The sequence below is a fragment of the Halichoeres trimaculatus genome, unplaced genomic scaffold, assembly GCF_033239565.1.
Source record: "Halichoeres trimaculatus isolate MK-OKI-2021-1 unplaced genomic scaffold, fHalTri1.1 fHalTri1_scaffold_18, whole genome shotgun sequence".
NCBI lineage: Eukaryota > Metazoa > Chordata > Actinopteri > Labriformes > Labridae > Halichoeres > Halichoeres trimaculatus.
In genome coordinates this window covers 7,159,452-7,230,487 of record NW_027437196.1, presented here as the reverse complement: position 1 = coordinate 7,230,487, position 71,036 = coordinate 7,159,452, and the positions used below count along the sequence as shown (strand labels likewise).

Sequence of the window (71,036 nt, the reverse complement as noted above, 5' to 3'; positions counted from 1 at the left end):
CTCTCATGGTAAGCAGCGTGTAAGTCGGATGCTGAAAGCCGCAGCTGTTAAACAGTAGCGTGACGCTGTAGCAGCGCGACACAGTTTACCCCTCTAATAAATCCAACGAAGAAGAAAAACGCAACAAAGAGCAACAATGGAATACACGCAGCATTTCATCCTCTCTGTGATTGGCATGTAGCTCGTTGATACAAAGAACATTCAAGCTTTGTTTCAGAGAAGTCTGTGAGCCATCAGGAGAAATGCAGCCGCTGTCGGGGTAAGTGACGTTTCTTTTGACCAATCAACGGTCTGCAGTGTGTTGCTCCACCTTCTGAGAGCAGATCAGTTCATGGCACCTATACAAAAGGGTCCCAAAAAGTGGAACGGCTCGTCTCGGTAATTTAGGGATCTGTCCCGGGATAAGTCAGTGAAAATGCCAAATAATGCACGCCATACCAAGATCAACCGAACTGGTCTGCTTGGTGGAAACGCGGCTTCAGATGCCGATCAGACTGCAAAATATCAGGCATTTTCAAAGTTGGAAACTTTCCATGGGAATTTAAAAAAAAGATAACAGGAATAAGCGGGAATTGACAGGATTTTTCAATAATTTTTTAACTGCATTTACCTAGTCATATACATTTAAAAATATTGAAAATTTTGGTTTGTTGTAAGTAGACATGCATGCAAAGGGAATTTTCAGGGAATTTTCCATAACTGGGTCTAGTCATGAATATTGGCATAAATTTATGATTTAGGCCAACGTATGTGCAAATTTACCTGATACAACATTTATTAATAACCCTAATCATATTTTTTCACAAATCAACAAAAACATGAGTGGTAAAGAACAAAAAAAACATAGTTCTTATGTCCCCTTTGGCACCTCCAAACAAGCCAAATTCAAAAGTATTAAAATATTTTGTTTAGCTTCTCTTCAGGCCATGCTTTCTACTCATCAAGGACCTGGACCTCTTCGTCTTTACTGGCTGCTGTCTCATTATGGCTGGTTGTCATCCTCGTTGTCAAACAATGTTTTGTTTGTTTAAAGAGAAAAACAAAAACCATAAGTGGTGGGAAATATATATATATATATATATATATATATATATATATATATATATATATATTCGTATTCAATAAATTTAATAGCAATAAATGCGATATTTTAATAAAAATAAAAAATTTATTAATATATTGAGTACATATATATATATATATATATATATATATATATATATATATATATATATATATATATATATATATATATATATATTGGAATTGATTTTTTTAGAAAAATTCATTCCAGTTGATGGCAACATTACTCTGAAAGTTTCCAATCCACAGCTAAAACTCCATGAAACTTTTCTGGAAATGTTTCACCCATTTGCAACCCAAGATGCTAATGGGTACTTTGAAACAGGCATTTAAGGGTTTGTTAAATGTTTTAAGACAATAAGTTTTTTTTTTTTTTTTTTAAAGGCTTCAATACACTGCAAAAAACTTGAATCTTATCAAGTGTTATTGTCTTATTTTCAGTAAACATGTCTTTTTAGACTTAAAATGAACCTGACCAGTCCACAAAAATGTTTTACTTCGCATTATTCAAAGACAAAAATGTGGTCTGAATTGCCTGGAACAAGTAAACAAATCTGCCAGTGGGGTAAGAAAATGTGCTTGTATTAAGAAATTATTCTAATCTTGACAAGCACATTTTTCTTACCCCACTGACAGATTCTTTTACTAGTTAGAGGCAATTCAGACCACATTTTTGTCTTTGAATAACTTGAAATAAGACATTTTTTGTGGACTGGTCAGGTGAAATGGGCTCATATTAAGTCTTAAAGGACATTTTTACTAAAAACAAGAGAAAAACACTTGATAAGATGTTAGTTTTCTTTTGCAGCGTATTCCTATCAAAACGTGAAACCAAGATTGTTCATCTTTTGATTTCTGCCTGTTGACACTGTGGCAAAACATTAGGTTCAGCTAGAATTCTAAATCATTAATATTATTTTTTGGTAGCATTTTAAAAAGGAAGGCTAAATAACATGACTGACAGCTGGGCTATTAACCTCAGTTTATTGGTCGACACTTTAGATTGGTGCTTCATGTCCAAACAATTACAACAAAGGTGGAAGCTAAGGCAGAAACTAGCTTGGGATATCAGCGTCAGGGTCATTCTATTTTTCATCAGTAAATCCCTGAATTCATGGACACACTGAGAGTAATTCCTCACAGGGAGGTTAACTTTGGATCAAGTCTGCAACTTCAGATAAATCAAGTAGCTTTTTCAAATAAAATAAAAAAAGACAAACTCCAGATGATTCAAAATAGATAAAAAAGTGCACAGCCAAAATAAAAAGAGGTCAAAACAACCCATGAATAAAAGTCAGACAGACAACAAAGAGATTGAATACAGTGGATTGAAATCTCTACCTTCTGTTCTTCAGTTTCCAAATCAGCTATCCCATAAATCAGTTCCTGGCTCACTCACACTCCTACATTTCTCTCTCTGACACACTCACACACCTCTGTCTCTTTTCTCTCTTTCACCCCTCTCCCCCTCCCCCTCCCTCCCTCCCTCCTTCTCCCTGTATCAGCTGTGTTTGAGGTCAGGTAGCTCATAAATAGCTGATTGATAACACTGACTGAATCACTGTGCAGGGCCTGTAGTTCCACTCTGTGGCCTGTAGGAGGTGTGTTTAGTTTTTAGACTGTGTTAAATTATAAAGAAAGAAACAAGCTTTTGGTTTGGGGGCCAAGTTATCAAAGCCAGAAAGTGTGTCTGGCTAAATCATTAGATGCTAATAAGAAAGTAGAATAGATTGAATCGACCAATCCTCATGCTGACCTCTAACCTCCAGTGATGTCATTGAGAAGCTGAGGGTCTTCACAAAAATGTCACCAGAGGGGGTCTGAGATCAGCTTTCCCTGACCCACATACTGTAGTCGCTCTCGTTCCCTTGCTCTCTTGTGTACAAACATGAACAGGTGTGGCCTGAGGCTCCTCGTACGTTGTCTAATCATCGTTCTTTTTGGCCCAGTTTGACATTAATCTGCAGAAAAACTAGTTTCTCCTCTGTGTGCTAACTCTGACTCTGTCCTTCAAGGCTCAGACTATAACCTGGACACAAACAGATTACAGTAGATCCCAAACATGACTGCGGTCACTTTGATGTAATCACCGGACACACACACACACACACACATAAACACACCCAAGGCTGTTCTCAGGTCAGATTGACGCCTGATAGCTGCAGTTTGTTTGGTAGGTTTGTCTGTGAGTACGTCTGTTGATTTCAAGTCGTAATGAGAGTGACAGATCAGACGAGAGGGGAAGTTTCTAATAAACATGACAGTAAAATCACTCTTTATGCAGATGATACATTAGTGTGTCATAAACAGCTTCATGTTTTACTAGAAATAGATAAGATGTTTAGGTTGATAAAAGAAAAATAAACTTCCCTGTTTTAAATAGAATAAAATAAAATAGAATGAGTTAAATAAAAACAAAATGCTAAAAAATTAAATTAAATTAAATTAAATTGAATTGAATTGAACTGAATTGAATTGAATTGAATTGAATTAAATTAAATTAAATTGAATTAAATTAAATTGAAGTAAATCGAATGATGAATTACATAAAATAACGCAAAATCAATGAAAATAACAAAATCTAAAATGCATGAAAGTAAAATAAAATGGGATTAAATATCTTCACATAAAATATATTCTAGTAAGTAAAATAAGCCAAATGAAGCCAAATTACATCAAATAGACTAAAAAATCGTTAAATTAAATCAAATTTATTAAGACATAATCAAACAAAACAGATTAAATTAAGCAAATAAATATATTAAAAAAGTAAAATAAAATGAATTCAAGCAAAAAAAGAAGAAGATAGAAGTTAATTAAAATAAAAAATAGCAAAATTAAAATCAACTAAAATAACAAAATCTAAAATACATTAAAGTAAAATAAAATAGGATCAAATAACATCACAAAAAATAAATTCTTGTAAGTAAAATAAGCTGAATAAAGCCAAATGAGATTAAATTGGTTTAAAAAATAAAAATTTAAATTAAATCAAATATAATAAGACAAAACCAAACAAAACAGATAATATAAATATAACTTATAAATTTAAAAAAGTAAAATAAAATGAATTTAAGCAAAAAAAAAAAGAAGAAGAAAGAAATAGAAGTAAAATACAATTTAGAAAACAGCAAAATTGAAAAATAAAAGTTCTTGGGTGCTGTCCTATGAAAATTAATTAAAAACAGCAGAACAGTGTTTATGTTTATTGTCATGCTTTTAACTTTTTATGTTGTTGTTTTGTTGAAATATGACTAGACATCCCTTGGACACATGTATCTGTTTTTTTTCCTACCTGAAGTGGGTCATTAATGATATCAGGATCAGTGACTGGTGGCAGGTGATGATTACAAACAAGTCATAAAATGTGTTATTGCTCTGATCCTGAACTCTGACCTCAGAGCCCTGAAAGTATACAGCTCTGTGATTTAAACCCCGATAAACTGTTTCCACATCTAACACAGCTGTTCCTCTACTGACAGAGCCAGTATAGTATAGTGTAGTATAGTATAGTATAGTATAGTATAGTATAGTATAGTATAGTATAGTATAGTATAGTATAGTCATGTCACTGTCAATCTCATCCACCTTTATCGGGACACATGGAGATGCATTGATCATACTGATAACTGAAATAAGCTTAATGTAGACCGTTCATATGAAGATTTCTGTGATGTAGCTGAGTCATGTTATCAGCATATCAAATACACAGGTAGAACAGCAGCCTGATAATAATTAGGTTACATTGAAAATGGACCACCTCCCTAAAACATGACTGAGCAGTTTAACGGTTCAGGAATGGACAAATGTGTGTTCAGACCTGGACTCTTTATTAATGGACGCTGTCAGAGAGAGGAACAACATCACAAGAGAAGAAAGTGAAAAAAGATCTTAAGTTTGTTTAGAACTGCAAATGATCTTTCTTCAGTTGGTTTTTGATCATAACATCACAATTCCACCACTTATCATTCATCTTGGCTTAACACCAGCAAAAATGACTCAAGAGAAATACTCTCGCAGACATATCAAACTGTATTTCTTAATTTGTTTTATTAATTCATTTCTTTATCTTAGTTTTCTAAATTTTGGTTTTGAAACGTATGGTCCATTTAAGAGTCTACAACAAATCACAGTGAGATATGAACATTTTTAACCACTAGATTGGTGAGGATTTTTACTTTTTTCTTTGGTTTGAAATAAACCAAAAATATACAACAGAAAAACTTTTAAAGCCCCTTCACAGCGCGGTTTGCATGCAGTCTGGACATAGAGGGCTGAACACCTCCTGCTCTGACTGCAGCTGAGAGAGACTCCTGTGTGGTACACTCTCCTGACTGAGGGGCCGTTTACACGACAATGGTTTTTAGGGTGAAACGCAAAAGCTATGTTGCGTTTAAGCCTCGCAATAACATGGAAATGGTGTTTTTGCCGACCTAAACTTTTGAAAACAGCCTCCAGAGTGGGATTTTTCTGAAACACTGCTGACACCGTTGCCGTGTAAACAGTAAGCCGGCGTTTTAAGTGGAAACAATGACGTCACATATAGTATAGTATAGTATGGCATAGCATAGCATAGTATAGTATTGTATAGTATTGTTTTTAAAGGATGTTCACAGATAAGTCTCAAACTACAACGACAAAAGCTGCTGACCAACAAATCTACATCAGATAGAGATCATAGAGAACACACAGAGGACAACTTCCCATGACTGCCAGTGTGTGTGCGTGTGTGTCCATGTGTGTGTGTGTGTGTGTTTGTGTGTGTGTGTGTGTACCTTCATATCTTACTTTCACCTGATAAGCTGAGGAGACAATGGCTGCAGAGAATCAGACTGAGTAGTGCTGACTCAGTATGTGGGTAATGTGGGTACAAGCCCCGCCCACTTCCTCTTTGAGACAAGCCAATGACATCACTTAGAGTCTAGTCTTTAATTGAAATTTTCGGTGAATAATCAGAATTTGAAGCAGCAAATCCAACGATAAAAAACCAAAACACTGCAGTTTCCTGAGTGTCCACTAGAGGCTGCCCCCAGCAGTGAGTCAGGCTTCAATGCAGCAGAAATAACATGTTTACAGCCTGGAACAAAAGGGGTGTGGCCTCTTTGAGTGACTTGTTGGAGCTGTTAGCTGCATGCTATGTGTCTGATTGATCTCATTACATTCTAGCTACTGTCTCTTTAAGACTCTTCAAAGCACTAAAGAACTCAGCACTCTGGAACCTAACATTTGAGAATGTTTTTGATTGGTTAGTGATAGCTCTTCCACCAATCAGTGATGTCACAAGTTGGAAGCAGGAAGTTAGCTAGAGTTAGCATTTCTAATATGTCAGCCTCCATCTTTGAGCTTCCTAACACCTCTGAGTGATGGCACAGGCTGCAGACAGGGTTACAATCTGGGTGTTTTAAGGTGATTTGAAATAATAAAGAAATGAAACTTACCGGCATGTGGAGTCTGATCGGCCTCCTCTTCTTCTTGCAGCTCCTCTCCTCTTCCTCTCTCTTCTCTGTGCTGCTCTTCATCATCAAGCAGAAAATCCTCTGAGCTCAGTGATCAGATTATCTCCAAATACTGCTGATGTGGCACTGATAGGGCACTGCTGTCCTCCCCACATGGACCTGATTTATGCCGTTTCAACCTTTTACATGTGATTTTAATAATATTCCTGCAGAGGGGATGAGCTTTGGTACTTTGTTTCTGACTCAGAAAAATGAGTGAAATCTCCCTGAATGTTCATCCTTTAGTTCTGTTAAAGAGGTTCCAGAGAAATTATCTAATATTAGGAAATTATAGTGAAGTGCAAAAGCGATACAGGAAGTCCTCAAAGTGAACTGAGGAGGAGGCAGACCGGTTGGAGGATGCTTGCTGCTCCTTCCTGATCCAGAGAAGCCTGGCAGCAGCTCTGTGGCGCGCCTCGGGCTGTGTGAGCAATCAGTACCGTGAGGAGAAGACCCGAGTCAGGACAAGGATGATCAGATGATCCGGTTTGAAATTAGGAAAAAAAAAATAATAATAAAAACACCGTTAAGAAAATGTACGGAAACATAGACCCGCGCTGTGCGGCTCCATGGCGGAGCGCAGCGCCGCGGACAGCAGCGCGGACACGGATTACGCACGACGCAGCGCGCGCTCCAGTCCGGAGGAAACAGAGAGAGGGAGAGAGGGAGATAACAGTGCTGTTACTATAACGACTACTACTGTCACTGTAGCACCACTCGACTGTTACTCCTCTCACCTCAGTCCAATATCTGATTATGAATGTCTGGATCTACTGTTTCTATTCTGGTGTCAAAGCTCTGAGCTCTGGTGTTGAGTAGACCCCCACAGTTTTCTTTATTTTACTTTTATCTCACATCTCCAACATTTAAATATCAATAAAGTTTAAAGCTAAAGAGTTTCCTTCACTGCACGCTGTAGGTGCAAAGCATGACCAGCAGAGGGCGCTGCAGCACCAATAACAAGACATTTGCCCTTTTGCCAAACAGGCCTAAAGAGACCCAACTACTGGTAAATACACAGCGTTTCAAATTATTATGTGACCTTACCTTCAAAATTTGGAAGGCTGTTGTTCAGGAAGAAATGGTGTGTCAGTGCGATGAACTTGAGGCCTTCTGCTTTAACAAAACCCTTTTTGTTTGGACATCAAAGCTTCCTTATAGCTTTTATCACAAAACCATGTGTATACCTGTGACCATGGGCAAGAAAAGTGACCTGAGCAAAGAAGAACAGAGTCAAGAGATTGAGCAAGAGGGAATCTACAAACTATATAGTGAAGAAATTGCAGTGTTATCAGCAAACCAAGAAAAACAGCTTGTTGGCCACAAACTGTCAAGAATTGAATGAGAGGTCCCAAAGAGGCCCAAAAGGCAAAGACAAAACCATCACTGAAGTAAATATATAAGGAAAAACGACTGGAATGGTCTTCACAATACAAGAATACCAACATCTCTGAATTTTTATTCAGTGATGAGTTCCAGGCGACCCTAGATGGATCAGATGGACGGGCATCTGGTCGAATGTCAAGCTCAAGGGTCTGCAACCTGCGGCTCTGGAGCCTCATGTGGCTCTCTGACTCCTTTGCAGTGGCTTCTTGTAGCTTAAAAAAATATTATTGAAATAATGAATTTTAATTTTTCTTACGGACGGTATAAATGATTACAGACACCGGCACTAAATAAAATCATGATTTAACATTTTATGGAACTTCATATGCATCACATCTTGCATTAAAGCCTGTCACCGCTCTACTTCACCTCCTACAACATCAACAGCCCACCAACTTTCCATGCACCTGTGGCTAACCTAAAGTTTTACAGCCCTGGGATGATAACCAAATCTACAAAAAGACTAATCTGGAAGAAAATATTTTAATTCTTTTTTTTTTTTTAAATCAATTAACTGAAAAAAGAAAACAATAACAGCAGCAGGAGAGAACTAAACAACATAAAACAAATACACATCCTGACAATCAAGACATATGAAAAATACAGAAAAAGCAAACAACAAACAAACAGAAAAAAACCCAAAACAAAATAAAACATAAAAACAAACAAAAACAATAAAAAAAAAGAAAAAAAAAGAGAAGAAAACAAGCATAACAGGTAAAAACCACCATAATCAATATTCAGCCAAGGAGTATAACAAGATGTATAGCTAGTAGAGTAACACATCAACTTCTGCCAAATTGAAACATACTTCTTTGTCATATTTTTTCCTAAATGGAGTAAATAGTAATAGGTTTTACCAAATATGCACCAAAAATAAAAAAAATTAAAAACATATAATTATACATAAAAATTAGTTAATAGAAGGGTTAAATGGTAAGTTCACACATTTTGCTTCATCTTTCTGTGTTAAATGAAAACATTTAGGGACAGATATCCCCACCAAAAGATCAAACTCCCCTCTTTAGTAGGTCTGAAATCTCAAATGGCAAATGAACAGATTTTAATTCTGTGTGTATGGATTAATTTAACTGCCAATGTGCTTTATAAACATGTTTGATATGTCCCAAGTCATTGCAAAAGAAAGAATGAAGAGTTAAGCAATACTATCAATATATTTTATCAATTGAAATTGAAATTTCATTTTTTTATAAGATTTTGCAATTTTTTACAAGCTTGAAATTTTATGTAAATTTTGCAAATCTATTGATTTTTTTTTAATGCAAATTTTGGAAATTTCAAACTTTTTTTTGAAAATTTTCCATATATATATATATATATATATATATATATATATATATATATATATATATATATATATATATATATTAAAAAAAAAAACTAAGACATTGCTTGCACAATATGATGAACTCAAAAAGCTTTATATAAAGATAATTACTCACTAGATTTTAAAAATGTACAGACTTTTATACACTTTATAGATTTTATTGTGAAGATAAAGTCGATTTTGTGGCTCTGAAATGACTTTTATCCATGTAAGCTGAGGCAAAATGGCTCTTTTGAAAGTAAAGGTTGCAGACCCCTGGTCTTGCATCAAGGTCAGTAAATTTGTTCATGTTTGAGTCTGTGTATTAAGGAGGGTGTGTGTGTGTGTGTGTGTTTGAAAGTGAGTGGTACCAGAGAGTTAAAGGAACAACAATGTGTGACCCAGGCACCTTGATACTGCCTAACCCACAACCTGACCCTGAAGACCTCCAACACTCTCTGCTCAAAGCCAGGACAATGAGAATTATCTCCAAAAGAAGAAACACAGGGTAACAGTTAAATCTCACCAGATCTGCATCTCTTCTCTGTTATGAGCCTTGTGAGTTTACCCAAATAAGGGCATGGCTGACTTGGCTGCCAAACAGATGGGCATCCTGTACCTGTCTGTAGAGAGGCTAAAGCCCGCCTCTTTACCTCATCATAACACAAACAAAGCTCAGTTGAGTCAGAATTTCCTACGACAATGGGCCTCAAACCTCTGTATCAGAAACAAGCGGGTGACGTCACAAACACCACGTCCACATATTTTACAGTCTGCGGTTTCGCTCAGCAGCTAGAGCTCCCCTCTCAGACAGAATCTGTCATCTCTGTCGCAGCGGTCTGACTGTCAGTTCGATCGTTATGAAGTTTCTGAATGGGGTGAAGTGACCGGGTGTTTTCTTTAAACCCACTCTGGAGATTTGTTCCTGATCGAGTTCTCGGTAAGATGACAGGTGTGTTTGAAATGTTAGAACCAGGATGTGTCCGTACGCAGACACTCATGCATCCTCTCACCGTGTCTCTATAGAAGCCCGGCATGTGCAATATCATCGACCCTGCAAAGCTCAGGCCAAGCACATTCTATTGAGGCTGAACACACACACTCACACACTCACTCACTCACACACTCACACACTCACAGCAGAATCAGCAGACACATCAGGATGAAGGGAAAGCGTTGAGGCAGCAGAAACTTTTGGAGCCCGCTCTTTTGTCCGGGCGGCGGTGTCCTCGCCCCTCACTCGGCCCCCTGCCGTATATATTGGTGGGTCCAACTTTTTCTCTGTTACACTGTGCGTGTGGTTGTGGGCCAGGTTGGACAACATCCAGTGGGCAAAATGTCGCAGTACTCTGGAAAGGTGAGTGACACGAAGATGAGTTGAAAAGGCTGGATTTTGGTTCGACAATGGCGTGGTTTGGCTGAATGTGGAAGCATCAAATCACCTGGAGATTTACAGGTGTTTATAGCGAGGAGGATACTTTAATTTATTAAGTCCAAAAGACAAAGAAACAAAAGTAATACATCATTGGCAACAGGAAAGGAAAATCTTCTCTAAACTTTCGGCTGATAAAATTTTGTGACTTCTTCTTGGATCTGCTTATTTTTTCGGAGCCCGGAAACCCCAAGCTGCAAAAAACTGAAATCTTTTCAAGCTATTTTCTTTTTCTTATTTTAGTTAAAAATTGTCTCGTTATACTTAATACAAGCCATATTCAACTAGTCAGTTAAGAAAAATGACTTGTTGTAAGTTATTTAAATACAAAAATAAGGTCTGAATTGCTTATCAATTTTCTCTTGTTCTAACGGCAGATTTTTGTTTCTTTTACTTGTAGCAATTCAGATTGAATTTTTGTCTTTAACAAACTTGAAATAAGATATTTTTTCTGGACTGTTCTGGTGAATGTGGTTCATATTAAGTCTAAAAAGACATTTTCTACTGAAAAGAAGACAAAAAACTTGATAAGATTTCTGTATTTTTTTCCTTGTGCAGTGTATTTCTGAAGCAGCGGTTCAGCTTCTTAATGAGTTAATTTAGACCTAAACTTTTTAGCCTGCGACCCTGCTATTTTCAGGGTTGCAAAAATCCCAAAACAGACCCAAATGGAAAAAAAGGCCTAAGATACTTAAAGCTCCTGTGAGGAACTTTGTTGTGTGTTAATTTTGGCGCCCCTTGTGGACAAAAGCAGCGTTCTTTTTTTCTTCGATTGTTCTGGCTTGCATGTTTTTCAATGAAGAAATTTTTATTCTCTCTGATTTGCTATAATTTGTAGCCTGACTCCTACCCTGCGGCGGCAGATTAAGAATTTAAGAATAACAAAAATGAAGCAAAATATTGTCACTGATGGGATGTGTTTTGCTTTTTTGGATCATAAGGTGACATCATAAAAAAATTCAGATTGTTTAATAACAATATTCCTCACAGGAGCTTTAATTTTGCTGTTCCGAAGAAAATTAGACTCCAAATGTGTCTTGACGTCACTTTAAGATAGTGGCAGGGGCAAAAACAGAGCAGTTTTTCATGTTTCAACCAGCCAAGGGGGAGTTAAGTGTGTTTTGCCACTTTAGTGCATGTTTTGTTTACAAAGAGTGCACTTCAGCACTTGTTTTTAAACAATTGGACCACCCTGCCTGTACACTGCTGCTTCTCGAACTGTTGTTTGTTTTTTTGACAAAGACAGGGAGACAACAGTTACAAAAGCAGAACTAACAATGCTCTGGTGCCTCTGAGATTCCAGCCACTAGGGGGCTCCAGTGAGGGTCATCACACTTTGTGCTTTTAAATATTTAGAAATATTGATTTCTGTGAATCATTTCTGTACAGTTGAACTAAAGCAGCCACTCAGAATTAAATCTCAAACCTCCACCATCATCTTAGCTCAAACCAGTGAGGAAGCTACACTTTGGATGTTAAGAACATTGTTTGCTAATCCTTTCAGATTACCTTCTTTGAGGGAAAATGCTTCACTGGCAGGAAGCTGGAGGTCAGAGGAGACTGCGATAACTTCCAGGATCGTGGCTTCATGAACAGGTGACTCTCCTTCCGCTCTGATTCAAAGCTCAGTGAGTTTTATTCCTGAACAGCAGAGATTCCTCTGTGGACGCCGAGTTGGAGAGTAAAGGATCACGAAACGTTAAACACTCAGTGTGCTTTCAGGGTGAACTCCATCCGTGTGGAGAGCGGAGCCTGGATCTGCTTCGATCACCCTGACTTCAAGGGCCAGCAGTACATCCTGGAGCACGGAGAGTACCCAGAATTCCAGAGGTGGAACTCCCACAATGACCACATGGGATCCTGCAAACCCATCCGCATGGTAAACAGAAAAAAAAGCTCTTTTTTTTTTTTTTTTAAAGAGGGGGTATTGTGCTTTTTTCCGCTTTACTCTGTCTCCTGCTGTAAGTTTTCTCACTCAGGTGTTTTAGAAAACACCTGTTTTAGCCTCTATTTGAAACCCTTAGTTTTAGCTTCTGTCTTTTTAAGAATCCCTGCTCCACTAGCCCTCTTCTCTCTGATTGGCCAGTCCTCTTCAGGTCTGTCACAGGCAGGACTATGGGCAGACTTTGAGACCTGCCCCTTTAACATGTTTTAAATTAATTAGAAGATCCTTATGTGATGATGTCATTGTTTTGATAAGTCTTGTTAAGATCTCTAATCAAGAAAGTTTCTTTCTTCTTCTTAAATTTGACCCACTAAACATGCTCAAAAACTCACCAAAATTGGCACATACCTCAGAATCTTGAAAAGATTTGATAAAATAAAAAAATTGTCCCTCAACATCCCATAATTTGCTTTCTAGAACTACCTCGACACTCAAAAAAACACTAAAATGGCTCTAACGGGTGATAGGAATGTCGTAGAAAGATTAAACTAATGTCAAAACCGGAAGTGGTATCCCCTTGAAATTTGCTGACATGACAGACTACACCCTGCTTTACAAAAATTGTGATGGAAGTCGTTGTTTCGGACCTGGTTTTCAAATGAAAAGCCCCCAAAGTCGGCGCACCCCACAGAAGCCGACTTAGCTCCCTCCATTAAAATACATGGTATTACTTGATCCAGCCCACGCAGGCTGCCACATTTGGGCGTCTGGACAAAAAAGTAAAAGTAGTAGAGCTTTAAAAATGACATAAATGGATTTCTGACAATATTTTCAACAAAAATATCATATTCTTACACAGATTTGGGTAAAAATTGTGGCATCTATGAGGAGTTATTTCCAAAACTTTTGTGAATAAATTTCACCCATCACTCTGCTGCAGTTGATGATGTCACACACTGTTTGGGAGTTCTGTGATGATGTCACACACTGATTGGGAGTTCCGTGCAGCTGGTCATGTGACTCAGCTGAGGAATTAATACATGGTATCAACTGTTGTAGCACTAAGAGGGCCAGAAAAGGATGATACCCTGACAGTGGAGGTGATACCTTGACAGTGGAGGATGTCAATTAAAGGATTCCAACAACATATGAGTATGTAGAGGTTTGAAAATCTGCACATGCTCAGTTTGAATATACAGCATTTTTACTTTATACCCATCTTTAAAATGTGTGAAAGCAGAGCACCCCCTCTTTAAGTGTGAAGAATAGACTAATGTTTCACCACGAAACAAAGTTGGATTTCCATACCTGAGTTGATCTGTCCGTCCGTCTGTCCCTCAGCATGGGGAGCACTACCGTATCGAGCTGTACGAGGCCTGTAACTTCTCTGGTCAGAGCGTAGAGATCTCCGAGGACACCCCCTTCCTGCAGAGCCGCGGTCTGTCCAAAAGCTGCATCAACTCCGTCAAAGTGTTCGGAGATGGAGCGTGAGTCACATTTATTAACGCCATCAGGATGTGAGTTCATGTCTTAGATGATGTACCTTTACTGATCTCTGATTGGCTCATCTCTGTTTCCAGCTGGGTGATGTACGAGGAGCCAAACTTCCGTGGTCGCATGTACATCGTGGAGCGTGGAGACTACAGCAGCCATAACGAGTGGCAGGCCCAGAATCCAAACATCCAGTCCATCCGCAGGGTCGTCAACTACTTCTAAAGCTCCCCCTCTGACCTCCCCCTGTCTTCCCCATCCTCCCCCTGTTCTTCCTTTGACTCTCACTCTTTTCTGTGATCATGTACAATAAAGAAACCCAGACAGAGATAAGAAAGCAGGTTTTTTATCAAACACTCTGTGTGTGCGTGTTGTTTTGTGTGGGAATTCAAACCAACGGGTGATTTAACGTGACTGTATTTCTCACACCACGGTTGATGTTCAAGCTTTCATCCACTGGCACGTTTAATTCAGGAGCATCTTGGAAAGCAGAAGTTAGCAGCTGTGACACGTTTCCCAGGGGCATCTCTTCGATTGTGGACATAATTGTATCTTTATCTGGCAGCCCATCAAATAAAACAAAGATAGGAAAGTCTCCTTTATATATTCCTCATCGGCAAACAATTTTCCATGCTTGGCTATACAGTGAGAAATGCTACAAGTTCCTTCTGTTTTCTGGTTTTTAACAGTACAGAGCATTTTGAATGCTCTGTTAAGCATATTTTGCCAAAGCTGTTTTCCAACTTATCCGGCTCATCTCTTAAGTTTTTCCTTGTTTGGTCTCAAAAAGACATTTCACACTTGATGTCCTACATACCACACTCCATAGCAAAGGGTGTATATCGCCCAATCTCTGTCAGTCTCATGATAACACAACTAAATGGATGCAATTGCGAGCTAGCAGGCTGTACTCCCAAGAGATTTGCAATGACGCAATTGCAAGTCCTGTTTGCACACCTATAACATCATAATCTAGATTTCTTTTTCAACATTATTTGTTGAATTTTTTACATTATAACCACTTGCTCGACTCCAAGCGAGGTCGCCACAAAAACTGCTCCCCCTGGTGGCTGGCTGCAATATAGGTCAAAAAATCTGTCTCTCCAGTCATTCCAGTTGGGCTGTGGTCAAACTTTAAAAAATTAATACACCTGGTAGAAATGTGTCTCACTTCCAATTTCTTTGGTGATTTAAAGATATCATTTGGCTGTCTTGTATTCAAGTCCTCTTTTTTCTGAAAAGTTTCGTTTTCGTTAATTATACGAGGTTAAAAACAAGGTTTCACGTCACTTTAACAATGATTGACAGCTGCCATTCTTGTGTATTTTTTTCTGTGATTGTAAAATATGTCGGGAGGTAGAGTCAAGAATTAATAGACTCCCCAAGGAAAAAAAAAAAAAATTCTGTAGCCCGGCTCCACTCAGATTCTCCCAGAATCCCTCACAGTCTTTACTGCGCAGACTCAGGCTGCACAACTGCTTCAATGGCTGCGCCTGTGACGGGGGAATTTTGGCTTCAAAACCGTACAATGGTTCTCCTGTAACTTTAAAGAGGGGGTATTGTGGTTTATTTCCTGCTTTAAAATGTCCCTCTGGTGCCACCGTAATAGCTTCACAGCTCTCTGGTGTTTTACAGAACTCTTATTTCAGCCTCTTTCTGAAATGCTTCATTTCAACTGCTGTCTCTTTAAGAATCCCTGCCCCAAAAAAAACCTCCGCTCTGACTGGCCAGCACTTTAGAGGCCTGTCAGAGAAGGAATTTGGGCAGACTCTGATATCTGAGGTCCCACCTTTCAATCGTGTCTTGAACCAGGGAGATCTTCATACGATGATGTCATCATCTGAAGAAGTTCTGTTAAGATCTCGTTAAGATCTCATGCCAAATGTGTACACCTCCCATCAGTCTGTTTTAAAGACAGCTCATCCAGGTGATTAGGTGGTTGAAATCACGGACAAACTCGTCAACCTTCATCTTTTTTATTGGCTTCATCAGATGAAACTCTAACAGGAAGTCAACTCAAATGAATAAAAGTGATATCAGTTTACAAACTGCTGCCAAATCGACTTATTGCTGTAAGAACAACAGAATATTTCTTCAACTCAAATCACAACAGGCTCCTTTGGTTGGTTTGATAATGAAACACCAGAAGATTTCAATCAGGAAATACGAAAAAAACAAAATGCAGATGAATATAGAAATGATCTTCAGCTGACTCAGGTGTGAAACTCTTAAGCCGGCAGGACGACTTTCACGTTATGAAAATATTTTCTCTAAGTTTTAATCCAACAAACTCAAACCTGAGCTCAGTTCAATAATTGCTAAATCAAAGATCTGTGTGTGTGTTTGGAGGAGTCAGGCTGCTCAGCTGAGTGTTAAACGTCTGAAATGACTTAACATGGCAAACAGAGAGGAAGTAAAGCACTTAGAATGTGTGTGTGTGTGTGTGTTACACAGTGTGCACGGGTCCTCTGCTCAGGTGGGTCTTCAAGAAGGCGATGAGCTCGCTTTCCTCCTCCAGCGTCAGGTCGAGGTAATCCTCTTCATGGCGAGGAATGTCCTGCAAGACCTCGTTGACCAGCTCTCTTTCAGCTGAGAAGAAAAACAGGAGTTAGCTCTGAAACTGCTTCAAACGTCGACAAAGGACCGCTTGTAAACGATGTGAACTTGTATTTTTATGAAGCGATACAATGAATGAATGTCTCAGCACACCTGAAGGCACAGGTGTGCAGGAAGAGGGTGTAACGCAAATGAGTCAAAAACCCTGGTTTATTGAAAACACAGACGCCCCAGCAACCTGCACAACTGACTCATAACTGTGGGTCACACTGTAGTGATGGGGGCAGTAATGAGCTCAGTTTACAACTGTACAGTCGAAACAGTGGAAGAAGAAGAAGGGGGAGTAGAATCAACCACAGCAGCAGAAGAAGATAAGGTGGAAGAGCTGAGGAAAATGAGTTGTGGGCTCACTCGAAGCAGTAAAGAAATAAAATGCCTTATCGAAGAGCCTAAACGCAGTTGGGACTCTCTGCGGCCACACCGAACGCAAATTGACGAATCTTACACGGCGCGCCACGCCTGTAACGCGCCGTGTGAACGCCTGAGGCTGGACGCTGGACTATCTAGGCCTGCTGCCTCTCCCTGGTAATCCACCTCCACTGGCCCTGCCTGGTTGTTCCCTGCGACCTCATCCTCGAACCCCCGACCCATGTTCCCGGAGGTCTCCCTGGGGATAATGAAGGGGTCGAGGAAAGAGAGGACCGCAGAGAACTTCCATCTTTTCCCTGGCTCTGCCCCTGCCCCGCTCCTTCCTCCTCCCTATCAGGCTCAAAACTCCGCTGAGGAAAACACAGTCGGACTCAGTGATGACCCGTGCAGGCAAATCCAGCAGGAAACAAATATTTACAGAACTTACCTTTAAAACCTGTCAGTCTCATGCGATTTTGCGTCGAAAGGTAAATATTTTCTACTCGAGCCTAGAGACGTCTGATGCCCCAAATGGGCCAATACTCCAAACATGCCACGCCAAACGCGTCCTATGCGTCGTCCAGGGCGAATCTGCATCCAAACACCTCTTTGCATTGACTTAGAATGTAATCTCGACGCCAATTCCCGTCCAGTGTACCATTAAAAACAACATATGTTGATAATATAGTCCACACTGGTACATGAGCCGGATAAATGCTACAACGCTAACTAGCCACACACGTTGTCGATGCTCCATGGCTGCTCTTTCCTGGAATAACATGGATGATTAAATGAATGAAGATACGGAAACTCTCCATCTTCAAGGTATGATTTCTGACCAATGAGAGAAAAAAATTGATTGCACGTTGCTTTTGTTTACAAATTTGGAACGCGATAGATTTTTGAACCAAGCGACAATCGCTACAGTTGTATAATTTTTGCCCCTGAATCAGAACAAAGCAAAGGAGCCAAAGTGTGAATATCTCACCTGTCAGGGGGCGATAACATTCAATTAACAGGTACATCACAGAGTTTTACATGATATTCAAAATATAGTTAAAAATATTTTTGTAAAGACAAAATGCTTTGTCTATTTACTATTATTTCCTTTTGTTTGTGACTCTAAAAAAATCTTGAAACTGTTTTTAAATAATTGCCATGGTTGCCCCTATTTAAATTTTTTTTTTTTTTTTTCATAGCATTTTGTCTTAAAAAATATTATAATATTTTTTAATCCAAAATAATAATATTAAATAATAATAAAAAATATTACAATTTTTTTAAAGTTTATTTAAAACTCTGCGATGCACCTGGTAATTTAATGTTAATGTCCCTTGACTGGTGAAACTCTGTTATTTATCTGTATTTTTTTTTTTTAATACTTTCACAGTGTCGTACCTTTGGCGTTGGAGTTGGATGAGGTGCTGGGCTCCTCAGACGACGGAGAGGAGGCGGAGGAAGAAGAAGTGGACGGAGACACAGAGAGAAGCTCCGGGGGGAGGACGCCCTGGTGCGACAGCAGCAGCTGAGTAGCTGATTGGACGTCGTCTCCTGTCAGTCTGAGAGCGGCCTCGGACGCCTCCCTGTCAAACCCCAGATACAGCAGCTGCAGGGACAGACAGACAGGGGGAGGGGCATCAGTCAGAGGAGGACTCACCTGTGTGTCTGTCAAACATCTCACCTGGAGGTCTTACCTGCTCCACCTTCTCAGGACTGACCACGCCCTCTGTGTTGTTATTGGTGAGCTGAGCTGCCTCCCTGGAGTCCAGGAGGATCTGAGGAGAACATCAAACATCATGAAGACTGATCAGACAGACAGGTGGACACACAGACAGACAGACAGACAGGGACTGACCGAGTAGGCTTGATCCACGTCTCCGTCAGCATGATGCAGAGCTCGAGCGGCGTCTCTCCGGCAGAACCCAAGCGCTGTGAAGGTGTTGATCTGCTCTGCCCTCTTGCTCTTCTTCAGCTTCTCCCTCTGCCTCAGCTCCTCTCGCTCCTGTCTTTGGTTGCAGATGTGGATGGCGGCCTCCTGCAGGTCGCCTTGACACGCTCTGAGACCGAGTCGAGCTTCTCTCTCGCTGAAGCCGAACCCCATCAGCTGAGCCATTTTCTCAGAGTCTGGACACATACGGCTGTACAGAGATTCCACCTACACACACAAACACACACAAACACACAAACACACACACAGGTATTTAGCATCTAACAGTAAAAAAATACTACGTGAAAGGTGTCCGAGCTGCAGCGATAAATCTCTGGCGTTACTTTTGTGAGCTGGTGTTGAGCCTGAGTGTCGTTTCCCTCGAGGAATGAGAGGAGACTCTGCAGGAGGTACAAGCGCAGAAACAACACCTCCTCTTTGCCTGTGTTCCCCTGAAAACACACAATACACAATACAGCAGATGAACCTTAGAATCAACATGTAGAAACAATTCTTTTGTCCCAGTTTCCCTGAATGCACCACAGTCCAAACAAACTCCCAATGAAAACTGATTTCTGGTTGGATCAAATTTAAAGACTGGGTTGTTAAAAGGAAAAACAAACGCTCACAGATGACATCAGATCCTGATCAAACTTTCAGTGTGTGTTGTTTAAACTTTGGAGGATTATTAGAATAAATTTGATCAAGAAAATCTGGATTATCAGACCCAGAAGAGAGCTGGATTACAGGAACTGGAGGGAAGAAAACATTGAAAGTGTCCAAACCGAACAGAGTATTTATCTAAGGCTTTGAGATTTGAGATATTTTGCCTTTGAGTCCCTGAATTTACAGTAAATGAGAAGAGAAATTCAACATTAGCTTATTTTTAAAAACTAAATAGTTTCATCTCCCTAAAAAATCCACCTAACAGCATCATTAAACTTAAAACACTCAATCTGTAGCAGCTTCAAGGATGTCTTAGTTCGAGGGGATTTTGGCGCCCTCATGTGGACAGAAGGATAAATTACAAGGGAGGGCTGAAAGTTTGTAGTCGGACTAGGAAGGAGTTTTGCTGTGGTGATGAAACTTAGCATTAGGTATGGGTACCTTTCACATTTGAAATGATACGGTACCGATGCCCAGTACCTGGCAATCAGTACCAGTACTCAAAGGTACCAATTTTCGGTACTTTTTGTGTTTATGTTGTTAAAAAATATTAATTTTTCTAACAATAATATTTATATTTTTTCAGTTTAACATATTTATTCTTCAATATATAACCTTGCAATGCTGTGTTTTCGTCCGGCATGGAAAATCTCCTACTCTTCTACTCCCTCACAGTCACGAGGATGCCTTCAGGAACCTAAACATGGTACCTTTTGGTTTTACATTGGTACCTGCTCCTTTTTTTTTTAAATACTTTTTTATTGTCATCATGTTTTACCTTCAATACAAATCTTTTTAAGTTCAACCAAAGGATGACAATATTTTACATTTTTGTAATTGATATGGTGTTGATAAAAAAATGTGTCCCCCAACTGTGACCATAAATAAATTGGTACATAAATAAGTCAATAATTAAGAAAAAAAAAAAGAGGCGGCGACAACAGCAACAAAAAGGAGGAGATAGAAAGACGAAAAGAAAAAAAAGAGACATTAATTATACAGAATACAAAGGTACATGTATTACAGCTCTGTGTTACTACAGAAAAAAAAACTAAAATGAAAAAAATAGAAAAACTTCATAATTTTTCCTTCGCCAAGATCCTCTTTTCTTTCTCTAAAGTATTTGATATCTTGCAGAAAAACAAGAAAAATTATTTATATACATTGAAATGAGGTTAGGCTTGAGAGAAAGGCAAGAGGAGTCAAATCTGGAAGAAGTAAAAAAAAAGTCATAAATTAAAAAAAAAAAAAAAGGTTTATATGGTTTCAACATACCATACCATAAGTGTCAGAAAATGCTGAATTTAATGCATGCTGAGTTTCATCACTATGGCAGAACTCTTTCCTAGTCCTATGTATCCTCTGTAAGAGCTCTGACCATCTGTATTTGGATAAAGTTGATTTAATCTAGTCTAACTCTTAAGAAAGGATCAAATAAACTGGATTACCTGATCCAGATTACAGGTCTTGATCACCAGTGACTCATCTATGTGTGTGTGTGTGCTCACCTTGATCATGAGCAGCCTCTGCTGATGCTCTCCGTAACACTGCAGGAAACAGTTCTCAGCTATCTGCAGGCGACCCTTCGCATCGTCCAGACACGAGAGAGCCTCCAGAGTACGATAGCACCACACGATGTCCAGCTGCAGGACGGCAAAGTTATCCGCCGAGGTCAGCAAAGCTGAGCAGCACTTACTGTAAACACACACACACACACACACACAACTCGCATCAGTGGAATAGAAACATCACCTGTAGGAGACTTTATTTAAACATCTGACTCCATATCAGAGGTAGCAGTTTGTGCCACTGAAACCTTTGATGGTTGTTTGACTGAAACCCAGGTTTAAAAACTTCCAGAAGCTTCTTTTATTTCAGAAACACAAGGTTTAATCGGTTTCAGATTCAGCCTGAAGGTGGCGTGTGTGGGATGCTGTTACCTGAACTGATAGTCGGCCTGCAGCAGGTGACACAGAGCGTTTTCAAACTGCTTCTTCTTCATCAAAGAGCGACCTTTCTCGTGGAAACCAATGGCTAGGATCAGAGCCTGGACACACACACACACACACACACACACACACACACAGGTGTTAGTGGCACTCATTTGTCAAATGCGAGTACGCCCAAAAAATGGGTGTACGCTCCTTTCCACACACAGATCCTCAATCCTCAATCTGAACCTGGGCGCTGGTTTTTCACCAATCTATAAATACATCGCTATGAAAGAGCAGCAGCGCGAGCAGTCAGCTGATTTCTCTGTATGAAAAAATGTGTTTCCTTTATTGATATAAAGGATATTATTAAAAAAAAATAGAGATGCTGTTAACAGTTATTAATGCACTTCCATGTTTATGATGAAGTCTCCGCAGAGAACATTCAGAGGACCCTGGATCAAACTTTTAGCCTGGATTTTTTAAGGAAACTGTATTGATTACAGGATTCACTGTGAAGATGATTATTTCACTCCTGTGTGTGTGAAAAAGTGGATTAGTTCATAACAAAAGATGTTCATTTACATGGGATCACAACCAACTAGCTCATCTCGTGGTACAAATAATCATGAAACTACCCATGTGTAATTGCACACTATTGATACACATCCTGTCCAGGTACCAAAACAACCATAAATGAAGTTAATGAGATCAGTTTTTAGGTGAACCAGTTTGGAGTATTGAAAATGTTTTATTATCAGTGTCTGACACAGTGCAGGTTGGTCTGTCCCTTCGTCACTTCTGCCTGAAACTGACGCACACCTGGTGAGAGCTCCACTCCCTCCTCAGTCTGCAGCTTCTTTCTGAGCTCAACGATATTTTTAAGAGCCAACTTTCCATGTTTCTGGACCTGAATAGAAACGACAATTAAGGTGTCTCCTTCTTCACACCGGATGCAAATTGGCGAATTTAAACGCGCCGCGCTAATGCCCGAGGCTGGACTATTTTGACAAGCTGAGGGGCTGATGCGTGTCACTGTGCAGGTGGGGTAGAGAGCCCACTCACTTTAAGACGGAAAGCTCAAAAGAGCATCTGAAAAACAGTGAGCTGTGGTTTCAAAAGCACGACAGGAGAGTGTGAAAGACTTGGAGATCACAATCAATGCCTGCTGCCTCTCCCTGGTAATCCACCTCCACTGGCCCTGCCTGGCTGTTCCCTGGGACCTCATCCTCGAACCCCCGACCCATGTTCCCGGAGGTCTCCCTGGGGATAATGAAGGGGTCGAGGAAAGAGAGGACCACAGAGAACTTCCATCTTTTCCCTGGCTCTGCCCCTGCCCCGCTCCTCCCTCCTCTCTATCAGGCTCAAAACTCCACTGAGGAAGACACAGTCGGACTCGAATATTTACAGAACTTACCTTCAAAACCTGTCTCCTCAGAGACTTTCACCCAAGCCTGCTCCTTTTTTTCAGGTCTCTGTAGAGTACACACGTCGTATCGTATAACTCTGGATAATGACACACCGCACAGATTATTTTCTCCTCCATCTTCCAACGGGGTTGGAGTCAGAGCAGGTGGCGGTTCTCCCCCAACGTCATCAAATCAATGACGTCGTGGGGGAATGTCATCCCTGATTGGCTGCGAATTTGTGTCGAAAGTTCAATATTTTCAACTCAAGCGTTGAGGTGCAGCTGACGCCCCAAGCGCACTGCACAAAACGCGTCCAATGCGCTGTCAGGGGCGAATCCACGTCCAAATGCGTCTTTGCATCAACTTTGTACGTAATCTCGACGCAAATGGCGTCCGATGTGGCTGTACCATAATAGTCAGATATCACAGACTAATCAATCGAGGTATAAACGCAGGATGACTAAATTAAATGTTTTAAACTCTGCTGTATTTTACTTAGTTACAACCACTCCGCTGACAGCTGCAGTGATTTCCTTGCAGACAAGTTTTGTCTGACTCACTAACGCCACTTTTTTTCATCATTTCTCTCTACTTAGTTGAAACGGCGATGTCAATCTCCTGCATGGAGAGGTTACCTTTTTCCTGTAATGCATCCCTCCATGTTGTAAATTCAGTGGGTTTGGTCAGCTGAACCTTGAATATTTAAGGGTGTGTGATGTAAATCACGATTGTTTTCAGCCGCCACATTTATCAACAGCTGATCAAGCGTACGCAGTGATTGGCTCTGGTACGCAAGCTTCATAAATCACACGTAAACGTCGCCGTAAGCTCATTTTTACACCCAGATCTGCGCCAATTCCCATGCAAGATTGATAAATGAGGGCCAATGTGAGGAAAAGGATCCTCTACCTTTCTCTCTTTGTGCGGGATCTTCAGCGGATTTCCCCTCTGGTCGGCGATCTCCAGAAACGTAGAAGTTTCTTCACTGCCGTCTGAAAACAAAAACAAATTGAAGGGGAGAGGGCTTTTATAATAGACAAAAGGAAACAGAGAGACAGGCAGAGTGTTTTGATGGACGCACCTCTCTCTGACAGGATCTGAAAGCCCCTATGAGTCCTCAGCAGACTCTCTTTCTGGTTCCTCCTCTTCTCATCCTCCTCGTTGGCCTGCTGCCTCCACTCGGTGTCGCTCACCTTCAGCACCATCATCTTACTGTGGTTCTTCACGCCCTGCTCATCCAGACGCTTGTCTGACCACACAAACATTCACCCAAACAAACATCTCAGTGAGAAGAAATGATAGTGCAGACATGTTTGTTTTTGGGGATCAAAGTGGGTGCAAGTCTGGACTCACCCATGCTCAGGGTTTTCCCGTTCAGGATCAGTTTGATGTGTACCAGTCCAAACTCTTCGGCAATCCTTCGAAATAAAAATACAAAAAACATCAAATCAACTGTTCAGGAAGCAGGAGAAAAGCACTCAGAGAGCGCAGACCAAGCATATTGTGATTGTCACCAACACTTTAGTCCTACTTTAATGTTATACTCCCTTTCAGCAGACTGTCTGCTACAATTTGGTGTTAGTTGCAGGTTTGTACTATAATTTGTTTCCTGACAGTGTTGAGAATTATGATGACCCAGTACATATTTCATATTCCAGATCTTAGTATCCAGAATATTGCCAGGATCTGGATCATACTTTTACATCTGTCAGAAATTATGGTGACCTTGTCTTGTATTGTTTTGCAAAGCAATCCGACCATTTATCGTGGAGTTATGTACACATATGGTGAAAACAGCCCTATCTCACAATGATAAAGAATCCTTTAAAAAAGTCCAAATTTTAATCACTTCCTCCTTATCCCATTTTGAACATTTCCTGAAAATTTCATGAATATCTGTTTGTTACTTTTTGAGTTATGTTGTTCACAGACAAACAAACAAACTCTCCCCAAAATCTAACCTCCTTGGCAGAGGTAATTATTTCTTTGTCAAATTTACCTGTCCACCATTTCCTGAGCCTGCACATCCAGCCTGGTCTCCAGATAGTTCTTTGCCTTTGGATCCTGTAGACACACACACACACACACACACACACACACACACACACACACACACACACACACACACACACACACACACCTGTCAGTCCTCTGTTCTCATAAAAGTGAAACAAGTCATTGAATGTTTAATCTGGATAAACAGAAATGTGTGTCTACACCTTCTTGCAGCATCTGGGAAGCAGCAGCTCCAGCGTGGCCACGTTTGTCTCTCTGAACGTCTTGTTTCCTTCTCCTCTCTTCACTGCCTGCACTCTGATTGCCTCCAGAGCGCCCCCTACCTCCTGCACCGACAGGGACAAGAGAGGCGCGTAACGCTCGGCCAGCTCCTGAAAACAAAGACAGGAAGTAAAGAAAATCAGACAGATGTTGGGTTTCTCTCTTTTTCTGATATTCACTAGATTCAAGTGTTTTTAATATCCAGCTGAGGCTGGTTAATTGTTAGTCTACCCCTGAATCAGTCTGATCTAGACCTGCATGTGCTGCGTCCCCGGCTGGTTGTCATCTTCGGTATACGGAGGGTTCCACAGCTGGATCTTCTCCTGCTTCAGCTGGGTCTTCAGCTTCGCCTCCGTGTTCTGCTCCTCCATTGTCTCTGGGGAGAGGAGTCACAGGGGAGAAAGTGACAGTAAAAGTAAACTGAGGGGTTGCTCTGCTGGGTGGAGTCGACTGAGGCGAAATTTCATTATTATGTGAAAAACATTCAGAAAAACAACCTCAAGGATATCTCAAAAATACAAAGATGGTTTACTGACTGTTCTTTTACTCTGAGTATTTCCAGGCAAAGATTGCGAGCTTCAGAGACTTTAAAAACTCTGAATCTAAAAGTAAAATAAAGATGGCCCATCAAGAAAATATGATTGCAATTTGCTCCCTTTTAGCCAAAATACTCATCTTGTCAAAATGGAAGGACTCAGTACCCCCATCATATGGTCAGTGGATAAGGGAGGTAATGTGTCTTGTACATTTAGAGAAAATAAGATATAGAATCAGAGGGTGCACCAGAACATTTCAGAAAACTTGGCAACCATTTATAACATTTGTCGAAAACATGCCACCTGGCAATTCATGAATGTAATATACATCTGTTTATGTGTCTATTTTTTTTTTATTACATGTGTAATTATTGTTGATCTATCTACCTGATTTATTGTATTTATTTTTTTATTATTATCATTATTATTATTATTATGATTATTATCATTATTATTATTATTATTATCATTTTTATTATAATTATTTATTTTAATTTGAAGTTTTTTTTATTTAATTTATATTTTATTTTAATATATATTTCTATCTGCAACACTGTCTGGCTGTTAATTCAAAGTTCGGGGGTGTTTTTTGCTCTGTGTTATGTAAAAAACAATAAAAAAAACCTTGTTCAAAAAAAATAAAAAATAAAGACAGACCAATAAAGGCCCTTGTAAGATATTACAGCTGTTTCACAAAGAATTCTAAAGTAAAAGCACTATCCAGTTGCATTATGGGAAATGTAAGACACTTTTATAACTACTTCTATTTGTTTATTATGATTTCTTCGATCATGTGTGTGTCCCAAAAGGTTGGCAACAGCCTTTAGCTTCTAAAAAAATAAGCTCATGAAAAAAAAAAAAAGCCAATAAAACCAAAATCACAACAATGCTTTTTTTGAATGGGTGAGTATGTGGTTTATGGAGGTATTTAGGCCAGCCTCAAGTGGACAGTTGAGGAACTGCAATTATTAAGAGGGCTTTATATTTCGAGACTAGTTAGTTGCTGCAATTATCGACAGATACGCCTTTAAGATATTAGTATACTTGCTAATAAGTTAAAGGCTGACTTTAGCCCGCTATTACCGTAAAAAGACATGAGTAGGACAATGATTTGACAAATCAAACAGAGAGCAAATAGTTTCCGCATAGTTTCTTTTTTACATCCTACTGTTAATGAACTAAACGGGGATTGTAAGAAATAGACATGTTAAGCTACAGCGAGTCTCTTTTTTCTCTGTTTTACAGGATAAAAATTAACATTTCCTGCACTCATGACTCTTTGACGTCTCAGGGTTAGCTGACGTTACTCATCGTGTTCTCGAAGCTTTAAATTAAGCTTTTCCTGAGTTCATACTCCGTTTTTTCGCCACAAAAAGCCGTAAAATCTTCATGTGACTCACCTTTCTGTTAGGGGACACGATGACAAAGCACTCTCCCGTCTGAAGTCGTTGTCAAATCCTCGCTAACTGTACGGTTCCTCAAACCAACAGTGTTGTTTTGTGTATGTTTCGTTTCTGGGAAAGAGGTGACGAATTACACGAAGAGGTCTCACTCCGAGCGCGTTTCATGATTCGGTTTATGACGCTGACGTCAGCTGAGTTCAAGCGAACGCTCAGTTGGTGCGTCACATAGAAGGGGAATTCGTCGCTTTAAGAATAGACGATCTTTGATCAACTACGGCGCCCCTCACGGGGTCAAATTTTCAGCACATTTGATAAAGAAAAGGCGAGATGGACAAAGCATAACAAGACAAAGGGATTTAGAATAAAATAAATAAAACAAAAAACATAAAAAAATAATAAAATATAAATGTATGAATATAATATTATCATGGAATTGAATTAAAACCAGTTAAAAGAAGAAATTAACACAAGGAAAATTCTATAAGTAAAAAAAAAATATAAAAAATAGTTAAAGTATAATTTGTATTTAATATGATGTAATTTATATATATAAATTATATTATATAATTAAATTACATATCTATGTATAAATATATATTGTATGTTTTTAAAAAAATATATATATATTATGAATTAGAAAAAAATTAATAGTTCATGTTCAATTTAAAACAGTGAAATAAAAACTACATTAGTCATTTCATTAATTTTATTTATATATTTATTTTTTGTAAGAATTTGTGTGTATCAAATTATTTCAGATTGTTGAGGAAGGCATGGTTTTGTCAAAATACACCCACTTATTGTTCCAAAAAAAACAAGCAAAACAAACAAACAAAAAAAGACAGAAATTGAGTCTCTTTACGGCATCACAGGTAAAATATAAACATGAACAGCTCATGTTGAGATGTTTCTTCACACAAAGTCTGTGAAGCAGTCTCAGATGGATGAGTACATCCCCAGCCTCCTTACCGCCTCAGAAATCCTCCTGGTCTTTCTGCAGGGGAATGGGAAGTTCTGGTTCTGGCCCACCCCTCCGACACTCAGCTGCCGGGTTAACCTGAAGGATGGGGGGGCCGAGAACTTCCTGGAGCCCCTCCACGCTGAGCTGCTGTTCTTCAGGGTGCTGTTACAGGTGTGTCTACTTGGAGACCAGTTCTCTTTCAGGTCTACATCTAGGCTGGATGCAGTACTGCTGGGGGGAGAGGTAATTGGCATCTCATTGTTGAATCCATCACAGGGACTGTTGAAGACAGGACTCTGGATCAGATCCATCCTGCTGGTGCTGATGTGGTCCACATCACTGGAGGAGCTGCTGGGTGGATCCATGTGGTGCTTGGAGCTGACAGTCTTAGAGGAGGACAAAGAACGCCTGGAGACAAAGACGTGAGAGTCCTAAATGAGGACTTAGAGGAAACATTGTACATGTGCACAGAGTCTAACCTGGAAGAGGAGTGCTGGTGGAGGTCCAGGGGAACCATCCAGGGGTCACAGGAGGCCGGGTCCCCCTCCAAGGTTAGAGTAGGAAGTGAGCTGCTGCACAGTCCACATGGTGACGTCAAACTTTGATTGATGGGGATGATGCTGATGGCATCTTTCAGCTCCACAGAGACTAAAGACAGAGAGCAGAAAGAGGTGAAAGCTGACCCAGGATCAGATTAAAAGAATCTGATACAAAACAAACAAGATTTAAAGAATAAGAATAAAATGTGTCCTGCACAGGTAAACTCACCTGTCCTGTATATTAACACCTGAATATCCCTCCTCTGTCTCTCTCTGCTGCTTCTGTACTCCTCTCTGAGCTCAGAGACGTTTATGCTCCTTCTCTTGCTCTCTTCCTCTTCCTCTTCCTCCTCATCTTGCAGAGGATGCCTCCTGAACCCTGCAAGACGGTCAGGACTTATGTGTTGTGGGTTAAATGTGTGTTTTGAATTTGAGTGTGTTGCATGCACACAGTGTGTTTTTAGCATCCATACAGTGGCAATGTGTTTCAAGTATTTAGCAAAGTGTCAGTTTTGCGTCGGAAGAGTTGACAGGAAGTTTTATGTGTGTTTTAGGTATGTGTTGTGTTTGAACAGTAACTCTAATGTATTTTAACTGTGTAAAAAGTTGAAAGTGTGTATTTTATGTGTTGCATTCTATAAGTGTGTTTTGAGTGTGTGTTATGTGATAAAAGTTTGAGTTAAAGTGTTTGAATTTCTTGTTTTGTGTTTTAAATGTGGATAAAAAGTGTCTTCAGTGGATTTTTACAAAAAGTTAAAAGCTGAAAGTTTCTGGTTGGCGTTCAAAGTGTGTATTTTAAGTGTGTTGCCTTTTAAAAGTATATTTAAGTAAACTAAGAGTGTGTGTTCTGTGTTCTGAGTATGCCAAAAGTGTACTTAGTATTTATGTGTTTATCAGTTTGTATGCTGGTGTCTTAACGTGTTTTAAATTTTTCTTGTTTTCGAAGCGTGTCATATGTTTGATGTGTGTTTAAAGTTTGCAAGGTACGTCTGGAGTGCTCCCAGTGTGATCAAAGGTGATGTGTGTGTATAACGTGTGTTAAGATCATATGTTGTGTGTGTAGTGTGTTGTTTTACCCTCTTCACTGGGACTCGTGCAGCAGAAGGAGAAGGACATCCTGTTGGCCCAGCAGCAGCAGCAGCAGCAGCAGCACACCTCCTACAGGTATTTACTGCCTGGTCAGTGAACACAGCATGGAAACTGTGATGTGTTTAAGGTCTCCAGATGCTCCTACATGTTTAAAGTTGCTCCTTTAAGCTGAAAAGACAGATCCTGACAACAAAAACAACAAACAGAGTGAAAATCGTTGGAGGTAAGGAGCAGACGTGTTTGTGCTGCGTTTCCTGCACAGAGAAGTAACACAACAACTTAATTCTCTTACCTTTGACAGGCGCGTGAGCACTTTGACCTTTCTGTCATCGTCATGTTTGTTTTACAGAATAAACAGACGGTTAATCAACAGTTTGAAATTATTCCTACTGAAGTCAAACAGAGCGGTAGGAGATTAAACACTGACTCACATCAGAACAAACCAGTTTCTCCCACTTCATATCTGTTTCTATGGGTTTAAACCAGCTAACACTGTTTATTCATACCAGTTGAAAAATCTCATAACAGTTGGTACACATCGGTTTAATATCAGTTTATACTGATAAATAGGGCACACGCTTATTTTGGTTCATACAAGTAAATAACAATTTTTCTCCAGTTTATACCAGAATGGATATTCCCATACCCCAAACATTCTGGTTTACACTACTTTATTCTATTTTGAACCAGTTTAAGCCAGTTTTTACTAGTTTTTCCCATTTTTTTCTCAGGTTTTACCAGTTCAAAACAGTCTGGTTTATACTAGTTTACACCACTTTTACCACATTATTCAGCTCTACATCACTTTCTGGAGAAAAAAAACAGTCCTTACCAGTTTTCTAAAGGTGTAAACCAGATTAGAATAGTTTATACTGGTTTCACCCCATAATTTAGGTTTGTACCAGTATATTTGAGTTTTAAACCAGTCTATACAGGTAAAGTTTTTTTTTTTTTACTAGCATTCATTGGCCTCCATAGCTGTGGCTGTTTGAACAGAGTATCTTTTGGAATAAAACTTAATTAATACTGGTCCCACCACCTGTTTTAACGTTAGTTTGAAGAAAATTATTAACGCCTGTATATTTATTAACTTATTAGAAAAAGTGTTACTGTCTCTTTAAATATTTAACCCTTCCTCCTCCTCTGCTCCACGCGTGTATCTGTTTGTGTGTCTGTGATGATGGCCGCCGATCAGGACTCTCCTCTCTATCTGGGCTTCGACTTCAGCACACAGCAGGTAAAACTGTTTCATTTGTCGGCTCACCTGCACCTCTGGATGAGTGACGTGCTCGGCGCACGTGGCTGCGTGAAAGCAGAGTTGTTGATTTATCGCGCAGAAGCGGAAGAAGTGAAGTCAGGAGTGATCCTGTGAGGGTTTCGGAGTAGGTCTGGGGATGGACTTTGGAGCTGCTGTGAAACTTTGAACATTCGTGGAAAAAACGTTAAAATATCTCAGTTTTCAGAGGGTTGCATTAAGGAGACGGGGATTCATTTCAGAGATTAAATTACGGACAGATTTAATGACGCAGACACATTTCTTTAACAGTTACAGCTGTAAATTTCAACTTTGGTGCTAAATAAGCTTTTAGAGGAGGCCGGATATGATTCTTTCTCTTAAAATTTAAGTCAAATTACACGATGAGAATAAAAACTTAGTTTTATTGTTTAACTAGGAATTATAACGTTCTATAGTTTGTTGGAGGGACTAAACCCAACAGAAAAATCTTACAACACTTGAATGCATCAGTAGCTACTCTCTGTTTCTGCTGACACCTGCTTAAACTTCCTAAAGACCTTTGCTACTGTCACTGTTACAATGTTAAGCTAATAGAAGTATGCTAACATGTGACTACAGATGTGTTTGTGCTAGTTAAAGCAGGGTTTTAGTCTTCATCCTGTCCCTCAGGTACCTTCAAATTAGCTTTACATGATTTACAGCTAAAGATAATCGCTATTTTTCTCTCACTGGTGTTTCAAAATTATTTATTTTAACCTCTGAAATGCTCCATTTTAGCTGCTGTCCCTTTAAGGCTCCCCGCTACACAACCCCCCTGCCCTCTGATTGGCCAACCCTCTGGAGGCCTGTTGGGGCTGAGCTATGGGAAGACCTTGGCTGTTGCCTTGGCCTAATGTGGGCGTGGGGTGGGCGTGGGTAGGCATCCACATCATCAGATGCTGTCCAAGTGCTGTTCCAATGTTCATGGCCTCTGGAGGTCCTCCGTTTGGTTAGCATGTGGCTAATTGACCAAGGATACACTGGTGTATCCTTCCTAGCCTTGCCACGGCTATAAATACCCAACATGCAACGCTACGAAAAATGAAAAAATGGAAGGAAAAGATGCACCAGAGAGAGACGCTCCAGTGGAGGCGCGCGGTAAATTACAATTCAAATATGCGCAACAAAATACACCTCTGAAAATAACAACTTATACCATGTCCAACACCTGACTCTTTTACACTGACAAATAGGGCACAAGCTTGTTTTGGTTCATACAAGTAACTATAATTACTGAGAAGCCGCACCTTCAGAGTGTCAATGATGTGACAATAAAAAAGCAAAAAGCGTACAAAAGTGGCAAGCTATGACAATATTTATAGCCGCTTGAGCTCCTCCCACGCTTGTATTTAACTTTCCAAGCACTGTCCACAGTGCAACACATGTTATATAAGACAATGTAACTCCAATTACACAAAAATTTGTGAAAGGAATCTGATGGTAAAAAAATATGCCTTTGTAGATTGTTCCATTAGCATTTCCTTTTGAGCAGAGGCAGGACACTTGCCTTGGATTGGAAGGAAGTGGCTTCAAAGGCACTGCCTTCCAAGGCAAGGTACCTGGGCTTTGGGAAACAGTCCTTGGTATTCAAGGCCAACCCTTCAAATGTGTCATTAACTAATGGTGCGTTCGTGGCAACCTGTAGCTCGTATATGTCCCACCGGTATCTCGTAAAAATGCCCTGGAACGGCAGTCGAACTCGTAACTTACGACCCGTGAACTCGTACCAGATCGATGTACTCCGAGTTATGACTTGTGGCGTCAAATCTGTGCCAAAACAATATGGCAGCCTCTATGGATGCGGTGGTGCTGCGCGTGACACACGTGGTGAGAAATAGACTTTACAACAATGTAAAGTAAATTCAAACGTTGCAATCACAATTTACACACATGATTAAGTACTATAATCTATTATGTGTCCGAGACGGTGGACAAATGTGTCGCTAACACGAAATAGCTAATAGAGAGAGAGAGCTATCATCACTGGGCTACAAGTGTAAACTTCTAGTCTGATGTTCACACGTTGTACATTTGCAGCAACTCTGGTTATTTACACTTTAAATAACGACATATACCGTGAAATATAAAGAAAATACCTCATGCGCTGTTTCCCCTCCTCCATTTCACTTAAATAAAGAACTTGCAGGCTCCTTTGGTAATTGAAATGACTAAGCATAAATCTTAGAATTTCTGCTATGCTGGTTTGTTTACATCCCAGAATTTGTTGCGCTCAAACCGAAGTCGTAAATTGCCTGGAACGGTTTCAGGTCGGTACTCGGAGATTTCAACTGAGAAACATACGAGTTACGGGTTGCCTTGAACGCACCATAAGGCCTGCCCTTCAAATGTGTCATGAACTAATTGGTAGATGTGATGATGTCATCGTTTGAGCAAGTCACATGAAGATCTCGTGAAGATCTCATGCATTTTTTTAATAATGAACTTTAACTGTGATATTTTTGTGTTTTTACTTCTCCGTCCACTTGAAGCTGAAGGTGGTGGCTGTGGATGGAAACCTGAATGTGGTTCATCAGAACAATGTGCAGTTTGACTCTGAGCTACCTGAGTTCAGGTAACACTCTTTACTTCCTGTTAGAGTTATACTTTTATTATAACAACAGAAGAAGCTACAACTGTGAGTTTCTCTGCTTGACAACAGGACTCAGGGAGGAGTTCACATCCATGCGGACAAACTGACCGTCACTTCACCTGCCCTCATGTGGGTGAAGGTAGGACACACACACACACACACACACACACACTCAGTCATGATGATTCAGGTCTCTGTTCACTGTGTAACTCCTCAGTTGGAGCATTAACTCCTTCTGCGTGGTCATCAGCTGTTTGACCTGACCTCAGTCTGTGTCCATCATCAGGCTCTTGACCTGCTATTGGACAAGATGAAGGAGGCGGGGCTTGACTTCTCCCGTGTCAGAGCGTTGTCAGGCAGTGGACAGGTGAGTCCCATCCATAAGATTTTTACAGTAAACAATTCAGCCTCTAGTGGACACTGGAAGAACTGCAACTTCTAATATGTGTCTCTCTTTATTAGCAACATGGCAGCGTGTACTGGAGAACAGGAGCATCTGAGACCCTAACAAACCTGGATCCAGATCAGAACCTGAACCAGCAGCTGCAGGTCTGAGTCTGCACAACACATCCTGCGTGTGAGTGTGTGTAAGTGTGTGGTACCTGCTGATGTTGATGTGCGTGTGTTGTGTTTCCAGAACAGCTTCTCTATCTCCGACTGTCCTGTATGGATGGACTCCAGCAGCAGTCAGCAGTGCCAAGACCTGCAGAGAGCAGTAGGGGGCGCACTGAGACTGGCGGAGATCACTGGATCTAGAGCCTATGAGGTCTCTGCCTCAACACCTGTCTGTCTAAACACCTGTCTGTCTGTACACACTATATCTATGCAGTGAATGACTTTTTGTTTGTTTGTTTTCAGCGTTTTACAGGAAACCAAATCGCTAAGATGCGGCAGACCAAACCAAACGAGTTCCAGAGCGCTGAAGTAATTCTCTTAATCCTTTTGTTTTCTGTAAATATTTACTAAAAACAGGTTCAGTGGATTAAATCACACCTGTGTTTGTGTTTTCAGAGGATCTCATTGGTCAGTAGCTTCGCCGCCTCTCTGTTTCTTGGTGATTATGCTGCCATCGACTACAGCGACGGTACAGAAACATTTGATCAGAAGTTTTTTTACACCAAAGTTGATCATGTCAGGGAGTAAAATGAATAAAAAATATATTCCTATTTAAAAAAAAAAAATCATCACAAATTTCATTTTTGTTTTTAAATTTAAATTATTGCAATTATTCCAAAAATTTGCAAAAATGGGAAAAAATGAGTAAATAAAACTTCAAAAATTTGCAAACTTGCAGAGGTTAAAAAAATGATAAAAAATTGCAAAAACTAAAAAAATTACAACTTATAAGTTTGCAAAAAAATCCATAAGAAAATTGCAGAAAATTCAAACAATTTTAAATTTCAAAAACTTGCGAAAAAGTTTAAAAATGAAAAAAATAGAATACCCGAGTTTAATAACATATATCGATAATATCACTCATCTCTTATTTTGTGTGTGTTTACTGGTGTCTTGCCACTTATTGAGCATGTATATGAAGTCTGTACATTGGCAGTTAACTGAATCCATCCACACAGAAATAAAATCTGTAATTTATTCCACATTTGTCTATTTGTAGATTTAGTTACCTTACTATGGCTGTTATTGTTTCTTATAATTAATAACAAATAAATAAATTAAAAAAAAGATTTAAAATCTGTCTTTTTGTAGATTAAGTTATCTTACCAGGGCTGTGAAACTTGAGGTTAGCCATGGGTGCATGGAAAATTTGTGGGCTGTTGATGTTGTAGGAGGTGAAGTAGAGTGGTGGCAGGAAAAATAAAAATGATTTTCTTAAATAAAATTTTTAAAGCTACAAGGAGCCACTGCAAAGGAGTCAAAGAGCCGCAGGTTGAAGACCCCTGCCTTACAGTTTTTAAAGTAAAGCAAATAAAAGGTTTCGTAAACATGCATCTAAGTCTAATGTCTAACAGGGGGTGACTTATTTTTTACAGTGTGATAGTTTATTGAATCTAATACAGTTGCACACTTTTCTTACATGACTTTAAAAGTTAGATTTAGGCTTTTTTTTCCATGGATTGTGAATTAAAATATTCACAGATAAAGCTCAAAAGCTTAATGATGTGTTCACTGACTCCAGGTTCAGGGATGAATCTTCTGGACATCAGGACAAGAACCTGGTCTGAAGTCTGCCTGGAAGCCACTGCTCCTCATCTGCACAGCCTGCTGGGAGCTCCTCTACCCTCCACAGCTGTACTGGTGAGACTGGTCCGTTCTGAGCTTTCTGTGACCGGCAGTCGATGTGAAATGTAACCTGAGTCTTCCTCCTGGTCTCCTCAGGGGCCCATCTCTTCCTACTTTGTGCAGCGATATGGTTTTTCTGAGAGCTGCAGAGTGGTGGCTTTTACTGGAGACAATCCAGGTAACACAACACTGAAAGTGACACCTGAAATTGGCTAATTACAGATAAACTGCAATTTTATTTCGCTGGATATAGTTTGGCTTACTAGAAGAGACAACCTCTTGTGGACACTCATGGAACTGCAAAACTATCCAACTATCCAGTTTTCCAGCAGAGTGCTCTCACTCCAAAGTTGAAAACCCTCCAAGAGGACAAGCTGCTAAAGTCTAGTTTGAGAAAGTCTGAAAAGCCAAAAGTTGACTACCTGTGTGTAAGGGAGCAGGGTGTGTCCACCTCTTCATGTTGGTTCCACAAATAATCAACATATTTATTGGTGAAGTCTACTTACGATGAGCAAGTGGACATAGCTGTTAAAATCAGTTTGTAAATGAAGGTTGTTCCATTGTTTGAACACATGGGGTTGCTGTTGTGTTGCAGGTGACAGGCTGTTGCACTATAATGTATATATAATATATGAGAAAATGGTTTCAAATATGAGTGATGCTTTGCTTTTGAATTGCATCTGATCACCATAAAACAAACTGGAACCCTCCACAGCAAAACAGAAACAATCAAACCTTTAAAAATAATGAATAAATAAATGTTTTTCTTCTCATCAGCTTCTCTGGCAGGAATGAGACTCCAGCAAGGAGACATCGCTGTAAGTTCACACTAAATAAGCCCATCATTCAACATACTGTACACTATGTGTGTTTTAAAGTTAGTCTTTGCCTTGCTTTTAATGGAGAACCAGTCTTTTAAAGAAATATGTGCAAAAAATATTGCAAATTCCTCACAAATATCTTGCTTGGATGAGCTCTTTTGGGCTAAATCTAGGGTCTGCAACCTGCCACTTTGGAGCCTCATGCGGCTCTTTGACTCCTTTGCAGTGGCTCCTTGTAGCTTTTAAAAAAATATTATTTCAATAAAGAAATTTATTTTTCTTACAGAGGATATTGATGATTAAAAACATTGACACTAGATAAAATCATGCGTTAACATTTTGTTGAACTAAATATGCATCATATCTGTCAATAAAGCCTGATACCGCTCTACAAAAAGACTAATCTAAACGCAGATTTTAATTCTGTGTGGATGGATTAATTTAACTTGATATGTGGCCAGACATTAGCAAACAACAAAAAAGAATGAGATCAGTGATATTATCCATATATGAGATTAAAGTATTTTTTGCAAATTTTTGAAATTTCAAAATTGGTTGATTTTTTTTTGCAATTTTCTCTTCCGGATTTTTTTTCTTTGCAAATTTATTATTATTATTATTATTATTATTATTATTATTATTATTATTATTATTATTATTATTATTATTATTACTATTATTATTATTATTATTATTATTACTATTATTGCAATTTTTTAATCATTTTTTTTTAACTCTGCAAGTTTGCAAATTTTTGAAGTTTAATTTATTTATTTCTTCACAGTTTTGCAAATTTTTGGAATAATTGCAAATAATTCAAATTTAAAAACAAAAAAGAAATTGTGTGAGTGTTCTTTAAAAATCTTGAAATATTTAAAAATGTAATACATTACTCATATTTTTAGAAATTTAGAAAATTTTTGCAATGTTTGAAATTTTTTGTATATTTTTTTAATTTCAATATATTTAAAACTTGCATTGTTTTTTTTCAACATTTTTGAAATTTCATTTTTTTTAATTTCGCAAACTTTAAATTAAAGAAAAATTGAAATATTTACAAATGTGTTTAAAATAAAATACTAAGACATCACATGCACAATTTCAGAAATGCACTAAGATTAGATAATTATTTACTTAATTTTAACTTTGTATAGAATTTTATACAATTTATTGTCTTTATCGTGAAGATTAAGTAGATGGCTCCTATGAAAGTAAAGGTTGCAGACCCTTGGTCTTATTGAGCGCTTGAACTCTTCTGCCCTCTAGTGGCACGTTCAGTTTTTGCACAATTCCCACACTGGAAACGCTCCACACAAAGAACAAACAAAACGTTGTTCCTACAAAGTGTTAAAAACGTGAATGTGTGTGTGTGCAGGTCAGTCTGGGGACCAGTGATACGGTGTTTCTGTGGCTCCAGCAGCCTCGTCCAGCGCTGGAGGGTCACATCTTCTGTAACCCTGTCGACTGGCAGGAGTATATGGCTCTGCTGTGGTACATACACATACACACACACACACACCTTTATTTAGAAATAAGGCCATAAAAGGGGGATAATGGTTAAAATTGCATCAAGGAGAAACTTTAGGGACTTTGACCAAAAAGCGTCAATGAGAAGCAAAAGGAGTGAGAAAATAAAGGAGAGTGGATGTAGAGGGAGGGGAGGAGGAAGAGAGGGATCGACTGAGATAGATTAGAAAGAGAGAGATGAATGGTGCGACCTGCAGGCGGCCCAGAGGCTGTGAAAGTTAAAATCCACTGAGGCCGAGGCACTCGTTTGTTAAAAAACTGCTGCTCCCCTCTCTTCCAGCCTTATTGATTTCATTTAACACCACAGAGGAAGAAACATTTTGGGTGGTTTGCTGCTACAGCCTTAGGATCCTCCATCGGTTTTTACACCTGGAACACGTCATGGGTGTGTTTTCAAACAGTTAACCTTCAGGAGGGTTCACACTGCAGGGACGTGGCACACAGACAGAATGGTTTGTGTTCTCAGGGCTGAAAAGAAACTGTATACATTAATATATAACAACTATTACCCTCCATATAGAGGGGAAAAAGGTCTCATCTGTTTACAGCAGATTAAAGATCAAAGGGAGGGCGATGTAGCGATGAAAGCTGCTGAACGTCTGCCAGATTTACCCTCATCTTACATTTTAGCTACTGTCTCTTTAAGAAACATCAAAGCATTCCAGAACTCAGTATTCTGGAAATGTACATTCCGGAATCTTACTTAGAGATCAAAGAACAGAGTAGAATGTGTCTGATTGGTTACTATTAGTTTATCATGCTCTCATAATGATATTCACCAATTAGTGATGTCACAGATTGAGTAACTCTTGTGTAACTCTTGTGTATTTGCGTGTGTGTAGCTTTAAGAATGGATCTCTAACGAGGGAACGGGTCAGGAACGAGTGCGCTGGAGGATCATGGGAACTCTTCTCAGCCTCCCTGAGAGACACACCGCTTGGAAACAACGGTTACATCGGTGAAGCTTCCTTCCTCCCTCTTCTCTGTCTCCTTACATCCTTCCTCTGTTCCCTTATTTTACTTTACGCCTCCTTTCCTGCTTCTGTTTCTTTAATTTTCCTTTATTTCTTTCCTTTCTGATTGTTATGTCTCCAGGTTTTTATTTTGATGTGATGGAGATCACTCCTCCCGTGGTCGGTGTTCATCGCTTTGACCCGGACGACAGTGAGGTCAGAGAAAGAGACAAACTTTGTTATTTTTCTTTTTAAAGTCAGAGTTGTTCATGTGGTACCTGCACCGTCTGTCCTTGTCCTGCAGGTGTCCTCACTGAGTCCTCAGGTGGAGGTGCGGGCTCTGGTAGAGGGTCAGTTTTTGTCTAGGAGGCTTCATGCTGAGAGGCTGGGCTACTCCATCAGTAAGCTACGTATCCAATAAACTGTTAGCTCAAAAAAGCTAAAGTTAGCATTCAACTACTTTTCAGCTTCTCTCACCTTTATTACAGGTGTTTGACTCAAGGTGTTTTTTCAGACAGCTTTTAATACCAGGCTAACAGTGTTGCGCTAACCAGGAAGTTGTTAAATGCTAATGTTAGCTTTTAGCTCATTCGTTCAGTCTCTGATGGAGCTGATGTTTACTTTTAGTACCAGGAACCAGAGTTTTGGCAACAGGAGGAGCTTCATCCAACAAAGAAATCCTGCAGGTCAGTCTTCTGATTGTCTGATAGTCTGATAACGTTGTTGTTGTTTGTTGATGTTTTTGTTTTTGATGTTGTTGTTTTCTGTCTCAGGTTCTGTCGGACGTTTTCAACGCTCCAGTTTATACCATCGATCTGTCCAACTCAGCCTGCCTGGGATCAGCCTACAGAGCTCTGCATGGTAACACACACACACACACACACACACACACACACACACACACACACACACACACACACCAGTTAAACTTCAGTAAGAAAAAGAGAAAAATGGGGAAAATTCAGAATTTGGGGAAAGGGGAAGGGACAAAGGAGGTAAGAGATAAAAGATGGATTGAACTGATGAAGGAAGCGCGGGAGAAGGAAGGGACTAAAGACAAAGGAAGAAAGAGAGGAAACAAGGAAGGGACCAAGGCAGGAAGACAGAGAAGAGGGAAACTACTTAAGAAACCAAGGATGGAAAAAAAAAGGGAGAAAAAGGGAAGTAACTGAGGAAGAAAGAGGGAAAAGAGGGAATTACCTTAATAAAAGAGGAAAGAAAGGGAAAAATCAAAAGAAACCAAAAAAGGAGAAAGAAAAAAACAAAGGAAAGAAGAAGGGAAAGATGAAACGGACTTAAGACAAAGGAAGAAAGAGAGGAAAGATGGAAAGGACAAAGGAAGAAAGACAGAAAAGAGGAAAAAAGGAAAGAAACAAAGGAAGGAAAAAAGAGAGAAAAAGGAAAGTAACAAGGAAATGAAGAGAACAAAGAGGAAATGAACCAAAGGAAAGAGGAAGAAAGAGAAAAAAAAGCAAAAGAAACCAAGAAAGGAAGACAGTAAGAAGAGATGGAACCAAGTAAAGAATAGAGAGAAAAAGGGAAAGAACAAAGGAAATAAGAAAGGAAGGGTAAAAAGTACTAAAGAAAAAAAAAGAAAGAGAGAATACGGATAAAAGAAGGGAAGGAAGAAAGGAAAAAGGAAGTAATTGACTAAGGAAGACAGAAAAGAGGAAATGAACTAAAGGAAAGAGGAAGAAAGAGAAAAAGCAAAAGAAACCAAAAAAGGAAGACAGTAAAAAAGGACGGAACTGAGGAAAGAAAGACAGGAAAAAGGGAATGAACAAGGGAAATAAAAAGGGAAGGATGAAGGAAACTTAAGTAAAGAAAGAAAGAGAAAACAGGGAAGAAGCTAAGGGAACCAAGGAAAGAGAGAAAAAGGGAAAAAAACTAGGAAAGGAAAAAGGAAGTAATTGAGAAAGAAAGAGAAAAGAGGGGATGAACTAAATAAAACAGGAAGAAATAGGAAAATAAAAGAAACCAAGGGAGGAAGACAGTGAAAAGGGATGGAACTGAGGAAAGAAGAGAAAAAAAGGGAAAGAACAAAGGGAATACAAAAGATGGATGAAAGGAATAAAAGAAAAAGAAAAAAAGAAAAAATAGGGAAGAAACAAAGGAAGCAAGGAAAGAGAGAAAAGGGGAAAAAATTAAGAAAGGAAGAGAGAGGAAAGGAAATAAGAAGGGAAGGTTGAAAGAAACTAAAGAAAAAAGAAAAAAAAAACAGGGAAGAAATAAAAGAAGAAAGCGAGATAGAAAGGAGGAAAAGGATTACGGGAAGGAACAGAGAAGGAAGGGATGGAAAAAGGCAAGTAAGGAAGGAAAGAAGGGAAGGATAACTGGAAGCAAAAAAAGTAAATAAGGGAAAGAAAGAAGAAATTGTTACACTATTAATAATAACAATAACAATGTCAGATGCTTTTATAATTTAAACATTAAATTGGCATTTTGGGTTTTTGGGGGTTCAGGATGAAAAGACTCTCCTGACTGAGCAGCGTGCGATGAGATAGCAAACAGCCTGTGCTGGCGAGGACTTTACATGTGACATCATCAGATCAGTATGCAGGAGCAGTCTGAGCGCGGCGAGTTTCTAACAGCAGCTCTGTTTGCTTTAAAGCCCCCCAGCCTCAGCCTCAGCCTGTCTCAATATCTGACGGCAGTTACGTGGGCTCAAAAAGACATAATGCAATCCTCCTGATGTTCATAACCAGCGCTGATTCATTTAGCTGCAGCGGCGGCGTCCTCAAGGATAGAGGGTCGAGGGAGGTAAGCGGCCCTTCATGCAATTACTGTGGATGCACAGAAATCCTCGTCATGGGTTTATGTTGCAGAGGAGCTGCAATCCTTTCTCAGAGTTACAGTCAGCAGAGACGGAGAGAGTGTCTCTGTGAGAATACAAACCTGGAAAACAGCAGCATTTCCACTGCAGGAAGTTCCCCCAAAGACCAGGAACTTTAAGAGGAACTGAGGGCTTTTCCACCGCAGGGACAGTAAAATCACCTAGCTTAGCTTTATTTATTCTCCAGAGATCTGTGTGTGTTTGTGTGTGTCCTGTAGTGTGAGAAAGAGGGGCTGAAATAGTTTGACTCTGCAGGTCATCTTGCCCTCTGGTAGCTGATTAAACACAGGGCATCATGGGAAAAAACAGATATGGTTTGTGTCCTATGATCCCTTGCTCGGATGAGGTCATGACACAAAGTCCTCAGAGCCAGCAGCACGTCTGACCGACCTGTGTGTGTGCAGTGTGTGTTCTGCTGAGCTCATAAGCTTTCTCAGCACCGTCCTGACCTTCTGTACAGTGTATACAGCTGTGTGTGTGTGTGTGTGTGTGTGTGTGTGTGTGTGTGTGTGTGTGTGTGTGTGTGTGTGTGTGTGTGTGGCTGGGGGGATTGAGATTAAAACCATACTGGCTAACTGTGTCATAAATGAATATCTCCTTTTGACATCTTGTGTGGTTCTTTTGGGTTTGGACAGGTTCACGTTGGGACTTCTAACATGAAGCATGTTATATTTGATCTTAGAGACACGTTAACCCGCTGAAAGATGCCGTTATGTCATCTCGTAGGTGCACATTTGCCTTTTCACAGATGCTTGTCACACCTAATCTTAGCAACAAGTTACATCTCTTCATAGATGTAGATGTTCATGTTACGCCCACTTAGAGGTCCTTGTTAAGCTGCCTTTTAGGTATTTGTTAACCCCACATGTAGGTACATCAAACGCCAACTCATATAAGTACACTTGTGTAAAAAGTTACACTCACTCGTAGGTGAACGTTAAGGCCACTTAAAGGTCCCATATTCTGCTCCTTTTCTGCAGTTTAATAAGGATCATTAATGTCTTCATGAAATGGTAGTAACATGTTTTGGTCCAAAAAGCCAATAAATCAAGCACAGCAGCATTGTTTCCAGGCTCCCATAGCCCCTCTGTTCAGAACGCTCTGATTTAGTGGGCGTGGCCTTCATATGTAAATGAGCCACCGCTGATACCGCCCCGCTCTTCCGCGTCACTGAGAGCTGCGCCATGAGCTCCGAGTGCACAATATTTAGAAAACAACGAAGCTTGTTTACCGTGTGTGTGAGTGGGCGGGGAGGGGGTGCGGGGGTATCTGCTCTGGTGGACCAATCAGGTCAAACTTGCTCCTGATTGGTCGCAAAAGGGAATCGCTGATGTTGGCAACCCCGGAAAATCCAAACAGCTCGTTTTAGGTCAGGATTTTACACTCACAAGTGCCACTAAGTACAGGTTTTGTCATTAAATATCACATTTTGTGGGCTGGGAGGAAAGCCAAAGACCCACAAATTTCACTAAAAGACTTAAAGTGATTTTTGCATAAAATGGGACCTTTAAGTTTTGTCCAAAACTTACCCACATTCGAAAATAAATTCAATCCCATGTTCTGTCAGTCATGTTTGCACACTTGATCTGATCTGAAACTTTTGTCTGTCATTTATTCTTTTGAAACAGGTTGGATTTTTGCGTTTTTCGCATCTGCATCGCTCATTTCCTGTGTAGTTTGACTATTCAGAGATGCTGTAGGCTACTTGCAACATCACATTTTCACATTTTCTGACATATTTCTCTAAACATTTTGGGCGATGTTTACATGATGAATGAAGACGTGTGTATGTGTGTGAGTGTGTGTCTGTCTGCCTGCGCCTGTGTGTGTGTGTGTGTGTGTGTGTGTGTGTGTGTGTGTGTGGGCCCCTGCACGCATACCTAAAACCATAGACGGTATAAAACATGGACATAGTCTCCCTGATGTCACCCGTCTGTTTCGGAAATTGAAGGAAAATGATCGGCTATAGCGGCCATATTGGTAGTGGCAAGGGCTTCGAGTACATCTATAGGGCACCTGTCGGTCACGTGACCCTGAGCTGTGCTTCTGATTGGGCGAGCTTGTGATCCTCTGACCAGCTGAGTTAGAACAAAATTCACCCCCTGTACAGTGTGTGCTTAAAATTAGCGACTCAAATAGGAGAGTTTTTTTTAACCAGGCTGTAAATAGGTTAACTTCTGCTTTGAAAACGGCTATTTTAAGAATTATTTTCAGATTAACAGACGCTGATGTAGTGTTAAAGGACTTTGAAAAGCAGAAACAGAGACATGTTATGAGTGTGTATTTGTGTTTGTGTTTTTTAAATGAGTGTTATCCTCGATTTGTGAATAAGGCTCCTGTTTGGTGAACACTGTAGTGACATAAAAGCCTGATCGTCTGATTGGTGGATGTGTGTTTTCAGGCCTGGTAGCAGAATCTGGAGTTACTTTCTCTGACGCAGTGAAGAAAGCACCTGAACCACAACTGGTCGCCACCCCGCACCCTACAGCACAGGAGGTAAACACACACCCACACATAGACGAAAACACACACAGCTACTGTTCCTCTTTGTTTCCAGAGATTAATTCTCTCCTGTTGTATATCCTCCCACACACTTTTTAACATTTAAATGAGCTAATCTGCTCAGTGTTGTACATGAGACAGCATCAAGACAGGATGGGTCGACCGTCTGTAAAGATCAGTCTGGTCGTATGGAAGTGTTTCCTCTGTACATCGACCAGGAAACATGGAGGATGTTAAAGCTCAGTGCATCTCTGAGTCGATATAAAACTGAGGAGACAATATATGAGGCCTACAGTACAAACTGTATGTATGTAATGTGGGCAGAAATCTTACACCCGTGGCTGAGTATACACACAGAAACACACAGACACACACATCTGCTGATGCCTATGTTCAATATTCTCCACACACACGCACACACACTGTCCTACTTTCATGACTCACTGCCTCTTCATTAAAAGGCTTGTTCCCTTATGGAACAGCAGTGAAGAAAATTACATGACAACGCACACACACACACTCTAAATCTAACAGGTCAAGCAGGGACGAAGCTGCTGCGGGAAATAAATCTGAGCTGACAGAGTTACACAGAGACCTTTACACATCGACCTCTTTCTCCTCCCATACGTACAAAAATGTATCAGTCTGTTTCAAACGATGTTACGGTCACTGCCGTAGACTGTATATAGAGTAAACAGTGTGGATCCGCCATTTATCACTGTACGGTTTTTAAGCCAAAATTCCTCTGTCACAGTTGCAGCCGTTAGTAGCAGTTGTGCAGCCAGAGTCTGTGCAGTAAAGATGATGAGGGATTCTGGGAGAATCTGAGTGGAGCCAGGTGACAAAAATAATAATTATTTTTTTATATTGAGAGTCTAATCACTTCTTGACTCTACCTCCTGATGTATTTTACAATCCCGAAGAAAAAATACACAAGAACGACAGCTGTCAATTATCGTTGCACGTGACGTAAAGCCTTGTTTTTAACCTCTTATAACTAATGAAAACAAAACTTTTCAGAAAAAAAGAAGACTTGAATACAAAACAGCCAATTGATATCTTCAAATCACCACAACAATCAAACATTAGAAACATTTCTACTAGGTGTATTAATTATTTAAGTTTGACCACAGCCCATCTAGAATGACTGGAGAGCCGGATTATTTGACCTATCCTCAGCCAGCCACCAGGGGGAGCAGTTTTTGTGGAGACCTCACATCAAGCCAAGCAAGATGACGTCCCACATACTTCTGTATGTCAGGTTCAGGTTCAGGTTCATGTCCTTTGCGTTGGCACTGCAGTTAACGAATACATCCACCAAGGGGGCAGCCTAGAGTCAAAAGTTGATGACAACGAAACTCAAAAACAAGCATGGTGACTGCTGAGGAGGTACTGCTAATGTACCTCTTGCATAAAAGACAAAAGCGGAGGCAGTGTTGTAGCAGGCGGTGGTCGGTGAGGCAGTTAAATACTCAAAGTGAGATCACCAGGAAAACTGCTCCCCCTGGTGGCTGGCTGCAGTGTAAGTCAAAATATGCAGCTCTCCAGTCATTCCAGATGGGCTGTGGGCAAACTTTAAACAATTAATACTCCTCGTAGAAATGTTTCTCACGGCTGATTGTTGTGGTGATCTGAATATACCATTTTGCTGCCTTGTATTCAAGTCCTCTTTTTTTTTCGGAAAAGTCTCGTTTTCATTAGTTATACAAGGTTAAAAACAAGACTTCATGTCACGTTTAACAATGATTGACAGCTGCCATTTTTGTGTATTTTTTTCGGGGATTGTAAAATATGTTGGGAGGTAGAGCCAAGAAGTGATTAGACTTTCGAAGTAATTAGACTCTGGCTGCACAACTGCTTCAATGGCTGTGCCTGTGACGGGGGAATTTTGGCTTCAATACTGTACAATGGTAAATGGCGAAGCCACACCGTCCACTCCATAAACAGTCTATGGTCTGTATCCATAAGCTTCATGGAAAACGTGCAGAAATACGGACAAAATGACGGAATGACAGTGTCCGTACGTAATGAGCATAAATTGGCCTTTAGGGGACAGTTACCTTCGCTGTGACATCAGTTTGCTGTCGCCATCTTGTTTTCCATGGTGAAAGAAGGCACTATTAATAAGCAATGCTTAACAGTCCTTGCTTGATGTCATAGTCATTGAATAGCCATACTAACACAATCCAGAGGTTTAGACCAGGACTGAATTAGCTAAGGAGACAGCTAGCACACGGCTGGCTGCTCCCACCTGTCACTTAAAGAGGCCACGCCCCAATTTCTCCACCCTTTAATCTGTAATCTGATGTAAACATGTTTATTCCTGCTGTAGAGTTTTAATATGGGGCTCTATGGGGACTGACTCACTGCTGGAGACTGCCTCTAGTGGACACTTTGGGAACTGCGGCTTGTTTGCTGCTACTCTAGCCCAGTTTTCTTTTGGACACCATGGGATGGTGCTTGGTTTAGAAAGTTAAAAAACAACAGGAATAAGAATCCAGTTTAATAAAAAATCAAGTGAAGATGTTTTCTCATTTTCTTTTGTGTTTCTGGAGAGAGGAGGAGCAAAAATAGACCTAAGTGATTAAATGAAAGGAAATAATCCTCCAAAAACTGGTAATGAAGGAAAAACAGGAGGGAGGATTAAAGATTTTAATTTGACAGACGGGAACAAAGTCCTCCTCATCTTAGGGAGCAGAGAGGTGACGAAGAGGAGGAGAAGGAACAGGCTGATAAAGGAGGAGGAGAGGTGAGGAGGTTTCACTTTCTTTTTCATTACTCTTTGTTCTGTCAGTCATCCCTCAGCCTCCCTGGAGAGACGGGGTCACCTCAGAGGGGGAGACGGAGCGTTTATTTTCACAAGTTGGCTTAAATTACTTTAAAATATATGACAGCTCCACCCGTCTGCTCCTCGTCACCTCCTGAACTCCTCTGTCTGCACGCCGTCGCTGTGAGGTCTGCGGAAAAATCACACAAAATTATTCAGTTTACAAAAATAAAACAGTTAATGAAGTGAAACAAAGACGAGCAGATGATGTGAGGCGTCTGACAGCCTGTTTGAGGGAATACTTACAATCCTGATCAAGCCTTTTTGCCCTCAGTGTGTTCAGCGAATATTTAGGGCAGCACAAAGATATTACTGTACACACTCCCTTTCTCACACACACTGTGGGGTTCCATGTTATTCTCATGTAGTTTCATGTTGACTGAAGTGAAAATCACTCATGTTCGCCCTCCATAATTAAGCAGCTTGGTTCATTAATAAACAATGAGCTGACACACACACTGATTACACATTTTCTGTTAAAGTAGTTTTCATGTGAGCAGCAGAGCATTTTAGAAGTACCAGGAAACATTTAGTTCCAGGAACTATTCTTCAAAAAGGGGATGGTTTCTACTGAAGTCTGAAGTCCCCAGAAAATTAGACAACTCAGACGAGTGCTGTATGAAAGAGCAATGGAAGGAGCTGCACTATACCTCCAAACCAGTAGAGGGCAGTAAGAAAGAGACGAAGGCCATACGACAAAGATGACGCCATAATCAACTCTTGGAAGGAGACCAGCTCTAAAAACGAAGTGGATTCAAGCTGCCTGAAATGCTGGACTTAAAGAAAGATTTCAAAAGCCGTGGCAGAGATCGACCGGTGTTTTAGTTTAAAGTGTGACCCTGGTTGTTTTCCTCCCAAACGTCTTTTGGTATTTATCAAATACTTACCTGAAGAGGAGATTTGAATAAAAACTAAACTAGGATATTCCTGAGCTGTTATAAACTGACATGTGCTGCAGAAGGTCTCCAGTTTTAAAACTCTAAATAATTCACAGCTTCAAAGTTTATTGTGTATTTGTATCCTCATTAGTCACGACTTGAGTTGCAACTACTCTTCCTTGGGTCCACTAAACATAAATTTAAAAAAAACAAAACAAGCAAAAGAACAGTCCAAAACTGAACAAAGAAAGACAAAAAAATGAAAATAAGTGGCAGCTTAATAACAATTAATTACAAAATTGATTTGTACCGGATGACTAATTATTTCCTTTTTTTCTATTCTATTAAATGTTCAATTTACTTGGGGTCTTTAGTTTTTTTTTCTCTTCTCTCCCAGCCCTTTTTTGTTCACATGAATTGTATGCACAACATTTTTCTATTTGTATAAATTTAAGAATGTTTCCACTCAATAACACGAATTAAGCCTCTTGGACTCTTTTTACTAATCATAATACTCATCAGTAAATCACATACTGAGAAGTGTAAGTAGTACATCAAAGAGCACATCTACGAAATTAATAAAATGTGTTGTCAAATATTATTAGAGGTATTATTATATTTAATTTTATCATTATCATTTGTAAGTTAAGTTACATAATTTTTCCTTTTTCAATTGGGTTGTGATATATTACTTTTTTTCTTTATGATTAATTTGTATTATTTATCCATTTATTTATTTCTCTGCTTTGACTAACCTTTTCCTTTAGTTTTAAAAAATGCAGAATTTAAAAAAAAAAAAAAAAGAAGAAGGAAAAAAAAAAACAATCTCCAGTTTACAGGGTCACTATGAACTGTAACACCAGGAGCTGTCAGAGTCACATTCATACCAGGCTTAAAGAAAAAAAAAAACAAGTCAGTCAAAGCTGTGTGTGATGTCAGTGTGGGAGCTCCACCAATCAGAATTTTTCAGTGTTGTAGGCCTTTCCCCCAAAAGCTCTGGGACTTTCATAAAGTACTTCCCCCAGGACAGTTCTTCAAAAGGTTCCTTGTCCCTGGAGAGAGCAGTAGAAGTAGGTGCAGTTGAAAAGCCGCTAAGAACCAGCTAACAGTTTCATATTTCTGTCTGTGTGTTTCAGGTGTACGACCAGATGCTGAAGCGCTACGCCCGATTGGAGGAGAGACTTCTACAGGAGACACGCCCCTGATGTATGAAAACCAATCAGCTCCATCAAAAAACTGTGTGATTACACAAACATGATTAAACTCTTAGATACTGTTTCGGGTCAAATTTGACCCAGATTCCAAAAATGGTTTCAAGCACTGTCATGGGACACCATGCTGTGAAGGTAACAACGGGGCGATGACGTTCAAAGGAAGTATCGACTGTGATTTTAGTGTTTTAGTTAAATGTATCTGAATCATCAAATAGTTTTTATTCATGTATCGCCAATTCACAACAAATGTTAAATTAGAGATTGATTAGAGCAACTTTTTGAGTAAAATGAAGAGTCATTACGACTTAGTGTATAATTAAATACCACATGAGTAAGGAAGATGCATGATGAATGGGTGGTTATATAAAGTGAATCAGGACGACGAGCAAGACACAAAGACTTAGGAGTTAACGCTTGTTTACCAACTACCAACCAGTTTTAAACATAAATCAGGCACATGTCACAGCTTTGAACATCGTTGATATGATGCTGATGGACATGAATGGTTTTTTTACCCCAGTGTCAACAGGCAGAGGAGGAATGGGATGGACTGCTTTCTGTTGATTGGTTTCATATGGCAAATGATGAGGTTAACCCCATAGACTGCATATAGCCTGTTACCATTGTACAGTTTTGAAGCCCGTGTCACAGGCACCCCCATTGTGCTGCCAGAGTCTGTGCAGTAGAGACTCTGAGGGATTAGTCCCCCCAAATAAAACTACAGAGGAACAGCAGCTGTCAATCATCCTGAAATATGACGTTAAACCCTGTTTTTAATGTCTAATATCTAATGTACTTTTCAGAAGAAGTAAGACAGAATACAGACGTGGCGTCTGGAGTGACTGGGGATACAGGGTTTTTGACCTCTACTGCAGTCAGCCACCAGGGGGAGCAGTGTTTGTGGCGACCTCACCTCAAACTGAGCGAGATGATGTCAATTTTATTACAGTCTACGGTTGACCTTGGTATTGTTTTTGCCTTCTTGATTAAATCCCAGTGGTTATGATGTTTTGGTCTGTAAGAAACATTCAGTTCCTTTGATGTTCCATTTCGTGACATTCCGGAACTCTCTTTATTGTCCAGGGCTGATGTCCTTTATGCTTGATACAATGAATAAGAGGTCCGGTTGATACTAAAGAGGATTAGGCCAACTGATTTTTTTTTTTTTTGAGTCCAGTTTTATTTTATTTTTTTGGTGTTAATACATTTTTTTAGATTAAAGGTCAGAATTCATTTTTTAAAAAAAATTCTGACTTTAATCTCAGAATTCTGAGAAAAAAGTCAGAATTCTGAGATCAAAAGCCTTTGCACACCAAAGGCGACACATTAAAATGGCATCGAACTGTGAAAAACTTAAAGGCGTAATTCTCAATCTCTGCCGCTATTGTCCCCCAAAAGAGTGTCTTTGTAATCGTTGTCTTCATAGACTGTATATAGAGTGGACAGCGTGGCTCCGCCATTTATCATTGTACGGTTTTGAAGCCAAAATACCCCCGTCACAGACCAATTTGTGACGGGACAGCCATTGAAGCAGTTGTGCAGCCAGAGTCTGCGCAGTAGAGACTGTGAGGGATTCTGGGAGAATCTGAGTGGAGCCGGGTGACAAAAATAATAATATTTTTTTTCTTTCGAGAGTCTAATCACTTCTTGGCTCTACCTCCCAACATTTTTTACAATCCCCGAATAAATACACAAGAACAGCAGCTGTCAATCATGGTTAAACGTGACGTAAAGCCTCATTTTTAACCTCGTATAACTAATGAAAACGAAACTTTTCAGAAAAAAGGACTTAAATACAAGGCAGCCAAATGATATCTTCAAATCACCACGACAATCAGATGTGAGAAACATTTCTACGAGGTGTATTAATTTTTTAAAGTTTGACCACAGCTCATCTGGAATGACTGGAAAGCCGGATTTTCTGACTTATACTGCAGCCAGCCACCAGGGGAAGCAGTTTTTGTGGAGACCTCACTTCGAGCTGAGCAAGTGTACGTCAGTTTTTTTTTACAGTCTATGGTTGTCTTTGTTGTTTTTATGTCTCTTGTCGTAAAGAACCTGGTGCTGGGACTCGAAAACAATCAATGTTGAATGTTTTGGTATGTGTGGTATGTGTCGTGTCAACAACGAACATTTTGATTGGAAAATCGGCTCCGGTCTGAAAAATAAAAGCCGCAATTTCTCTTAGCAAAAGAACATTGCTGGTATGGAAGCTTGCATTTTAAACAGTTGGTTAAAAAAAATAAATAACGTGTGACTTATTCATGTGAAAAATACGCGTCTGGTGTGCAAAGGGCTTTAAAGTCAGAACCCCAAGATTAAAGCTCAAATTCTGACTTTTTTCTTAGATTTTTTTTTTTATTTCAGTCGCCCTAATACTCTTCCGTAGGTTGAACCTGTTGAGAGTCTTAACAAATATGAACTTTTAATTAATCTTTTATGATGATTTTAATAAATTATTTAACAATGGTACGTCTGACTCTTTGGTTTTTTGGACTTGGCACAAACACCGACTTATCCCTGAATCTGCATAAAAGAAACAGTTAGCAGATAAACCCTTTCGACATCAGGTTATTAACAAACTCCAACAGCCCTCAGGTAAACACTGAATGTTCATTAACAAACCAAATGAATTCAATCTCTTTGATTAAATCTGAATTTAATTTAATTTTCCTCTGCTTAATGACACGCTGTGTGGGGTTGTGTTTTCCAGCCTGGGCTCACAGATTACACTCAGCCTCTCATTGTTTACGGTGTTTCCTTGGAGCCTCTCCTCATACTCTTATTACTGTATGCAGACTGCGAAGCTGGTATTTACAGAAAACACTGGTCCATTTCAGAGCTGTGTCAAAACTGGATAAACTCATCCATCAGACACTTTTACGCTTTCATTATCATGGATTCACTGGGTTTGTTCCTTTTATCATCTGAGCCCACTGCCTCGAAAAAGGTGTCATTATCACACTTTATTCAAATACGCTGCTTCACCTGGGATTAAAAGTCCTCAGCTGTAATACATCATTGAATATTCATCAAATATTAAAGACCCAGGTGAGACGCGTGTTCTCATTTTGTCAATCAAACTTTAAAGTTACCTGTAGCCCTTTTATGGAGAACTATAATTGATTGAGGCGGTGTCAATCACTCTCTGGTGCTCTGTGTTATCCTGAGGCTTTGTGCTGCTCAGGTGCTGCTGGTGTATCTGCAACGGGTGTTAAATATTTAAGAGTTGACACGCCATCTCACCGCTCAGCCAGTTCATGATGCAGGACGAATGAAACAAGTTTTTTTAGGCGGCTGAAAATAAAAACTTGAAAAGAAAAGAAATCTGCCCCTTCTAGAATAGAATAGAATAGAACATACTTTTTTTTATTCTCAAGGGGAAATTCAGGAGTTACAGCACTAATCAAGAAAACAAAAGTAAGAAAGTGTAGGATGATGATAGCTTGTCCATCATTGTCCAGTCAGCCAGTCTCCACCTCCACAGGGTCCAGGACTGAGCTTCTTCAGCAGTCTGTTCAGTCTCTGTCTCCTGGATCCTGTCTGGTGTTAGCTCCGTTGTCTGTGAGTAGCATGATGCTACTCTGCCTTCTGGTATTTCCTCTGTTGGTGGGTTAGCATGGCTTGCTCGGCCATCTTATTGGAGATTTTATGTTACCAGTAACGATGGATGGAAGGACAGGTCCATGTCGTCACTTCTTAGCTCTCACCTGAGAACCAGCACGCCGTCCTCACCTCCTTCTCCTCAGCTTGTGGGAAACATCAGGCCTTGCACCAGTTAGCATTGACATGTTTCAGGCTGCTAACAGCTGATCTCACATGTAAACAATGCAGCCATGGTTACATGTAGGATCTCCAGACACACAGGAGCAAAAATAGGAAAAATATCACTGAACACAAAAACAGTTTGGTATCCATGACCAACAAATGAACCATCCAAAATAATGATCCACTCCAAATACAAAGATGATGAAAAAGAGATGAACAACCGTACTTACTGTACAGACTCTAATGTGTCATCATGTGGCATCATTGAGTGTGTTGTCCAGTGGTTTTACGGAATCGTCTCTCAATGCTGTTCAGAGGTTTGTGAAGTAAAGAATGAATTTCAACTGTTTTAATGATGTCAAAGGTCCAAAAGTGATCCAGTGGGTGGCTGACATTAGGCATTTTTAGGACAAAATCAGCAGTAAGAAAAAGATTGTTGTTTTGCCCATAGGGGGCGCTGAAAGATTCCTAAAAGCTGCTTTAAAGGGGACATATCATGCTGATCCCTGATTTAATACTTACATATAAAATAATATAATAAATTTGAAAACAAGACCTTTCACCCCCTGAATTTTCAAAAAATGAGATATTGTATTTTTTCTGATATCCTAGAACGAGATTTGATGCCTCTGAAAATAGGTCATTGCCAGTTGGCCGCAAGATTTTGACCGTCGTGACGACACGAGGATCCTTTCTTTTTATTGGAGTAATCTGATAAAGCAGCTCCTCCTCTGTGATGTCAGTTAGTCACACAACCGCCACCGAGGGATACACCCACCAAGAGCCGAGTATAAACGTATAAACTATGAAAACAGTACCGGTTTGACTCACCACACTGAAGCGTCCTGAGATGATCTGTGTCCAGGTGGATTTTCTTCCTCCTGAGCTGCAGAACCGTCCGGGTCTGACTCGGGGTCCAATACCAAAGGACGTATCCTACACTCTGCCATTTTATTAGCGCTATCAATGCCTTACGGTGAAGTTTTGGCTAACAGCAAACTTGCTCGGTCTGCTCCATTCAATGTGGTGATTTTGTAAATACTGCCATGCTGCAAAAACCGCCCCCTGGCTCTACCCCCTCCGCCCCTCTGATAGAACTGACCAATCAGAGCACAAAGGGCTGTGACGTTGCGAGGTTACTGGAGGTCATTCTCCAAACGGAGCGTTTCAACCAGATCTTCAGAATGGCCTAAACTGAGGATATTGAGAACGTTATTGTGGGGCAATGAAGGAACTAAATGACTTGTACTGAGGGCAGAAATGCTTTACAGGCATCCTAGTCTGGCATAGTGAAAAGGAGAAACAAGCACGATATGTCCCCTTTAAGTAACAAAAGATGAAGAAAAAGCAGAACTGTAAAGATTTACACAAAGCCTCATTCAGATGGACTGAAAGGATTTTTTAAGTGACCTTCACAAAGAAACTCTCAGTGCATCAGGACCTATAAGAAACCACAGTGAAGAAACACTGTGTGAGTGTGTGTGTGTGTGTGTGTGTGTGTGTGTGTGTGTGTGGTGTGCGTGTGTGGTGTGTAAGTGTGATGTGTTAAATCCTCTGAGGAAAAGCTTCACACTCTCACATCCTCTCCTCCCAGAAAGCATTGTACCACACTAAAGCCCCTCACCTCATCTGAACTTACTGCTGCATTACACACAAACACACACATGCACACACACACACACAGTCACATGTTCACACATATGCTGGCAGGCAAAGAGCTTATGCTTCCTCTATCACACACACACACACACACACACACACACACACACACACACACACACACACACACACACACACACACACACACACACTGCTGCAGTGATGCAAACCAGTACAATCCCAGATGTGCGGCTCTCAGAGGCTGAACTGTGGATGGATATGAAAGCAGACTGAATTATTACAGGCTGCATTAAGCATGGACGGCATGACAGCTTCTCTTAAAAGTGAAGCCAAAACATCTGGAGCTCCCCCTGCTGGCAGACCTCTGTTTCTTTTTACTGCCTGTCCTTAAAGCAAATGTATTCAAAGGAGCCACCAGTGCAGGATGGCAGCGGTATTTTGGCATCACTTTTACCTAATAGGAGGTGGAGCTGTGTCATCCATCTTTAAATAAAGGACGAGGGATGAAGAGGCTGTAACCTTCATGACACATAAACATCAACTGTCAGATTCTGTCATTTTTTTATACAATCTTCTCTCTTTTTTCAAGCTTAATGATGTCATCACTGCAGAATCACCTCCCTCGACCAATCAGAGCTCATCTCCACACCTCAGGAGAGGAAGCTCATTCATTCATGCTATCTCTGCCTGTTTTTTTCTTTCTTTTTGGAGGCTTGGTTAAAAATTTGAGAGGAAACATGACAAGTCGCTGTCTCTTCTCTCCCCCCATCTTCTTCCCTCCTCCTCCTCCTCCTCCTCCTCCTCCCCTCTGTTAGTCTCCCTCTCTTTTTTTATCCTCCTCAATCCCTCGCTCTGCCTCCCTCCTCTATACCTCTGTTATTAAACTCAGAGTTGTTATCAGATTATAGAGCAGAGGTTGGGAAAGGTTGGCTGCTGTGTGTGTGTGTGTGTGTGTGTGTGTGAGCGTGTGTGTGCATACAAGTGTGTATGTGTAATCAAGTGCACGACTTTTCCTCCCCGGTGACTAATGCCTTGGCCATGTGAGATTGAGTTCGATTGAGAAGGGCTTTTAGCTTTGTGTGTGTCTGTATGTGTGTGTGTGTATATGTGTGTGTGTGTGTGTGTGTGTGTGTGTGTGTGTGTGTGTGTGAGAAATGCGGCAGAAGAGAGCGGGTTCACATGAGGAGAAAGGCACTGCAGAGGCTGACACACATGTATGTGTGTCTGCATGTGTGTGTGCTCGCTCTATAGCATCCACAGCGGTGGGAGGGGGCTTCACGCTGTCCTTAGATGACACACCCATGAGTGCTGCTGGTGTGTGTGTGTGTGTGTGTGTGTGTGTGTGTGTGTGTGTGTGTGTGTGTGTGTGTGTGTGTGTGTGTGTGTGTATGTGTGTTTGATTGGGCGATTGTCCTGAAATGCCATCCCTATCCCCGAAACCCCCCCTTCTAAAAAAAAAAATAAAAAAAAAGAAAGCCCTGCACCTCCTGCTGTGATGGTATTATACATCTGTGTGTGTGTGTGTGTGTGTGTGTGTGTGTGTGTGTGTGTGTGTGTGTGTGTGTGTGTGTGTGTGTGTGTGTGTGTGTGTGTGTGTGTGTGCGTGTGTGTACAGCTGCAGATATATGAGGTGTTGTTTGTAGAGAGCTGTGCAGGCTGCAGGTGAATTTGAAATATGAGCTCAGGAGAGAAATCCCACAGCAGTCATCGGGTTTATTCACTGATCTTTTTGTTTTTTTTCAAATGAAAACATAAACAGGATGTCCGTCAAATATGGTGATCGACTCCTGATTTCAGATTAAGCTGCCATTAAGCTCCGCCCAGAGGAAGACAACAGATATCTTCTGTAACTGTATGGTGTGTGTCGTTGTTGTTGTTGTTGTTGTTGTTGTTGTTTTTCCTCTTTCCGCAGGGTTAAGAACTACATGCAAATGACAAATGTAACTAACTCCTTAAATTTAGTTGCTGTTTTTTTGTGTTTTCCTTAATGTGTTCATTTTTTTCTGTTTAAATATTTGTCCACATTCAAAAGAAAAAGAAAACGAAAGAAAGAAAGAAAACAATCAACAAGAAATCAACAAAATAAACAAAACAAACAAAAAGAAAGAAAGGAACAAAACTGTAGTCCCTTGAATGCCCACTGTAGGGCTGACAGCAAAGTCATTAGAAACCACATACACACCTATTAAAAAAAAAAAAAAAGAAAAATCAACAAAACAAACAAACCAACAAAAAACAACAACAAAAAAATGGAAAGAAAGAAAGACAGACAGAAAACTGTAGTTTCTTGAATGCCCACTGTAGGGTTGGCAGCAAAGTCATTAGAAAACACCACATACACACCTATTTAAAACAAACAAACAAACACAAAATCATCAAAAAAAAAAAAAAAAAAAAAAAAAAAGAGAAAAAAACAACAGGAGAAAAACAGACAAACCCCACCCCCCCCCCCCAAAAAAAAATAAATAAAATAAATAAATAAATAAATAAAATAAAACAAAACAAAAACAAAAACAAAAACAAGAAAAAATCAATCGAACCAAACAAAAAAAGCTGGCATATATTCTTCAAAATTAAACATGTCTACAGCCTGGTAAAAAAAAACAACAAGTTTGTCCGAATAAGTTATTTAGTGGAACACACCTTACAGGAGCATAAACTGTATTTGAAATAAACAGCGTGGCTCAGCCCAGATTTGAGAAACATTTTTACAAGGAGTATTCATTTCTTTAAGTTCAACCACAGCCCATGTGGAATGACTGACTTGCTACAGTATAGGTCAAATAATCAATCTCCCCAGTCATTCCAGATGGGCTGTGGTCAAACTTTTAAAAAATTAACACACCTCAAAGAAATGTTTCTTTCATCTAATTGTTGTGATGATTTGAAGATTTTAATTGGCTGTCTTGTATTCAAGTCCTCTTTGTTTCTGAAAAGTTTCATTTTCACTAGTTATAAGGGGTTTAAAATGAGGCTTTATGTTACAGGGACCGGGCTGGCACCAAGTAAACAGATGATTTGATTCTGTTAAGGAGAAAATAGTCACAGACACCGCTTTAGCATCTCTTCATATCAGCCGTGCTCGACAGAATTTATTCTGTTTGATCAAATAAAACACATGCTTGTCAGTGAAAAATATCATGTTCACAGTGAAATAAGCAAATCAAATTTGTTATAAAATCAGATTCACATATAAATTCCACTTAAATCATGAAATCATATTCTCGAGTTCTTTTTCTTCTCAAAGTTGATGCATCTTAGCATTTCTTTTCTTAACACATGAGCTTCTGGCTTTAATATTCTTTCTTTTAACATTTTTGTAGTATTTTTAACTCTTTTGTAAACCATGAACTGTTTTTAACGTTTTAAGTGCTGTTCACATTTTATACAAACATACTTTTAACAATCACTTATTTTTCCAACCTCAGAAAAATACAAATCATGGTATTTACACGTTATACAATAATCACAATGCTAACTAAAACGTACTGGAGCCCAAACCTGAACTATAGAGGAGTGACTTTGGAGAAAGTAAACTGTAGCGCCATTTTCCAATAATTGCGGTACTTCTGATATCTGAAAGATCCGTTTTATACTTACATACATCTCACAGATTCATCCCAAATTCTCTCTCTCATTGCTCACACATTCATCTACAAGAAACCAGATTTAACTGCTTATTTTTATACTTCACATACCTGTTAAGGAGAAAATAGTCACAGACACCGCTTTAGCGTCTCTTCATATCAGCCGTGCTGGACAGAATGAAGCATGATGACGTAAAAGCCGTAAAGCGACTGCTGCAAAGACAGTCCCACAGGTACTGCACAGGGTAACACTGCCTCCTACTGGCGAATGATAGAAATCTACTGTCTGATCAGATAATACATATGTGAAAGATGAACCTTCAAAACAATTTGTGTATAATTAACACATCAAAACTCTTTTAGCATCGCATGGAAAATGTTACAGAAATATCACAATTGTGACAACACAATAGTGGCGTCACATTTACGTGACATTTGACAATGATTGGCAGCTGCCATTCTTGTGTATTTTTTTATCTGGCTCCACTCAGATTCTCTCCGAGACTGGCAGCAACAACTGCTACCAATGGTGGCCTGTGATGGGGTATTTTGTCTTCAAAACCGTACAATGGTAATTGGCAGAGCCACGCTCTCCACTCTATATATATTCTATATATCTATCTATTCTGGTGACCTCACTTCAAGCCGAGCAAGATTATGTTCATTTTTTTACACTCTATGCACAGGAAGTGGAATTTTTTTGCTTTCTACTTGATTGAAAGATATTAAATTTTCGAGTTTTGCATTACTTCATTGTTAACGCCAGAATCACACCAGATCCGTTTTGACTGCGTCCTCTCATGACTGTCAGCTCGCACCCGCTGCATGTACTTGTGCAAGACCTCAAGACTGCAGGACTTACAACTGAGATTACGTCCTCCTCGTGTTAGGGTGAGTCAGTATTTACGTTATGGTACCAGACAACAACAAGCTTGAAAACTTCTGGAGCAAAAGAATGACATTACTGAGATTACGTCCATTTCTTTAGCTTTAACAACGTGAAATATTAATCATTTTTAAAGATTTGTGGCAACTCTTACACAGAGCTTGAAGATGTGTCAAAGACAGACATATGGTTAACCAAACCTGTGCAAATCTGTCTGTTGACAGACTGCTGGCAGGTGTTGGTATTGCAGGTTCTAAAACATTACGACAGACATGGATTCTTAAAAATTTAATGAAGAGAAATTAGAGAAGAAGAAGAATCTATCGTCTGAGGCGGATATAATTGGTTTGAAGTAGGTTATTAGTTTGTCCAGGTAAGACAGCTCTGTCCGAGTGTGTGTGTATGTGTGTGTATGTGTGTGAAAGAATCATGCTATGGGTTCAAATGAGGAGACATGAGCTGCTCACGATCTGTCCTCAGATAGTCTGTGTATGTGTGTGTATGTGAGTGTGTGTTTAGAATGATCAAAAGGAGTTGCTTTGATGTTCAAAGTAAAGCACCACACACACACTTGCACACACACACACACCCTTGATGATGGAGGACACAGCAGCATGTGTGTTCTCTGTATTGGAGATATTTGTTTGTGTGTGTGAAATAATTGGCTCCCCGAAGGAATAAAAGAGGGAAAACAAATCTGCAGCGACAGTGTGAATACGAACTCCGTAACTATATTTATATAAGTGTGTGTATATGTGAAGCTCTGAAGGCCGAACGTGTCTTAAAGAGAGGGATGGAGAGGGTGCAAGTGTTTCACTCTCTGGTATTTGCATACGTGTGTGTTGGGTGTGTGTGTGTGTGTGTGTTTCAGATTGTAATCCACTCGTTAATTACCTCCATAAGCAGAAAGATGAAAGTCTGAACCCTTTCTACCTGCTGACCTTCTCCCTGACGCTGACTGCTGAGTTTTGAACATGGACGGTTTCAGGGTTTCAGAGGAGGGATACCTGCACAGGTGAGTCACAGATTTAATAAGGGACAGAGGACAAAGATACAAGATCTGTTTCAAGAAATTCATTAATTCCATTCCACTGATTCATCCATTCATTTCCCTGTCATCCAAGAGTTCATGACAGGCTCATTTAGCATTCTGCATTCAGCAGTTCAGCACAAGCTTTTCAAGACTTTGTTTAACCTTTATCAGACATTACTTCAGTCATTCATAAGAGTAACTAATTCATTCCCTTGGTTCGTCCAAAAGATCATGACAGGCTCTTTCTGCATTCTCCGTTCTGCATTCAGCAGTTGGGCACAAGCTTTTCAAGACTTCAGCATTTTGCTTCAGCAGTTCAGTGAAAGCTGCTTTAGCATTCTGCATTCACAGCGCAATTTCTTCAGAAATTGCTTTTTTAGTTTGTTTAAGGTGTAAAGATTTTACGCTTTTGTTCTGCAGCATCTTTGTAACTTCTTCTCATCAGCATCATTATAATTACTATTTCTATTTTTATTAGCATGAGTTCGTAGTTGTCTATCTATTGGTTTGCCGTATGACAGCTAAAAATAGAAAATACAACAACAGAAGATAACGCTACATAAGATCCTTAAAGCTACAGGTTCATATAAGTTTCAAGAAACGATAAGAAAGAGGAGATTGTACAAGATTAAGCTCCTTTAATTACAAGCAGCCTACAAAGTTTACATTTCTAACTGTGTCTTGAGTCGGACCTCTCAGCTTGAATGAATGAACTGCAATGCTACACACGCCAAAATAACCATACGAAGAGAATGTTGATACCGTTTGATATGCATATTCTATGTCATTTTAAATGCAAAGATCAGGGGTCTGCAACCTTCACCTTCATAAGAGCTATTTTGTCTCAGCTTACTTGAATTTAAGTCATTTGGGGGCCACAAAATCAACTTTATCTTCACAATTAAGACAAAAAAGTGTATGAATTCTAAAGATAGTTAAAATGTAGTGAAAAATTATCAACGCAAGAAGTTTTTTGTGTTTATAAAATTGCAAATGTGATGTCTTTATTTATTATTTCCAATATATTTGCAAAAAAACAAAAAACAAAATTGTGGCATAAAAATATTTCTTAAAATTGTATGATGTATAAAATTTACACAAGTTGCAATTTTTGTTAAAATAAATTGAAATTTCACAAATTTGCTTTTTTTTCAGTAAATATATATAATAATAAATGAATAAATATATAATTAAAAGTTGCAGAAAATTCCAAAAATTAGATATTATAGAAATTTTCCAAGATTCATAAATTTGCAAAAAATGAAAAAAAAAAAAAAAAAAAAAAAATATATATATATATATATATATATATATATATATATATATATATATATATATATATATATATATATATATATATATATATATATATATATATATATATATATATAAATAATTTGCAACTCTGCGGGGATTAAAAAAAATTGATACTTGCCACAATTTAAAAAATTTGCAAAATCTTCAAAAAATTTTGTTTACATGTAAATAAATGAAAAAAAAATTGCAAAAGTCCCCCCTAATACCCTTTTTAAGAAAAACAAAAATTCTTGATTTCAATTTTTTTTTTTTGTCAAATAAAAGAATCAATGAGCCACTGCAAAGGAGTCAAAGAGCCGCGTGAGGCTCCAGAGCCTCAGGTTGTAGACCCTTGGCATAGATTATGTAATCCCAATGTGATTTAAAACCTGTTGTACTTTGTGTTGTTTATAATGAACTTGCTGTATGACTTTGTATTGTATAGCTCAGAAGCTACATCTATGATGAGAGCTATGTCATTTGATTTATTGTGTATTATTTATCTTCTCTCTGCTTAGTTCCCATGGGTTGGCCAGAGAATAAAGTAGAATAAATTGCTATTATTAGGGGGAGCTATAGTCTTTGTTACATCACCTCCTGCCTCTTGAGACTCCAAGTTTGGAAATGTCAGGATCTCTTAGACAGAACGTGTAGAAAAGGTTTGATTTGACTCAGAAGATGTTCCTGGATGTGATGTGACGTGATGTGATGTGATGTGACGTGATGTGTTCAGGTTTATCTCAGGACAGCTTGAAGGAATCATCTCTCCATTAATTAAAATTTGTACATATTTATTTTTGTTAAAAGCAAACAGTGTGTGAGCAGCGCTGAGGCATCAGTCCGTCCTTCATCCCTCTGCTGTGTTTGTTCCTGTAGAGTCCATTAGACCTCAGCTCATAAAATTACCGCCTAAATGAGAGGGAGACTCTGGATGCCTAGCAACAGCCATCACTGGCTTATACCCCTGAATCTAACACACACACACATACACACACGTACACACAGAGAGAGGAACATACACATCCACAGAGGCAGAAATGCCACATGAGCTCAGTCTGCAGGTTTCAGTCTTCAGAGTCAGCTGCTGATTTGGGTCAATTAGGCCGCTGTAAATATCATCAATTAAACCTGTGTTCATTTGTCCCATTAAGCTCCATACTAATTGATCATCAAGGGTGCCGAGTGGAGGAGGAGGGAGTGTCTAATTAGGTGGATGTCATCCGTCAAACACACATTAACACAAACATGGAGCGTTTTTTAAAAACAGAAGAAGAAGAAATCCTCCTCGGGGCATGGCGAGGTTAATTGAAACAGCTCGTTAAAGACTTCAACACACAGAGGACACTGACGGCTAAATGATGTACTGGTGATTTCCCAGAATGCACAGCTGCACGTGATGATGTTATGATGGTGAATCTCGACCTAAGGACAAAGTGTTTTTTTCCTTGAAGATTTAGAGCTTTAGTCTCTCCGCCTTATTCCCATTCGTCCCGCCGGGCTGCGGCGGCTCAAAGACGCTGGAAAGGCACATTGAGGAGCTGGAGATAATTACGCCTGGACACCCATGAGTGTGTTTGTGTGTCAGTGGGACGCTAAATCACTCGCTTAGGTTTTAAAATGTGTCTTTCCGTTGTGTTCAGGGGGTCGTTGGTCCTGATGGATTGATCACTCCAACCTGTTCTTCAACTCCTCGGTTTGTCCTGAAGGTGGAACAAACCGTTCAGTCTGTCTGCGTCCTCAGAGACAACAGGACGGAGACACGTCGTGGTGTCATGGAGCGTGATGAGGACACACAGGTCAAGCTTTCTGAAAGTCACACCAATCACACCAACCTCAGCTGAGTTTACAGGATTTTTTACCTCCTTATGCCAAGATGCTTGTTTGGGTTTTGTTGCTCTTGTAGCAACAAGATGCAGACAAAATGTTTTATAGCCCGTTGAACACACTCTGCCCTCTACAGTGTCCTTCAGGAAATGCATACAATCAAATCTGCTCTCAATGATGGAGGCAGCAGTTAAATCAACAGGTCCCTTCTTGATCTGAACAGGTTGTCTACATCAACAACAAGAGAGCTTAGGGGCTGCGAGACGGATCTATTGGCAGTAACTGTAATGGGACATTAATACAGAGAAGGACAGGGTGTCAGTTCCAGTCAAAGCCCAAAGCAGCGTGACGAAGAGCTAGCTGATACTTCTGCATCAGATCAAAGTCGTAGGTCTGTGTGGTACCAACGCAGACGCTAACACATGTAGCTGACGTTCACCTCATCCCAAATGGGACTACCTTTCAAAATGATGCAGATTAAAAGCCCTGTGATTGGTCAGCTGAGAAAGATCCTGTTTCCACTAAGTGGTTCAGTTTGGTTCGACGTAGTATAGCACGCATTTTGTGGCTTCCCACCGACTAATCCCAGGACAGATACAATTTTTGGGGCCCTTCCATTGGGAGGCCAGTTATACTGATCTGATCCCAGAAGGTGGAGCTTCAACACTGCAGTCAGCTGATTGGTTGAAAGAATAGTCACTTACCGTACAACAGCAGCGGCTATGTTTCTCCTCGAGTTGACTAAGTACTGGATGTCTTCCATTGTTGCTCTTTGTTTACCTTGTCGCAACTTTTTTTCCCCCTCCTTTTTATGCTTTTACACAAATGATTCAGTTATCTGCTTCTGGCCTTCTTCCTACGCTAAGAGGGGGCACAGCTGGCTGAGGAAACGCAAACAGGACCAGGCCTTACCGATCCAGCTCGTACCAAACTGTTCTGATCCAAAAAGGACTGCTTGGTCGAAATGGGGCTTTAGTTATAAAGCTAAATATGCGGCCACATCCAGGGGGTCCATCCCAGCTAGCGCTGACGCAACAGCTTTGCCATTTCTTGTGGTGGTTGCAACATTATTTTTCCCGACTCTATCCACTTAATGGAGTGTGCTTGTTTCTGTATGTGTACACGTGTTTCTGTCTATAAATGTAGGTCCCTATGACAACACCACGCCGGCTGATGAATAAAACACAAAGATCTGTGTTTTTCTCTGCTTAAAACAATTTCTGTGATTAATTTTGTTGTGATGGTGGACACTGGAGCCTAACTGTCAGAAAATGGACAGAAGAGCAGAACAAAACTTAACAGGAGAGTGATACAGCCCGAGCTAAAGGCTAATTAGCCTAGTCTATAGTCTATCAATAAAATGAAGAGTGAGGTTACGTTAGCTCTGATTGGTAGATGACTGGCAGGACATAACCAGGATTAACTAACGTTACACATTACAGACATGTCTTAGAGCACCAGGCTGCCAGCTAAATATAAACGGCTACTAAACTACTCACAAACTGACAGTGTTTACTTGTTGTCATGTTAGCCTACAGATACGTCAGAGCACCGGGCTGTCGATGTCGCTAACATATAGCCGGCCTGATGTCACGTTTCAAACCGTAGTGCTACGTAACTGTATTAATAAGTCCCTTACCTCTGTGCGTTGTATCCAGTAAAAAGTTGTCTTGAACAAAGAAAATTAGTTTTAATTCCATCTCCATTCAATTCCAAAACAAACACACGCCCCACTAAAAGTCATTTACAACAGTGTGCTGAGACTCCGGGCCAGAAGGTGGCGAGGGAGAGCAATCAAAACAGATCCTCCTCATAGGATCTGTAAAGTTGATGCAGAAATATAAACCAGGTCTACGCTAGATCCACCTTTAACTACAGGAAGGAACGGTTTCAAGTGAAGAGTTTCTGTCACCTGAACCCTGATTGTTCCTTAATTCCAAAGGAGAGGAGCCTGATAAATGAAGGTTCCACCTCCCATACTCCTCTTTGAGACCTTGAGCATGTTAGTGTATTGTTTTGTAATCATTCCAACCTGAGGGTCGTTAGGAGAGTGTGGATAGTGACAGTTTTAATGTTTAAAACATACATAAAGGCAGAATAATCACTTCCCCAACTGTGAGCTCCTGCGGTGTGTTGACTGTTTGAGAAAGTGAGCAGAAACAACAGACACCGAGCCCGTTAGAGAAACTGACATTTCATTGAAATGTCAGTGAAGCGCAGCTGGTTCACTGTCATCTCCCTGTGCAGCCGCACACGCTCCATTCAACGATGATAAAAGTCATTATTCAAAGAAAACATGAGCAGATATTCACTCCATCCTTCTTTGTCTGCTCGTATGCATGCTGCCCTTTCCTCTGACACACACACACACTCACACACACACACACACACACACACACACACACACACACACACACACACACACACACACACACACACACACACACACACACACACACACACACACACACAAAACCCTTAGTGCAGATGCAGTGATACACTTCGAGGTGTGTCCTCGCGTTCTGCTGCGGCTTCCTGGAACATCAATTACACCGTCACTTTGGCTTCATATCAGTGGATTAGCATGTCAGCGCGACACACACACACACACACACACACACACACACACACACACACACACATATATGTAGGGTTACACACTCTGCTGTTGGAGCTTTGACAGTTGGGTAACACAATAAATCTTGTCACGTAGTTTGCTGACACCACACACAGTAAAGTGTCAAACACACACACACATGCAAGCATAATATACTGAACATACATACCGTGCTTCTTAAAGGGACACTCCTCCATTTTTCCTTTTGGGGTAAATGTTCCAGAAATGTCTGTTTGTCATCTTTAATGTTGTCCACATTTTTCGTGTGTGTGTGTGTGTGTGGTTTTGTAAATATGAGTGCTTCATTGTATGAACGGCTCTTTTATTAAGCGTCATCATCATCTCTGGCCGTGCAGATTCCTCTCCATTCTTAGGAGCCCGGCTCTTTTGTTCCCTCCTTCTCTCCTCGTTTGTTTCCTTCAGGGTTAATAATTATTTCCATTTGAAAAGCCGTGATGTGTTTGAGACTTAATGTGAGTGTAATTTTCTAATCAGGCACTCTTAATGTGCCTCTCACAGGGATTAGAGTGACGAGTGAGCTGGTGTTCACCTCGGCTGCTCTTTGGAGCTCATGTTTCTGCAGAAATGAGACGTTCACTCATTCGTTTCTGAAAATCTCTGTCCTCCAACTGTACAACATTTAACCACAGGCGGTTTGATGTATGGACGAAGAATCTGTGATGTCACCCATTTGATTCTGAAGCAGACTTTTGAAGACTATAGTTGGATGATGTAGGGCCTTTGGCCTCAAGTCAGCCAAGCCCTTACATAGGCAAAACTTGTAAGTCTAATAAACTCTTTTACAACCTATTTCGTCATAAAGCTACGTGCTTATTTTATGGCGACAGAAGCAGGGTTAAGCTCAATTCATTCAGACAAGCTAGCATTCCTTAAACACCACATTTAAACTATAAGCAGCATCAAAGTGTCGGGGTCTTCCGTGGTCTGTCGTCACAAACAATACTCGACTGAGTTCTGACGAAAATACAGTATTTTGGAGTAAAGATTGACTGTGCTAACTGGTTACCTTTAGCTAAACATGTAGGTGAATGTCAGTTGACAGTTACGAGTTAACGGGGTCACACTACTCTGAAACATCACACTGTAAAAAACTGAAATCTTATCAAGTGCTTTCTCTCGTTTTAGTTAACAAATGTCTTTTTAGACTTGATGTGAGCCCCTTTCACCAGACCAGTCCAGAAAAATGTTTATTTCAAGTTTTTAAAGACCAAAATGAAGTCTAAACTGCCTGGGACAAGTAAAAAAATCTGCCAGTGGGGTAAGAGAAATGTGCTTATATTAAGATATTATTCTAGTCTTCACAAGCACATTTCTCTAACCCCACTGGCATTTTTTTTTATTTTTGCTAATTACAGGTAGTTTAGACCTTATTTTTGTTTTCAATTAACTTGAAATGAGACATTTTACTTGAATGGTCAGGCGAAAAGGGCTCATTTCAAGTCTAAAAAGCCTTTTTTTTAAAACTAAAAACAAGAGAAAACACTTGATAAGGTTTTAGGTTTTTGCAGTGCAGTGATGTCTGTAGCACTCAGAGCCCAATCTTTTTATCATTATTATTATTATTTATTTTTATTATTTTTAACCAGGCTGTAAACATGTTTTATTTTTTGCTTCTAAAGATCCACTGTTGTGTATGAGGTTTCTGGTGTTTCTGCAGCCAACCCCCAAGTGGACACTTGAAGAACTGAAGTTTTCCACACTTAAGCTTACACTGCAAAAAATGAAATCTTATCAAGTGTTTTCGTCTTATTTAAAGTACAAATTGACTTGTTTTACTTGATGTGAGTCACATTCAACTGACCAGTCCAGAAAATTGTCTTGTTTTCAGTTATTTGAAGACAAAAATGAGGTCTGAATTGCTTGTAACAAGTTAAAAGAAATCTGCCAATAGAACAAGAAAAACTTGCTAAAAGTTAGAATAATGTCTTAATACAACAACTTTTCTCTTGTTCCATTGGCAAGATTATTTTACATTAAGAGCAATTCAGACCTCATATTTGTCCTTAAACAACTTGAAATTAGACATTTTTTCTGGGCTGATCAGGTGAATGTGGCTTAAATTGAGACTAAAAAGACATTTTCCACTGAAAATAAAACAAAAACACTTGATAAGATTTCAGTTTTTTCCAGTGTAGGCTTCATATTCCAAGTTAGGATGTTTGGTACCACTTTTTTTTCCAGACCGATACCAGTACAAGTACTACTAGTATTTTTAATACATGAAATTTAGAGTCACAGTGACATCATTTTGATCAAAGACAGCACAGTCACTCTGCCATTAAGTCCAAAATAAAACACAAACAACCCTCTCTGTCTACATTTTTTTTTGTAAAAATAAACAAAAATCAGAGTTTGAGTATTTTTCTTAAATAAACAGAGTGCAAAACAAAACAGTCTTACTGTTAGCTCTCCCTGGTTTATTCATGTCGTCTGATCATAACCTGACACATATTTGCTGTGGTGTTAAACCGCAGGAAGTAGCGCCAACTACTGGTGAGGATGACTTGCTTGAGGTAAGAACTTTTTGCCTTCAGTCTTCACGAGTGCCGATACCTTGAAAAAAGGCTGGTATCAGCCCGGTACCTGATGCCTGTACTTGCCCATCCCGAACGTTTAGCCCAGGTGTTGCTGCTCGCAGTTCACACCAAATTAAAGACCTCACATATACCAGTGAGATGATGCCAACCACAGTCTGTACTAATCACAACAGCACGGCTCTGCAGTAGAAGAGTCCAGGTCCAGGTGTTGAAATGACCTGCCTGCAGTCCCGACTCGTCATCGTTAAAAATGTTTTGAGCATCATGAAATGAAAAATACAATAAAAATTCTTCAGACATCCAGGGTCAGACCTTGGGAACATCAATCTGAGCCTCCCAGCTGGATTTTGTTCTCATAGTAAACACACACTCTCACTCACACACATAAAACAGTGTGTTGGCTGGCTGTCAACACTCTCCAGGGATGTAGCTGCTTTGCACAATTTAACAAGGCTACAGCAGAATAACCCAATCCGTATAACTATGTTATTATCTATCTGATCTATCCATCTATCCATCTAGTGAAGAGGTCACCAGGTCCATTGGATCAGAACCGATTGGCTGCGTGGTCATAGCTCCAGCTGCTGTGTCTATCAGCAGCTTTGGGACCGCACACTGGGAGGTAGCAGGTTGAGCATGTAGAACTAATCTCAAAATCCTCCTCAGCATGTAAAATGCATGAGAGCACGGCTCGCTGGGTGTTTGGGATGATACCTGGAGGTAATCTGCAGCTGTGAAAAAGCGGCCTGTCAGACTGTCTGATGCTCTGCTGTGACTGTAGATAAGAGGTGGTCGTGTCCTCTCGGTTTCAAAAGAGAAATCAGTAAAAAAAAGGAGAAAAAGTCATAAACTTGATTTCTTTATCACATCCAGCAGGGGGCAATACCACTGACTCCAAAAATGGTCTGATTGGGACAAAATGGTCCCACTTCAGTGATGATTCATTTATGCCATGTGTGGATCTGTGGTGGTGCAGAAACACTAAGAGACATGGAATCTTTCTGAATGACTTTTCCGAAAACAATAGTATACATGGAAAGGAATATTCCAATCTCTGGTCTACATGTGCCGCTATAATCAAACAGAATAGTCAATGGGGCATGCACAGAAAAACGTTAACATCACAAAGTTTATTAAAGCTGGAGCATGACAGTTTGTTTATCACGATGTTGCAATACACCGTATTGCGAGTTTGTCGTCCGTCCAGTCCTGAAATTATGTTCATTTCTTTCAAAGTTTGGATCAAAAACAAACTTTCCTCCAGTGCTGACGGCTCCATTTTTAAAGTTGGGGAACGTCTCTAGGTGCGTCTTACGTCATATCTGAGCATGCGCTGAAAAAACGCACCCTGACAACTTTCCATTTGAGTAGATACATGATTCCTCAATCGGTTTGGGAAAAGGAATATTCCACCCCTGTGAAACTGATTAAATGTCCATTCGGATTGGCACTTTTCTTTCAGAATGAGGTGTATACAAAGGTTAAATTCTTTCCGTTTGAGCAAATAAACTGAATGCAAGTGAAATATTTGGGTCCATGTAAACGTGGCTACTAAGGGACTGGAAACACTGTAGTAAGCATGCCAGGTCTGTAGATGGCGCTGTACCTGTCTTGTCCAGAAGCTGGGTTTGGTAGATCTCCACTGAAGTAAAGTTGAGACGATCATCTGATATGTTGGTGAATACTTAGTGAAGAAGTGGAGCAACAGATGCTCATTTTGTTAAAGACAGTCAGCAGATTCAACAGATTGAGCAGCACAAGCACAACATGGTAGTCGTAACATTCGTAACAACGGTACTGTTGTTCTGTTAAATGCGTGAAGCTGAGCGTGGCATCAGTGTTTCCACTGAAGACGACGGCGTACTGTTTACATGGCAACGGTGTCGGCAGCATTTTGGGGCGCGGTCACATTGACCATCCGAACCGTGCCGTGCTTAAGCACGATTGCCTCCCCACAGAGCTGTTCCCCAGCCAGAGAGTACGGCCAGCGGTCACACTACCTCAATATGAACCAGACTTTAGCGGGTATCACACATATGCATGGCCCGCCTCCATGATCGTGAAGCGTCTGTTTACACGAAGTGCGATCTCATCAGAGTCAGCACAATGAAACACAGACAGCACTGCTACAACTTTAGAGACTTTTGGACTTATAGTAAGTCGTTTTGGTCAGACACAGCCCTCTAACAACACTGCTTTGTTTAAAATGACTGTCGAGAGATGCGCTTGGCGATCATACGCCATGGATCACACGCGCTGTCCGCGTGCTTGTGCTTGTGCATAAGGTAAACCGTGCCGAAGCCCACCTCTCCGAAGCGTGCCAAAGCATAGAAGTGAATTGTGCTTGAGCACAGCAGGGTTGGCCAGTGTGACCGCATCCTCAG

The 71,036-nt window shown here is 39.9% G+C and overlaps 5 protein-coding genes across 7 annotated transcripts in view; 2 read left to right on the top strand and 3 right to left on the bottom strand.

Moving 5' to 3' along the window:
- LOC141807280 (5'-AMP-activated protein kinase subunit gamma-1-like) overlaps positions 1-7,086 on the bottom strand; it is a 34,135-nt gene extending 27,049 nt beyond the window's left edge. For both annotated transcript variants that reach the window (XM_074693169.1, XM_074693170.1), the window contains exon 1: positions 6,522-7,086. In XM_074693169.1, coding sequence (XP_074549270.1) covers positions 6,522-6,605 — 84 coding nt within the window. In that variant the 5' untranslated portion in view covers positions 6,606-7,086. The remainder of the gene's footprint in view (positions 1-6,521) is intronic.
- Positions 7,087-10,627: 3,541 nt separating this feature from the next.
- Positions 10,628-14,357, top strand: crygn2 (crystallin, gamma N2). The gene is made up of 5 exons (XM_074694050.1): positions 10,628-10,648; positions 12,228-12,319; positions 12,446-12,602; positions 13,950-14,095; positions 14,189-14,357. Exons 1-5 carry the CDS (start codon positions 10,628-10,630, stop codon positions 14,322-14,324), a joined length of 552 nt encoding a protein of 183 aa, XP_074550151.1. The 3' UTR covers positions 14,325-14,357.
- A 1,750-nt stretch (positions 14,358-16,107) lies between these two features.
- nub1 (negative regulator of ubiquitin-like proteins 1) lies at positions 16,108-27,345 on the bottom strand. The gene is made up of 14 exons (XM_074692929.1): positions 27,210-27,345; positions 25,528-25,649; positions 25,216-25,383; positions 24,996-25,060; positions 24,350-24,414; positions 24,078-24,245; positions 23,906-23,988; positions 21,597-21,703; positions 21,165-21,351; positions 19,335-19,442; positions 18,919-19,218; positions 18,758-18,838; positions 18,462-18,669; positions 16,108-16,688 (listed from the first exon to the last, which is right to left on the bottom strand). The coding sequence occupies exons 2-14, from the start codon at positions 25,642-25,644 to the stop codon at positions 16,546-16,548; spliced, it is 1,800 nt and encodes a 599-aa protein (XP_074549030.1). The 5' UTR covers positions 25,645-25,649; positions 27,210-27,345; the 3' UTR covers positions 16,108-16,545.
- A 703-nt stretch (positions 27,346-28,048) lies between these two features.
- LOC141807171 (uncharacterized) lies at positions 28,049-31,379 on the bottom strand. 2 transcript variants are annotated; one of them, XM_074692953.1, is made up of 5 exons: positions 31,066-31,379; positions 29,789-29,984; positions 28,942-29,091; positions 28,653-28,821; positions 28,049-28,581 (listed from the first exon to the last, which is right to left on the bottom strand). In XM_074692953.1, exons 2-5 carry the CDS (start codon positions 29,826-29,828, stop codon positions 28,149-28,151), a joined length of 792 nt encoding a protein of 263 aa, XP_074549054.1. In that variant the 5' UTR covers positions 29,829-29,984; positions 31,066-31,379; the 3' UTR covers positions 28,049-28,148. The 2 variants fall into 2 exon arrangements, with proteins under 2 accessions (XP_074549054.1, XP_074549055.1); XM_074692954.1 differs by lacking the exon at positions 31,066-31,379 and adding an exon at positions 30,094-30,113.
- On the top strand, positions 30,968-51,000 carry xylb (xylulokinase homolog (H. influenzae)). The gene is made up of 19 exons (XM_074692952.1): positions 30,968-31,038; positions 33,567-33,649; positions 33,737-33,806; positions 33,954-34,034; positions 34,130-34,216; positions 34,305-34,433; positions 34,526-34,591; positions 34,679-34,751; positions 35,805-35,923; positions 36,005-36,086; positions 36,686-36,726; positions 38,105-38,220; positions 39,099-39,214; positions 39,352-39,425; positions 39,514-39,610; positions 39,837-39,895; positions 39,983-40,070; positions 44,444-44,538; positions 49,386-51,000. The coding sequence occupies exons 1-19, from the start codon at positions 30,979-30,981 to the stop codon at positions 49,452-49,454; spliced, it is 1,605 nt and encodes a 534-aa protein (XP_074549053.1). The 5' UTR covers positions 30,968-30,978; the 3' UTR covers positions 49,455-51,000.
- Positions 51,001-71,036: the final 20,036 nt, after the last annotated feature.

Coding starts and splice junctions, on each gene's coding strand:
- xylb (XM_074692952.1), top strand. CDS start 30,979: ATGATGGCCGCCGATCAGGACTCTCCTCTCTATCTGGGCTTCGACTTC. Junction 34,035..34,129: donor CGTTGTCAGGCAGTGGACAG/GTGAGTCCCATC, acceptor TCTCTTTATTAG/CAACATGGCAGCGTGTACTG. Junction 39,611..39,836: donor GAGGCTGGGCTACTCCATCA/GTAAGCTACGTA, acceptor GTTTACTTTTAG/TACCAGGAACCAGAGTTTTG.
- nub1 (XM_074692929.1), bottom strand. CDS start 25,644: ATGGAGGAGCAGAACACGGAGGCGAAGCTGAAGACCCAGCTGAAGCAG. Junction 24,415..24,995: donor GCTCAGGAAATGGTGGACAG/GTAAATTTGACA, acceptor TTTATTTCGAAG/GATTGCCGAAGAGTTTGGAC. Junction 21,352..21,596: donor CAGGCCGACTATCAGTTCAG/GTAACAGCATCC, acceptor GTGTGTTTACAG/TAAGTGCTGCTCAGCTTTGC.
- LOC141807171 (XM_074692953.1), bottom strand. CDS start 29,828: ATGTCCTTCTCCTTCTGCTGCACGAGTCCCAGTGAAGAGG. Junction 28,822..28,941: donor GGTGTTAATATACAGGACAG/GTGAGTTTACCT, acceptor CTCTGTCTTTAG/TCTCTGTGGAGCTGAAAGAT. Junction 28,582..28,652: donor CACCAGCACTCCTCTTCCAG/GTTAGACTCTGT, acceptor CTTTGTCTCCAG/GCGTTCTTTGTCCTCCTCTA.
- crygn2 (XM_074694050.1), top strand. CDS start 10,628: ATGTCGCAGTACTCTGGAAAG. Junction 10,649..12,227: donor TGTCGCAGTACTCTGGAAAG/GTGAGTGACACG, acceptor TAATCCTTTCAG/ATTACCTTCTTTGAGGGAAA. Junction 12,603..13,949: donor CCTGCAAACCCATCCGCATG/GTAAACAGAAAA, acceptor TCTGTCCCTCAG/CATGGGGAGCACTACCGTAT.